The 55,754-nt window shown below is 35.3% G+C and overlaps 2 protein-coding genes across 14 annotated transcripts; both read left to right on the top strand.

Moving 5' to 3' along the window:
• The first annotated feature begins 277 nt into the window (after positions 1 to 277).
• LOC121885145 (proteinase-activated receptor 2-like) lies at positions 278 to 17,780 on the top strand. Of its 8 annotated transcripts, XM_042394317.1 has the most exons (15): positions 278 to 465; positions 3,124 to 3,156; positions 4,202 to 4,234; positions 5,029 to 5,061; positions 6,204 to 6,236; positions 6,778 to 6,801; positions 7,158 to 7,172; positions 8,510 to 8,533; positions 9,074 to 9,088; positions 10,422 to 10,445; positions 10,987 to 11,010; positions 11,552 to 11,566; positions 12,659 to 12,673; positions 13,718 to 13,732; positions 16,096 to 17,780. In XM_042394317.1, exons 1-15 carry the CDS (start codon positions 393 to 395, stop codon positions 17,211 to 17,213), a joined length of 1,494 nt encoding a protein of 497 aa, XP_042250251.1. In that variant the 5' UTR covers positions 278 to 392; the 3' UTR covers positions 17,214 to 17,780. The 8 variants fall into 8 exon arrangements, with proteins under 8 accessions (XP_042250251.1, XP_042250254.1, XP_042250253.1 ...); XM_042394320.1 differs by lacking the exon at positions 4,202 to 4,234; XM_042394319.1 differs by lacking the exon at positions 12,659 to 12,673.
• Positions 17,781 to 26,286: 8,506 nt separating this feature from the next.
• LOC121885146 (proteinase-activated receptor 2-like) lies at positions 26,287 to 42,342 on the top strand. 6 transcript variants are annotated; one of them, XM_042394326.1, is made up of 13 exons: positions 26,287 to 26,590; positions 28,337 to 28,351; positions 29,463 to 29,477; positions 30,579 to 30,593; positions 31,699 to 31,713; positions 32,887 to 32,913; positions 33,532 to 33,555; positions 34,723 to 34,749; positions 35,915 to 35,929; positions 36,657 to 36,671; positions 37,398 to 37,412; positions 39,168 to 39,266; positions 40,756 to 42,342. In XM_042394326.1, exons 1-13 carry the CDS (start codon positions 26,518 to 26,520, stop codon positions 41,769 to 41,771), a joined length of 1,371 nt encoding a protein of 456 aa, XP_042250260.1. In that variant the 5' UTR covers positions 26,287 to 26,517; the 3' UTR covers positions 41,772 to 42,342. The 6 variants fall into 6 exon arrangements, with proteins under 6 accessions (XP_042250260.1, XP_042250261.1, XP_042250262.1 ...); XM_042394327.1 differs by lacking the exon at positions 28,337 to 28,351; XM_042394328.1 differs by lacking the exon at positions 30,579 to 30,593.
• The last annotated feature ends 13,412 nt before the right edge of the window (positions 42,343 to 55,754 follow it).

Here is a 55,754-nt window from a genome sequence, read left to right as displayed (position 1 = left end):
AAAAAGTCACACACGCTGGTCATTTAAACATAAAATACTATCTTCTGACAATATATAAGTTATTCTTTGATATTATATCAGTGGAGGCGTAGAAATATAATTGATAAGCGGGTTTTGAATGTTTCCATATAATGTTCCTGTAGTGCAGATGAAGAGAAATGCGTGTTCTAGTTATCAATGACGGAAGGAAGATGAACTCATGAGTGAGATTATTATCATATCACCGAAATCAACCCGAGCTGTGTCTCGGTTGGTTAGATGCGGTCAGCTGACTCAGTGACATCAACTAGTGTCCAACTCATCTATTTGAAGAGGGGATGGCACTTCAAACAGTGAAGCAGTAACACCATCGGACATTACATTACATTTTATTTTAACACGCTCTTGCAGCCATGACTTTAAAGACTCGATGGTCTCACCTGTTTCTCCTTTTGTGTTGCGTCCAGACTTGTCTCTCTCAGTCAGGTAAGATATTGCTTTGTTTTTTTCTATCACTAATGTTTTATGCTGTCATGAAAACATTCAGCTCAGGTAGATTTAAAATCCAAAAAGACTTGGTCATAACCTAGTAGCCTCTATGGCTGGACCGTGTATGGTCAATGTGTGAAATTGTGGACAATTTGTTACAGAGATAGTCAGTGTCAGGGGCGCCGGATTCATTTCAGAAGTGCGGGGGGACCGCGGACGCACACACGGTTCCATTCATACTTTTCTGAGGTCGCGGACACAGATATTGTATGTTCATGTATATGCTTTATTACAAACAATCCTACCGTATAAACCTGGAATCTGTGTGTAACAGCTGACCTCTTTATATACAGTCAATGGTGTAGATGGGTAGCAGAACACAGAACATTATTTACCGTTAGATCCTTGCCGATCCTGTTAATGAATTTACTGCTGCTGTGCCATGTGCGTAAATGCTCACATCACTAATGTATCGTTTCAGCTGCTGTGTGATGCTGCAGGTATTTGCTAAAGTCAAAGGAAAGAATCTGACGCACAGCCAAGTGTGGGCAGTAAACATCATTACTGATGTTTTTGCAACATCCCGGATTACATTCAATTACACCTGAACGACATTAATTTACAATTCAGTCTCATTAAAAGCTGTATAAAAACCAGTCTGACGGACGTTTCAGTAGATTATGTTATAGATGCGAAATACTATAGAAGTTAAAGAAGCAAAATACATGAAAGTTCATTTGTGATGTTGGAGAGCTCTGTGTGCGCACATTTGCTGACTAAAGACACACAAACTGTGTCTTTTTTTCTCTCTGCAATTTTCATTATGTAACAATCTCTGTGCTGACATGTGGAGAGAAGCGTGAAACACTGGAAACCGCTCCGCTCATTGTAAAAGTAACTTTACTACCTGTAACACGTCCACGACTTGTAAGCATCTTGTTGTGCAGCAACATATTTCTCTTCCACTCTGTTACATTAATAACAGTTTTGATGAGATGAAATATGCGAGGAAAGGCTCAAAACACTTGGGGCTGAAGCAGTGGTGGCCCTCGGGACCTACAGGAGAGCCCCAAAGCTTTGTTCACTTTTGCTGTTAACATGAACACAAATGCGACGCAGGAGATTTTCTGTGATTCAAAGAAACTTGTGGCATTTAGTGCCTACTGCATGAAGTAGTGTGATGGTCACATAGTGCAAAGAAAAGAAACTGATCTTTTTTAATCTTAATTTATTTCTTGGTATTTTACCAATTTTGTTCTGTCCTACTTTAACCAGTTAATTAAAGTTCAAATTATGGGATGGTACCAGTGAGGCTATAGTACGTTATGTTTCTGCACATTATATTTAGTTATATTGCTTTACTCTGTATTGATTAAAATGGAAAAATAGAAGAAAACAAACAGTATGCTTGTGAGGAAGCTCTAGTTCCCTGCTATGACTGTGTGCGGGATTTGTTCACGTGGAACCCGCTGCAGGTGAAGAATCGCGCAGATGTCTTGAATTTGTATGGATTTATTGTCACCACCACAACCACAATCCTTGTACAACTGTCTGATGACTCAGTGGTTCTGTGTAAAAGAACATAATAAATCAGAATAAACATGTCAGATATCCGTATGAAAGTATAACAGGCTAATGTAGAAATGATAAACTATATTACTTTCTGAATGTATACATTTCAACTATACAAGATAATACAACTGGCAAACAGCCGATAAATAATGTGGCCATGTATTAAACAGGCATAGCTGGGGCTGAAGCAGTATATTCCCTCTAACAGTGGGTTAATATACATTAGCAGTGCAACACTGCTATCTATTGGCCAGTAATAGACATGCATGACATCAATCCAGGGGCTGAGCGAGCTGCTACACTGCACGGGTTGTGCACGCCTGTTAACTAAAGAGTGGACCTACAAAAGGCCGTTCAGTCCACTATTCTATTGGTAATATGGTAAATATCACACAACACAACTCAAACATAAAGTCCTAACCGTATGCTTGAGAATATGATGCCTGTTAACATCTAGTGACTGTGGGTAACAGTAGCTGCTCATATGAGACTACACAGTCGGCAGAATACATGAATATGAGCCCCTTTAGATTGGTTAACACAGAAACAATTCACTAACGAACAGCAACTATAACAACATTCTTAAACATTTCACTCACTTGCGGTAGACGGACTTGACACCAGATGACTGTTAGTACAAAACAAAGTTCTTAACCCAAAAGAGCGTCTGATGCGTGGCAGATTTCAGACTACCATCTTGAGGAAACTGCGGGTCAACCTAGTTTTGTTCTGATGAGCCCCAAAGTCCATGTCACATGATGCAGAGTTCAGGTGGGGGAAGAGAGAGAGAGAGAGAGAGGGGGGCATTATGTAGTGAGAGTGTTGCTGTTAAATGGGGCCTTTTGGACAATGCTTGTTTATGTGGCATGAACCACATCCCCTGTCCTGTACTTCTTACACCTCTGCTGAAATTGCCACAAAGCTACAGACAGTTTAGATGGAAAAGGATGCTTTAATAAAACAAAACAAAGAACCTACAAAATCCCTGTTCATAATGTGTGTATATTTATGTTATTCTGCATAGTAGTAGTATACACTACTTTATTACATGTGTGTAAATCTCTTTCTCTTCTGTTATTCTAGGTCAAGGTCCAGTGGGTCCAGTAGGTCCACCAGGTGAGTGACTGAAAATAAATAATAATATATAACATTAAGTTATAATTCTAATGTTTACAATGTCTACTTCTAACATATGCTGTGCTTTACCATGTACTATACCTTCACCTCAGTCTTCCTTTACCTCAAGCTCACTCTTTACTGTCTCATCTCTACATGTTTGTAGCAGCACCAAAGCCAACATTTTATCCAAAATTAGATGAAATGAACACAGCCTTCAATAGGAAATGATGTACTCTTTGCACAAAAAGTGGCATAAATGTGTTTTCTGAATTTCACTAACCTGAATACCCAAGTTCCATGAAATTGTAGTAGTTTTAATACTAAAAAAAAAGAAAGAAACATGTCTAACTTCACCAACTGCACACAAATGAAGTATAGGAGAAAAAATTATTACATGATAATCAGGTCAGAACTATATTGAATTATTGCCATATACGCTAACATGTGGTATTCACGGATGGCTTTTAGGATGTTATTTTTACATGAAAAATATAAAGTTCAATTTTGTTTAAAAAAAAAGTTTGCTAAGTAGTATGAAACTCAAACTTCTTTCACCACAATCAACCTATTGCCAAATATTATTCATAATTAAGCCCTACATTTATGCAACTAATTTGCATAAATGTAGGGCTTCTTCGAATTTTCCCAATTTCTTTCTGTCCTATTTTAACCAGTTAATTAAAGTTCAAATTATGGGATGGCTCCAGTGAGGGTACAGTACATAATGTTTCTGCTCATTACATTTAGTTATATTGCTTTATTCTGTATTCATTTCAATGGAAAATAGAGGTTAAAAAAAACATACATTATGCTTGCTCAAATGGTGTGAACCACATCCCCTGTCCTGTACTTCTTACACCTCTGCTGATATTGCTGCAAAGTTACAGCCAGTTTAGATGTAAATGGATGCTTCAATAAAACAAAACAAAGAACCTGCAAAATCCCTGTTTGTAATGTGTGTATATTCATATTATTCTGCATAGTAGTAGTATACACTCCTTTATTACATGTGTGTAAATTTCTTTCTCTTCTGTTATTCTAGATCAAGGTCCAGTGGGTCCAGTGGGTCCACCAGGTGAGTGACTGAAAATAAATAATAATATATAACATTAAGTTATAATTCTAATGTTTACAATGTCTACTTCTACCATCAGCTGTGCTTTACCATGTACTATTCCCTCACCTCAGCCTCCCTTTCCCTCAAACTCACTTTTCACAGTCTCATCTCTTCATGTTCGTAGCAGCACCAAAGCCAACATCTTATCCAAAATTAGATGAAATGAACACAGCTTTCAAATGGAAATGATGTACTCTGTGCACAAAATGTGGCATAAATGTGTTTTCTGAATTTCACTAATCTGGATACCCAAGTTCTGGGAAATTGTAGCAGTTTTAAAACAAAAAACAAAAAAAAGAAAGAAACATGTCTAACTCCACCAACTACACACAAATAAACTATAGGAGGAAAAAAATTTCCCAATTTCTTTCTGTCCCTTTTTTAACCAGTTAATTAAAATTCAGATTATGGGATGGTCCCAGTAAGGGTACAGTACATAATGTTCTTGGACGTTATATTAATTAAATTGCTTCATTCTGTATTCATTTAAATGGAAAAATAGAGGTAAAAAACATACAGTATGCTTGTTTAATTGGTGTGAACCAAATCCCCTGTCCTGTACTTCTTACACCTCTGCTGATATTGCTGCAAAGTTACAGCCAGTTTAGATGGAAAAGCAAAGCAATAAAACAAAACAAAGAACCTGCAAAATCCCTGTTTGTAATGTGTGTATATTTATATTATTCTGCATAGTAGTAGTATACACTCCTTTATTACATGTGTGTAAATTTCTTTCTCTTCTGTTATTCTAGATCAAGGTCCAGTGGGTCCAGTAGGTCCACCAGGTGCGTGACTGAAAATAAATAATAATATACAACATTAAGTTGTAATTCTAATGTTTACAATGTCTACTTCTACCATCAGCTATGCTTTACCATGTACTATAACTTCACCTCAGCCTCCCTTTACTTCAAACTCACTCTTTACTGTCTGATCTATTCATGTTTGTTGCAGCACCAAAGCTTACATTTTACCAAAATTACATGAAATGAACACAGCCTTAAAATGGAAATTATGTACTCTTTGCACAAAAAGTGGCATAAGTGTGTTTTCTCAATTTCACTACTTTAACCAATTAAAGTTCAGATTATGGGATGGTCACAGTGAGGATACAGTACATAACGTTTCTGCTCATTATATTTACTTATATTGCTTCATTCTGTATTAATTTAAAATTTTGGAAAAATTGTGGGGAAAAAAACCTACACTGTGCTTTTTTATTTGGTGTGAACCACATCCTCTGTCCTGTACTTCTTACACCTCCGCTGATATTGCTGCAAAGTTACAGCCAGTTTAGATGTAAATGGATGGTTTAATAAAACAAAACAAAGAACCTACAAAATCCCTGTTTGTAATATGTGTATATTTATGTTATTCTGCATAGTAGTAGTTGTTATAAAAATTATGATTACACTGTGTATGAGTGTTACTATTTTATCTTGATCATGATAAATTTTTCCTTTCTTGTACTGCAACTCTGCAACATCAGCAGACTAATCAGCTAAGGTTAAAGGAAGCTCAGCATTATATTTGTAAAGAGGAAGATGTAGAAATTAAAATTCGTTGGAGACAAGGTGAGACATGTCATCTGGGGGTCAGTTGGGCAGGATGGCTCCTAGACAGGAGAACTGAAAACAGACATGACGTTATCTATAAGTCTGTATTTGATAGATTAAGAAAAGAACTGTAATGCCCACTTAAGGTGTATAAAACCCTGTTGTAGGCACTCCTCTGGAAGCCTTTTTTTTAATCCTGTGTGTTGCATTGTGAAACGCTCCTTCTTGTACAAGAAAATACATTCTGTTAAATTTTGATAATTCAGCTCTGGTCTCTATTGTTTAATGGTCGTTATGAAGAATTTCTTTCAACAATACTATACACCCCTTTATTACATGTGTGTAAATTTCTTTCTCTTTTGTTATTTGAGGTCATAGTCCAGTAGGTCCAGGATGTCCACCAGGTGAGTGACTGAAAATAAATTCTCCTAAAATATAACATTCAGTTGTTATTCTAATGTTTACAATGTCTACTTCTACCATCAGCTGTGCTTTACCATGTACTATACCTTCACCTCAGCCTGCCTTTACCTCAAGCTCACTTTTCACTGTCTGATCTCTTCATGTTTGTAGCAGCACCAAAGTCAACATCTTATACAAAATTAGATGAAATGAACACAGTCTTCAAATACAGTACAGTACAGTACATCATGTTTCTGCACATTATATTTAGTTATATTGCTATATTCTTTATTCATTCAAATATAAATATAGAGGGAAAAAAAACTAAAGTATGCTTGTTTATTTGGCGTGAACCACATACCCTGTCCTGTACCTTTTACACCTCTGCTGATATTGCTGCAAAGTGGATGCTTTAATAAAACAAAACAAAGAACCTACAAAATCCCTGTTTGTAATGTGTGTATATTTAAACTATTCTGCATAGTAGTAGTATATACTCCTTTATTACGTGTGTGTAAATTTCTTTCTCTTTTGTTATTCCAGGCCACCGTCCAGTAGGTCCACCAGGTGCATGACTGCAAATAATTTCTCTTAATATATAACATTCAGTTGTTATTCTAATGTTTACAATGTCTATTTCTACCATCAGCTGTGCTTTACTATGTACTATACCTTCACCTCAGCCTCCCTTTACCTCAAGCTCACTTTTCACTGTCTGATCTATTCATGTTTGTAGCAGCACCAAAGTCAACATCTTATACAAAATTAGATGAAATGAACACAGTCTTCAAATACAGTACAGTACAGTACATCATGTCTCTGCACACATTTGTAATGTGTGTATATTTAAATTATTCTGCATAGTAGTAGTATATACTCCTTTATTACGTGTGTGTAAATCTCTTTGTCTTTTGTTACTCCAGATGAATATGAAGAGGGTAAGTTACTGCAAATAAATTCTCCTAATATATAGTGTTCAGTTATAATTCTAATGTTTACAATGTCTACTTCTACCATCAGCTGTGCTTTACCATGTACTATACCTTCACCTCAGCCTCTCTTTACCTTGAGCTCACTTTTCACAGTCTCATCTCTTCATGTTTGTAGCAGCACCATTTATCCAAAATTACATGAAATGAACACAGCCTTCAAATGGAAATGATATACTCTTTGCACAAAAAGTGGCATAAGTGTGTTTTCTCAATTTCACTAATCTGGATACCCAAATTCCATGACATTGTAGTAGTTTTAATACTAAAAAAAGAAAGAAACTTGTGTCTAACTGTCTAACTTCACCAACTGCACGCAAATGAAGTATAGGAGGAAAAAATTACTACATGATAATCAGATCAGAACTATATTGAATTATTGCCACATACAGTAACATGTGGTATTCATATCTGCCTTTTAGGGTGTAAATATATAGTTATTTGTGTATGAAACATGAAATGTGCAATTTTGTTTGAAAAGAAAATGTTTGCTAAGCAGTATGAAACTCAAACCTCTCCCACCACAATCAACCTCTTGCCAAATATTATTCACTATTTAAGCCCTACATTTACACAACTAATTTGCAATAACTATTTTCATTCACTTGTAACATTCAGTGCCAATGCATGAAGTAGTGCGATGTTCATAAAGTGCAAAGAAAAGAAACTGATCTTTTTTTATCTTAATTTATTTCTTGGAATTTTCTCAATTTCTCAAAAAAAACAAAACAAAAGAAAAACAAACAAAAAAAAAACCATGTCTAACTCCACCAACTGCACACAAATAAATTATAGGAGGAAAAAATACTACGTGATAAACAGATCAGAATTATATTGAATTATTGCCATAGTATACACTAACATGTGGTATTCACATCTGCCTTTTAGGGTGTATATATATATGTATGTATATATATATACATATATATATAGTTATTTTATATACGAAACATGTAATGTGTAATTTTGTATGAAAAGAAAATGTTTTCTAAGCAGAATGAAACTCAAACCTCTCCCACCACAATCAACCGTTTGCCAAATATTATTCACTATTTAAGCCCTACATTTACACAACTAATTTGCAATAACTATTTTCATTCACTTGTAACATTCAGTGCCAATGCATGAAGTAGTGCGATGTGCAAAGTGGATGCTTTAATGAAACCAAACAAAGAACCTAGAAAATCCCTGTTTGTAATGAGTGTATATTTAAATTATTCTGCATAGTTGTAGTGTATATTCCTTTATTACGTGTGTGTAAATTTCTTTCTCTTTTGTTATTCCAGGCTACCATCCAGTAGGTCCACCAGGTGCGTGACTGCAAATAAATTCTCTTAATATATAACATTCAGTTGTTATTCTAATGTTTACAATGTCTATTTCTACCATCAGCTGTGCTTTACTATGTACTATACCTTCACCTCAGCTTCCCTTTACCTCAAGCTCACTTTTCACTGTCTGATCTATTCATGTTTGTAGCAGCACCAAAGTCAACATCTTATACAAAATTAGATGAAATGAACACAGTCTTCAAATACAGTACAGTACAGTACATCATGTCTCTGCACATTATATTTAGTTATATTGCTATATTCTTTATTCATTCAAATAGAAATATAGAGGGAAAAAAACTAAAGTATGCTTGTTTATTTGGCGTGAACCACATACCCTGTCCTGTACCTTTTACACCTCTGCTGATATTGCTGCAAAGTGGATGCTTTAATAAAACAAAACAAAGAACCTAGAAAATCCCTGTTTGTAATGTGTGTATATTTAAATTATTCTGCATAGTAGTAGTATATACTCCTTTATTACGTGTGTGTAAATCTCTTTGTCTTTTGTTACTCCAGGTGAATATGAAGAGGGTAAGTTACTGCAAATAAATTCTCCTAATATATAGTGTTCAGTTATAATTCTAATGTTTACAATGTCTACTTCTACCATCAGCTGTGCTTTACCATGTACTATACCTTCACCTCAGCCTCTCTTTACCTTGAGCTCACTTTTCACAGTCTCATCTCTTCATGTTTGTAGCAGCACCATTTATCCAAAATTATATGAAATGAACACAGCCTTCAAATGGAAATGATGTACTCTTTGCACAAAAAGTAGCATAAGTGTGTTTTCTCAATTTCACTAATCTGGATACCCAAATTCCATGACATTGTAGTAGTTTTAATACTAAAAAAAGAAAGAAACTTGTGTCTAACTGTCTAACTTCACCAACTGCACACAAATGAAGTATAGGAGGAAAAAATTACTACATGATAATCAGATCAGAACTATATTGAATTATTGCCACATACAGTAACATGTGGTATTCATATCTGCCTTTTAGGGTGTATATATATAGTTATTTGTGTATGAAACATGAAATGTGCAATTTTGTTTGAAAAGAAAATGTTTGCTAAGCAGTATGAAACTCAAACCTCTCCCACCACAATCAACCTCTTGCCAAATATTATTCACTATTTAAGCCCTACATTTACACAACTAATTTGCAATAACTATTTTCATTTCCTTGTAACATTTTGTGTCAATGCATGATGTAGTGTGATGTTTATATAGTGCAAAGAAAAGAAACTGATCTTTTTTTATCTTAATTTATTTCTTGGAATTTTCTCAATTTCTCAAAAAAAAAAACAAAAACAAAAGAAAAACAAACAAAAAAAACCATGTCTAACTCCACCAACTGCACACAAATAAATTATAGGAGGAAAAAATACTACGTGATAAACAGATCAGAACTATATTGAATTATTGCCATAGTATACACTAACATGTGGTATTCACATCTGCCTTTTAGGGTGTATACATATATATATATATATATATATATATATATATATATTATATACGAAACATGTAATGTGTAATTTTGTATGAAAAGAAAATGTTTTCTAAGCAGAATGAAACTCAAACCTCTCCCACCACAATCAACCGTTTGCCAAATATTATTCACTATTTAAGCCCTACATTTACACAACTAATTTGCAATAACTATTTTCATTCACTTGTAACATTCAGTGCCAATGCATGAAGTAGTGCGATGTGCAAAGTGGATGCTTTAATGAAACCAAACAAAGAACCTAGAAAATCCCTGTTTGTAATGAGTGTATATTTAAATTATTCTGCATAGTTGTAGTGTATATTCCTTTATTACGTGTGTGTAAATTTCTTTCTCTTTTGTTATTCCAGGCTACCATCCAGTAGGTCCACCAGGTGAGTGACTGCAAATAAATTCTCTTAATATATAACATTAAGTTGTTATTCTAATGTTTATAATGTCTACTTCTGCCATCAGCTGTGCTTTACTATGTACTATACCTTCACCTCAGGCTCCCTTTACCTCAAGCTCACTTTTCACTGTCTGATCTATTCATGTTTGTAGCAGCACCAAAGTCAACATCTTATACAAAATTAGATGAAATGAACACAGTCTTCAAATACAGTACAGTACAGTGCATCATGTCTCTGCACATTATATTTAGTTATATTGCTATATTCTTTATTCATTCAAATATAAATATAGAGGGAAAAAAAACTAAAGTATGCTTGTTTATTTGGCGTGAACCACATACCCTGTCCTGTACCTTTTACACCTCTGCTGATATTGCTGCAAAGTGGATGCTTTAATAAAACAAAACAAAGAACCTACAAAATCCCTGTTTGTAATGTGTGTATATTTAAACTATTCTGCATAGTAGTAGTATATACTCCTTTATTACGTGTGTATAAATGGCTTTCTCTTTTGTTATTCCAGGCCACCGTCCAGTAGGTCCACCAGGTGCGTGACTGCAAATAAATTCTCTTAATATATAACATTCAGTTGTTATTCTAATGTTTACAATGTCTACTTCTACCATCAGCTGTGCTTTACTATGTACTATACCTTCACCTCAGCTTCCCTTTACCTCAAGCTCACTTTTCACTGTCTGATCTATTCATGTTTGTAGCAGCACCAAAGTCAACATCTTATACAAAATTAGATGAAATGAACACAGTCTTCAAATACAGTACAGTACAGTACATCATGTTTCTGCACATTATATTTAGTTATATTGCTATATTCTTTATTCATTCAAATATAAATATAGTGGGAAGAAAAACTAAAGTATGCTTGTTTATTTGGCGTGAACCACATACCCTGTCCTGTACCTTTTACACCTCTGCTGATATTGCTGCAAAGTGGATGCTTTAATAAAACAAAACAAAGAACCTACAAAATCCCTGTTTGTAATGTGTGTATATTTAAACTATTCTGCATAGTAGTAGTATACACTCCTTTATTACATGTGTGTAAATGGCTTTCTCTTTTGTTATTCCAGGTGGAAAGCAAGGACGTGAGTGACTGCAAATAAATTCTCCTAATATATAACACTCACTTATAAATCTAATGTTTACAATGTCTACTTCTACCATCAGCTGTGCTTTACCATGTACTATACCTTCACCTCAGCCTCTCTTTACCTTGAGCTCACTTTTCACAGTCTCATCTCTTCATGTTTGTAGGAGCACCATTTATCCAAAATTACATGAAATGAACATAGCCTTCAAATGGAAACGATGTACTCTGTGCACAAAATGTGGCATTAATTTGTTTTCTCAATTTCACTTACTTGGATACTCAAGTTCTGGGAAATTGTAGCAGTTTTAAAACAAAAAAACAAAAAAAAGAAAGAAACATGTCTAATTCCACCAACTACACACAAATAAACCATAGGAGGAATAAATTACTACATGACAATCAATTCATAACTATATTGAATTTTTGCCATATACGTATTCATATATGGCTTTTAGGGTGTATATATATAGTTATTTATGTACGAAACATATAATGTGTAAATTTGTTTGAGAAGAAAATGTTTGCTAAGCAGCATGAAACTCAAACCTCTCCCACCACAATCAACCTCTTGCCAAATATTATTCACTATTTAAGCCCTACATTTACACAACTAATTTGCAATAACTATTTTCATTCAGTTGTAACATTCAGTGCCAAACTGATCTTTTTTAATTAATTTCTTGGAATTTTCCCAATTTCATTCTGTCCCTTTATAACCAGTTGATTGAAGTTCAAATTATGGGATGGCCCCAGTGAGGGTACAGTACATAATGTTTCTGCTCATTATATTTAGTTATATTGTTTTATTCTGTATTCATTTCAATGGAAAAATAGAGGTAAAAAAACATACATTATGCTTGTTTAATTGGTGTGAACCACATCCCCTGTCCTGTACCTCTTACTCCTCTGCTGATATTGCTGCAAAGTTACAGCCAGTTTAGATGGAAATGGATGCTTTAATGAAACAAAACAAAGAACCTACAAAATCCCTGTTTGTAATGTGTTTATATTAATGTCATTCTGCATAGTAGTAGTATACACTCCTTCATTACATGTGTGTAAATGGCTTTCTCTTTTGTTATTCCAGGTGGAAAGCAAGGACGTGAGTGACTGCAAATAAATTCTCCTAATATATAACACTCACTTATAAATCTAATGTTTACAATGTCTACTTCTACCATCAGCTGTGCTTTACCATGTACTATACCTTCACCTCAGCCTCCCTTTACTTCAAACTCACTCTTTACTGTCTCATCTCTTTGTGTTTGCAGCAATACCAAAGCTTACATTTTACCAAAATTACATGAAATGAACACAGTCTTCAAATGGAAATTATGTACTCTTTGCACAAAAAGTGGCATAAATGTGTTTTCTGAATTTCACTAACCTGAATACCCAAGTTCCATGAAATTGTAGTAGTTTTAATACTAAAAAAAAGAAAGAAACATGTCTAACTTCACCAACTGCACACAAATGAAGTATAGGAGGAAAAAATTATTACATGATAATCAGGTCAGAACTATATTGAATTGCCATATATGCTAACATGTGGTATTCACAGATGGCTTTTAGGATGTTATTTTTATATGAAAAATGTAAAGTTCAATTTCGTTTAAAAAAAAAGTTTGCTAAGTTGTATGAAACTCAAACTTCTTTCACCACAATCAACCTCTTGCCAAATATTATTCACTATCTGAGCCCTACATTTATGCAACTAATTTGCATAAATGTAGGGCTTCTTCGAATTTTCCCAATTTCTTTCTGTCCTATTTTAACCAGTTAATTAAAGTTCAAATTATGGGATGGCCCCAGTGAGGCTACAGTACATAATGTTTCTGCTCATTACATTTAGTTATATTGCTTTATTCTGTATTAATTTCAATGGAAAAATAGAGGTAAAAAAACATACATTATGCTTGCTTAATCGGTGTGAACCACATCTCCTGTCCTGTACCTCTTACTCCTCCGCTGATATGACTGCAAAGTTACAGCCAGTTTAGATGGAAATGGATGCTTTAATGAAACAAAACAAAGAACCTACAAAATCCCTGTTTGTAATGTGTTTATATTAATGTCATTCTGCATAGTAGTAGTATACACTCCTTCATTACATGTGTGTAAATGGCTTTCTCTTTTGTTATTCCAGGTGGAAAGCAAGGAGGTGAGTGACTGCAAATAAATTCTCCTAATATATAACACTCACTTATAAATCTAATGTTTACAATGTCTACTTCTACAATCAGCTGTGCTTTACCATGTACTATACCTTCACCTCAGCCTCTCTTTACTTCAAACTCACTCTTTACTGTCTCATCTCTTTGTGTTTGCAGCAATACCAAAGCTTACATTTTACCAAAATTACATGAAATGAACACAGTCTTCAAATGGAAATTATGTACTCTTTGCACAAAAAGTGGCATAAATGTGTTTTCTGAATTTCACTAACCTGAATACCCAAGTTCCATGAAATTGAAGTAGTTTTAATACTAAAAAAAAGAAAGAAACATGTCTAACTTCACCAACTGCACACAAATGAAGTATAGGAGGAAAAAATTATTACATGATAATCAGGTCAGAACTATATTGAATTGCCATATACGCTAACATGTGGTATTCACGGATGGCTTTTAGGATGTTATTTTTATATGAAAAATATAAAGTTCAATTTCGTTTAAAAAAAAAGTTTGCTAAGTTGTATGAAACTCAAACTTCTTTCACCACAATCAACCCCTTGCCAAATATTATTCATAATTAAGGCCATAATTAACATTTATGCAACTAATTTGCATAAATGTAGGGCTTCTTCGAATTTTCCCAATTTCTTTCTGTCCTATTTTAACCAGTTAATTAAAGTTCAAATTATGGGATGGCCCCAGTGAGGCTACAATACATAATCATAGTTTCCTCACATTTTTTATTTTCTATATTCTATATTTATTTGTGATGATGAAATATGTTCATGTTTTTGCTTCCTGTCTCATTTGTCTGAAAAGCAAGTTATGCAAAAAGTCAGATTTCTAATATTCTTGAACTGATGTGGTGTTTTGCTCTGTTCATCCTCTTTCCAGCCTCTTTGTCAAGATATACAGTAGGAAAGAAGAAACATTACAACAATAAAATATCTCATTGCATCCTCCTTGTACTGGCCCCTCAAAAAATCTTGATCAGTATTTCTTATCATGTTGGTGTGTTTAGAATGTTTAGATTGGATGATGTGAATTATGAGGGTCAATGATCACAGGATTTAGTGTAATGACTCAAACAAAGGTAGTGTGGAGAATTTAAACACAGAATTTATTTTTAAAAAGTTAGGATTTTGAATAGTCACATTTCATAAGGGCTCATATTAGCAGCTTTCTCCTTCACAGGAACAAGTAGGTTACTGGTAGTGATAGTAAGGAGGCAGTTTGAGCATGATATTGTCTGGAAGGTATTATTTGGTGCTTCTGGTTTAATAGAATGAAATGTGAGATTCCTATATAGTTTTCACAAGCAGGCCAAAAAACCTTTTCATTAAAGTTGAATAGGTCACAACTTTACCATTGTTGATAGACTAGAGACTTCATTAGCTCTATCTAGTGTAATATGTACACTTCTGGCAGTCTTAAGTGTGCTCTATAAAACATCTAAGCTACCTATGGTATTTGTGCAATATAGGGGCAGTTGAGGGGGTACAGTGATTCACGACATAAAAGAATGTGGGAACAAGGTAACGTGAAGGGGCCAATGGCCTTTGGCCCCCCTACTTCAGGCGCCAGTGGTCAGTGGTAGTGTCTATTATGTGCGTTCCTAGATATTAAATGTTCATTTGCAATTTTCTGTAGTGGTCCCAGTAATATTTGCTGGTAAAGTGTACTGACGTAGCATCACATGACATGGTTAAGCTACATTTGAGTCAAAAAAGGGCATAAATGCAGTTGCAAGAAGAATACCCTCCACTCATATCTTGGGATGTTTGATGTGAAGGAAAACTTTCTCTTTCATCTGTTTCACTCTGCAGATTCTTGTTTTTCACTCTGCATTGAGTGTTTTATCAGTGATTATTATTTGGAGAGCTTTAACTCTCTCTCATGCCTCTGTGTGCCTTTTTTCTGCCTCTTTCCCAGTCGATGATCATGGAGGCTGTGGTGGACGTTATAAATGAAAATTTTGACAGCATTTCGGGTGCAAATTTAGAAGGCTCATTTCTGCCCAGTTACCACAGTTACAGTCAAATCAAGCGCACCTGTCAAAGCAGCCACCCTGCCATAAACTGATATAGCAGCTCCATGAGTCGTATGTTTTACCTTCCATACTCTGTTTGTGATGTGAAAACATCAGAGAAATAAAAAGTTTGTATCCAGGTATTGCGTCCTGGCTCAATCTCAGTGGACTGCTATTACAAGTAGGAACAGGTCAAAATACTCACGGTTGAAAGAAACCGACTCCAGCTCACATTTGAGTGTTCAAATTATCATATGTTCCTGCATATAAACCAGCATACTTCTGCTTTTCACATGTTTTCATATTGTCACTTCACAACAGCTGCAGGCTACCCTGGTATAGTGTGTGTCAACTCCCAAGCCGAAAAAATCATGAGAAGTGGATGTCAAGGAATCTGTAAAGGGAGCAGATATTCCGTGAGGGTCAGCTCCCAAACCAAAGAAATCCTGAGCAGTCATCTTACAACTGTCTTCCTCCCAATCATCTACATCATTGTGTTTGCTGTGGGGCTGCCCACCAACGCCATGGCAATATGGATATTCCTCTTCAGGACCAAGAAAAAGCGCCCGTCGTCGATCTACATGGCAAACCTGGCTCTGGCTGATTTGCTCTTTGTCATCTGGGTCCCCCTGAAGATATCATACCATTTCAACGGCAACAACTGGATCTACGGAGAAGGGCTGTGCAAAGTGCTGGTGGCGTTTTTCTACAGTAATATGTACTGTTCCATCGCCTTTATCACCTGCATAAGTGTCCAGCGTTATTGGGCGGTGGTCCACCCACTGTCCGAGCAGCAGAGGGACAACCGCATACCTGTGTCCGTCTCCATCACAATCTGGGTGGTGGTCTGGCTTATCACCATCCCTCTCTACCTGTATGACCAACAGGTCACAGTAACAAGCTATGATCTAGAAATCCTTACCTGCCATGATGTCACCTTGCAAAGTCAGGCTGAAATAGCAGCTGGCTACTTCCTGACAATGGGAACTCTGGGATTTGTTGTTCCCACTATTGTGTGCATCATATCCTACATCCTCATGCTCAAAGCTCTCAGGAACAGCATGAAAAATGTTGCCATCACCAAGAAGCGACGGAAGGCTGTGGTCTTGATCATCACAGTGTTGGTTATGTTTTTAGTGTGCTTCACCCCCAGTAACATCATGCTGCTGGTACACTATATCCTTCTGTTGGGCGGGGCCGACAACAGCCTTTACGGATTTTACATCGCCACCCTGTGCCTGGCTAGTCTCAACAGCTGCATCGACCCTTTTGTTTACTACTTTATCTCCAAGGACTTCAGGGATCATGTGAAGAACACGTTCCTCTGCAGGAGCGAGAGGACAGTGAAGAGAATGAAGGTTTCCTTCAGGGCTCCGAAAAACTTACAAGAGCAACACACCACGCCTAAGTCAGGAAAAACACAGAGCACTGAATGCTAGTGGATTAATCATTATTAAGCTGTTTTATTCCTGATCATTATCTCCCTTCAGATATCGTTTTTCGGTAACACTTAATTTACAGGTCTCTTCATTTGTATAGTAAAATAAAATAAAGTGTTACCTTTTTTTCTTATTCTACTGTAACTTCTTCCACCTCAGGTTTGGTTCAGTACATGTAAGGAAATTTAGGAGTCATCTTTGTCAATGACCTCCTGTTTTTGAGCTGTCTAAATTACTGCTTATATTGTTTTTGTAAATACATTTAATTGTTTTAATATCTTTGACAACAAACTTGTTTTATGCAGTTTGCTTGATGCATTTTGCTTGATTTCAGCAGGGTATGAATGATTGCTTTTATTCAGTTTTAATGAATCTCATCTTTTATTCCATGTTGTAATTTGATGAATTTTCTGTCAATGTTTGATGTGCCAGAATTGAGACCCAAACCTAAAATGTTCAAAATTTAACAGGTTTTATACTATAGGATAAAAGTTTTATGTGTTTTTAAAGTAATTATTTTTGCTTGTACATCTACATTTTAGTTTGTCAATAAAAGTAATTGTCTAACTAGCTGTTTTCTGACTCTGTGGACGGGTCGACATGGGAAAGGTACTTCTCCTTTTCAAAACAATTCTGATATTTTAACCTCCAGGGTTATGTTCTTCCAAAATCCCTCTCAAAGACAAAATTTCATCCCCATTATTTGTTCTGTGTGTAGAAACTCTAATTGGAAGCTTTTTCATACCTCCCAGTGCCTGGCATAATATCAGATATGTAAACAGTAAAAATATCAAGTAAATTGCAGCCATTTTGTGAAAACACACATCATCCACCCTTTTTTCTTTTTCTCTCTCTTTTTTTTTTTTGAAATGGCATTTCAACACCACTACTTGTACTTGTTCACTTCAGTTAATGATTGTCACTCAGCTCTTGTTCACTCCTCCTCTGTTACACTGCTGCACAGAATACCACGGGAGGTGAAGGTAAACGTTTATGTAATTTTATGAATTACTGTTCTCAGTTTACTCACAACGTGTCCCCATATGCAACCACTAATACAACTGACTTCTCCCAAAAAAATTTTCTCCTCTTCTTTTTAACCCTCTCCACAATTTCCCTACTATGGCAAGTAACCTAGGTCACAAAAAACATGCCCCTCAATATTATTCCATTTACTGCCTGAACTTTGTGTTTGGTCATCTAATTGGTCATGTGAAAGAAAACTGAATAGTAGGTTATCATTTTATAAATCTTTTGTATATATGTTACAAATGTTTTCAAACTAAGGAGTCAATGTTTGTCATCAACTGAATGTGATGTAATGTCATCGTCATTTTGGGGATACATGTTGGTGAAGAAATCCTACTCCTAGGCTAGTTGAACTCTTGAACCTGTTTCTATCTGAGGGTTGCTTGCTGACCTCTGGGGTTAGCTAGAGATATCTGTCTTAAGCCTACTGTTTTAGAGACCATACTTGTTTGTATGAAGGTGTAATGGTTTGTGGAAGTGTCCATTTAGGGACCAGACTGTTTTTAGCTTTGCTTCTGGAGAGGTATAAAGCTGTCTAGTTTGAGTTCACAATCTTTAGAGAAAGGGCTGGCTTTAGGGAAAGGGCCAGCTGAACAACATGCTTTCTCTCCAAAAATACAAGATGATTGTATTTTTGTTTGTGTTTTGACATTTGTATAATTGTTACTGATGATGTGATGGATTGTACAGTGTTTACAACTGCTTCAACAAGTAACAATGTTTAATGCTTTCTTTATGTCTCCATGTGCCTTCTTTCTCGAGAGAAAATTTCCACAACAGTCATCAAGCCATTATGACCAAATAATGATTACTTTGTTTAGGTGGGATCTGTCACTGTATATTTCACAAAACAAGTAAAAGGCAACTGCAGTTTTCAACATATTAAAAATGCAGTTGGAGTTTATGCTTCCTGTTTGGGACTTGACAAAAGTAAGAAAATAAAACTTTCCCCAAAGTAAAAATAACCTTCACAAATCTAACCAGTATTTTATACTTTTATGAGCTTGTCTTGTGTTTAGACTCAACCCAAAGTCACGTCTCCAGCTTGTCCAGAATGCAGCAGTTCAGATTATTAGAGGAGTAGAAAGACGTGGTCACATCACTCAGTTGCATATTTACCTTAGTTACTAGATTGCTTCAGAGCTGTTTTTTAAGATTTAACTGATCATCTGATGTGATAAGGTCGGTTTTGAAGTCAACAAGAAATTAGAGGGATTGACATGAACTTGACCTTCGTTGTAACGTCACGTATCAGTAGTTGCACAAAAAAATAAACAAGACGTGGCAAACTTTGTACAGACCAGAGACATTTAGTCTGATGAAGTGCATTTGTCCACTCAATTTATGTTAATCCATTGAATCTAATTAATTCAGAATATTGAGTTGTTTTTTCTTTTTGTTTGTTTGTTTCTTTTTGTTTTTGAGGTTTTTCTTTTAACATATATTGTGCCATACTAAGCATGTTCTGTAATGAAATATTGAAAGTAGAGCTGAAAGGAAAGCCCAATAAATTGATTAGTCAATCAACAGAAAATTAACAGGTAGCTATTTTGATAATCGATCAATTGTTGCAGTCATTTTTAAGTATAAACGCCAATAATTTGATAGTTCTAGATTCTCAAATGTTAAAATTAACCATTTGTAGGACATTTTGATAGGTGTTTTGCACAATTTTCTGATGTATAAAAAAATAAACATTGGTCAATTGAGAAAATAATCACCATATTAATAGGTAGACCAAAATCCAGAGTTGCAGCCTTATCTGAAGTAAGCGTGGGAGACAGTACTGAGATGACGCTTACACAGAGTGAGATATTCAATTCCAGCATCACATCAAACACATTAAGCAGCAGGAGATTTGGTTTTTTGATTCATGACCTCAGTATTTATAAAATCTTTACTACAGGAGGACCAGATGTCACACTTTTACTGAGGAAACTGTGAAACTATTAGTGCAATATTGAACATACTAGAAAAGTTACATTTTAACAGAAGAAGTCAGGACAGCAGTGCTTTGAACTAAATGCTCACAATGACAATGCTAACATGCAACTAACATACTACTAAATTAGCACTAAACACAAAGAACATCTATGGATGATGGCAGTAGTTTGGTCATGAACAAGAAATAAGTTTTGACCTAATGATGGCACTAAATGAAAGGCTGGGGGAAGGGTTCAAAAAAGTTATTAAATGTAATCCTTAGGGGGACAGGTACCAAATTTCATTGCAATCCATCCGATAGCTGTTGAGACTGATGGGTGTATGGGTGGGTGTCACTGACACTGATTTCCACACTCCATATTGTGAATGTTTAGTTCATTTTGTTTAATTTGGTCTAATTTGGTTTATTTGTGTTAATAAACTTATTTTCTATTAAAACTTATTTTCTGTTAAAACTAAGCATGGTGTGTGTCCCATTTTGTTGTGGTCAGTGAGCTGGGTCATAACAATATATATATTTACTGAAAAAATTATTTTATTGCACATATGTTTCACAGTGAAAAGCTTTCTGTCATTCCTTGCTTTGAACTTTCTTTAAGTATACATCACTTCTAAAACAAAACAACCTTTTGTCTAAATATGTTTGAGTATCATTGTGATAGTGAAAGACAACTGAGAAGCAACACTTATGTGATCAGCAAACATCCCTCCTTGGCATAGTTTGTTTAATGCTTCCCCCTGCTGGTGAGAAATGTGCAGTACATCCTATATGTACACTCACCAAGCACTTCATTAGGAACACTTGTGCAATCTAATGCAATCCATTACAACAGCTCTGACATAAATTCTACTCTTACGAGGCTTATACATTTTCAGTTTTTGTTGACATTATGAGAAAGGTAATAATTCTACTTTGTGTTTATTATTGATGTCGTAGTGGATGGTAGTGGTGTACTGGAGAGCATTATATTGAAAATTGTTGGAAATAATTTGCCCCCCTCATATATATTAATGTGGTGGACAATTGTTACTCCACTACATTTATTTCACAGCTAGAGCTTCTTTTCACATGAACACTAAAATGTAAAACCGACCCAACAATATAATACAATCCTGGTCTTGAAGAGGGACTGTGTCAGAATCTAGTTTTAAGACTTGAATTGTTTTAGTTTATTTCAGCTCATTTGTTATAAAGTTGTGTTTAATTAAACTCCACACAGAAAACTGAGGACAAGGTAGTATTATTCCATCATAGGAGTACTGTAAGGCTGCAACCAACAATTATTTTCATTATTAATAGGTCTGACAACTATTTTCTTTTATAACTGATTGATTGTTCAGTATATAAAATGTCAGAACATAGTGGTGTAGGATATTTCTCAGCAGAACACTGTCTAGCTTAAAAAGTGGGGGCTTCCATAAGATACCAACCCCCCCCCCCCCCCCCCCCCCAGTCAGCCACTGGTCTGTGAAAACCAGTCAGCCACCCTGACCAAACACCAAGCAAAGGCCATATCTACGGTTAAGGTAGATCAAGGGATTGGCAAGGGACTGCTAACGACTCTGAAGAGTCAGGTTTGGGGATACACAGGCACCTCCAAAGATAAGACATTGGAGGCCCGCATGGAATCGCATAAGAAAAGGTGGAATAAAAATGTTCAACAAAATGTCCAACAGCACTGTTTGACCAACAGGACTAAGGATGGACCTGCCTTGTTGAAGTGTGTGTGTCTGAACACACTGTTGCACAACAACTCCCCCTCTCATCCTGGGCCACTCCCCACAATCACAACTCCCCCCTCTTTCTGATTGTCTCTTCTTTTCCCCTTTTGTCCCAAATCAAGAGACTATTGCCAGATATACCTGCATGCTTTTAAAAAGGCTACAATGCCATTGCCTTATTCCTTTCCTTGTTGTTTGAATGTGTACATTTGTATCTATAACTATGTTAGAAATTTACAATAATTTTATCATAGTTCTTTCAGTTGTATGTGTGTTAAAATCTGGTAAATAATATCTCAATAACCACTAGAGATAAACTTGTGCTGTTTGGCAGCATTGTAATTGTAAGAACATTAGATTTTTAGTCATGGTAGTTGTTTGGTAAAAAGGTACAGTTTTTGAGAAGTTGTTTTAAAGTAAGACATATTATCTGACCTCCAGTGGATGCCATGCCCTCAGAGGGGGGTCAAACAAAGATACCACCCCTGGGGGGGTCAGCAGTCCTCTGATTGGTCAGATGCTTCTTTGAAGTCCCTTACCTTACTGTACCTATAAAAGACCATCACTAGAATGCAATAATTGGATTCTTTTTGTTACTGGTACGAAGTCCCATTCTTTCTCTGTGTTGAGACCAACTTCAGGTGACAATTCTTCATCTCCACTCCATGCGGTGGCAACACCTTCTCATCCCTCCTGATGGCATCATCTCACTCAGCAGCTACCAGTCCACAGACATGCTAGTAGCACACTTCTGCTCTGCTAACTGGGTGAATTCAAAAAGCTTAATCTGCTTAGAACTGAATTTTAAATTTGCCACCCCAGTTTACCAGCTGCTTCCAGTGATGGTCACTAGTCAGTCTGTGTTTGTTCATCTGTTGCACCCCCTTTTCTGACAAACTCCGGTTCTGCATTCATTCATTCATTGTAGCGCCATTGTTTGTTTAGTGAGTGTTGTTTTGTGTTATTGTTAGGTTAGTCTTTTAGTAATAAATGTTTTGTGTATAAGTTCATTGCCTTTGTTTTCTTTAACTTACTTTCAGTCACTTTACGTATCCGATCCCTTTTCTGAGTGCAAGTTAATCCCTTTCCAAAACTGATTTATGTGTTAAAGATTCTCTTGACTGATCACCAAGAGAAGCTATTTATTAGTGTTATTGTACCGATTCTGAAGTTATATCGCTGGACGAATAATTGAAGAAATTCTGCATAGTCATTATTCCCTGAAGTCCAAGTTAACATATTATATGTTTAAGGATAGGTTCTGTCTTAAAACAACAGTCAGGTGTTCATATGAACAGTGAAAGAGTTTTCCTCGCTGTAATGATTCCTCCCATTCATACTGGTTGTTAACAGATCCCCTTCAAATGTGTTTTCAATGGAAGTGATGGGGGCCAAAATCCAGTGTGTCCACACAGTCATTTTGTGCATAAAATGTATTTAAAAGTTTATCTGAAACTTATATGAGGCTTCAGCAGTCTGAGTTAGTCATATCAAGTGGATACATACATTTACAGTCTTTTTAGTGTCAAATTTCCTCTTTGTGTTTCCTCAGACAGTGTTTCCCTGTTGAGCTGCAGTGGAGGTATAGTAACAGGAAGACAGACCTTGGCACTAAAAAGACTGTAACGATGGAAGATATTTACTTGATTTGATTCATTTGGACAAAAGCTTCATATTAGCTTCAGATAAACTCTTAAATACATTTTTGCACCAAAGGAGGACTGTGGATTTTGGCCCCCATGGTCAGTGTGAACAGGAGGAACGATTATGGCAAGAAAAAACTATTTCAGTGTTCACTGGTAGAGAACCTGAGACCCAAGGAGAAGCTGTGGTTTCTTGCACATAGCAAACATCCCTAAATTTTAACGTCAAATGTAAAAAAGAAGAAGTTTCAAATTTTCCACGGAATGTGTTGTAAGTGACAGTCAAAGAAAGGTCATTGCTTTATGCAAAGTCATAAAACATCAGCATGTAACTGGTAGATGTCCTGGTGGAAGACCATACAGTGCTGCTTGAAAGTTTGTGAACCCTTTAGAATTTGCTCTATTTCTGCATAAATATGACCTAAAACGTGATCAGATTTCCATTCAAGTCCTAAAACTAGATAAAGAGACATCAATTAAACAAATATGACAAAAACTTTACACTTGTTTGTTTATTTATTGAGGGAAATGATCCAATGTTACATATGTATACATTTATTTGAAGGGGAAATGAGAGTCGGGTGTTTCAATCAATGGGATGACAATCAAGTGTGAGTCTGGGCGGCCCTGCCTTAATTAAAGAAGAGAAATTTGGGTCTTCACTATCACAGTCTGAGCTTCACAACACAGGTTTGTGGAAGTGTGTCATGGCTCAAACAAAGGATATTTCTGAGGACCTTAGAAGAAGAGTTGTTGATGCTCACCAAGCTGGAAAGGGTTACAAAACCATTTCTAAAGAGTTTGGACTCCACCAGTCGACTGTCAGGCTGATCGTGTACAAATTGAAGACATCCAACACCATTGTTTCCCTCCCCAGGAGTGGTCGAACAACAAAAATCACACCAAGAGCAGGCGTGTAAAATACTGGGAGGCCACAAGGGACCCCAGGGTAAAGTCTAGGAAACTAAAGGCCTCTCTTGCAGTGGCTACAGTCAATGTTCACGAGTCCACCATCAGGAGAACATTGAACATTAATGGTGAGCCTGGCAAAATTGCAAGGAAAAAAGCCTCTTCTCTCCAAAAAGAACATTGCTGCCGTCTACGGTTCACCCAAGACCATGTTGATAAGCCACAAGTTGATTGGAAAAATATTCTGTGGATGGATGAGACCAAAATCAAACTTTTCTGCTTGAATGAGAAGCATTATGTTTGGTGATGAGCAACACTGAAAGCAAGGGTTAATATACTTTTGGATCCCACAAATATGTAAGATTGGATAATTTTCCTCAATAAATAAATGAAAAAGTTATTTTTTTGTCTCATTTGTTTAATTGGGTTCACTTTATCTAGTTTTGGGACTTATGTAAATATCTGATCATGTTATAGGTCATATTTATGCAGAAATACAGAAAATTCTAAAAGATTCACAAACTTTCAAGCAGTACTGTATATGGATGTAGGAATTTAAGAAGGGGGAGATGTACTGATATAAAAAGAAAAGCCAAGAGAGACTCAGGGTCTCTTTTTGGGCTTCCCTTTTGGGTTCGTCACTTGAGGTCCTTTTGCAAGTTTGCCTGTTTTGCATCTTTAAGTTTTTATTCACGCTTTTGTATTTTACTTTTTGAATTTTGCATTACTTATTTTTGAGAAAAAAAAATCCAAATAAAACTGGTTTGTAGTTTTGTACACTCCAACCAAAGTTTCTGACTTGTGCTCATCTCTGAGGTCTTCTAGTATCTCCTTCCAGGTAAGAGGGCGCCCCCCTGGGATATGGCTGACATGAGATTTAAATTTATTTGGATTACAAATTTATAATGAAATTTACTAAGGATGAACTTGCAATATATATTAATTAATAGAATCTGAAAGATTTAGATTTAATGATTGAGATCAACCTGCTGCTCATGTGATAGAGGTATAATTTCAGTACATAATCAGGTTGACAGGTTTATTATAGGTGTTTAACTGGCTAAACTGTTAGGGCCAGGGCATCGACATTGCCCCATAAAACCGGGCAATGCCCTCGACCGTCAGAGTGGGCCTCCTCCAGTGATGACCTATTAGAAGGCCACCTTGGAGTACTTTCAAACCTCCAACACCTATTTGCACCAATACACTTCGTTGCAACCCAGCTGTCAGGCATTCCTTACTAAATAGGCCCGTTTAGAGCTGTTCAATGACAGCTGGTGATTATAGAAGACAGGCTGAAATCTGGTTCCCTAAGCAAGGCTAGGATGGTCTCGCGTGTAGATTTTGGGAACCCGTTTGATACCTGTGTCAGAGGTAGAGGAAAGCCGTCTGCCGGTGCCTTATCCACATCAGGGGGTTTCGGTTGTCTGAAGGCAGAAATCATTACAATATATATATGAATATGTATAATATATAAGAAAACTAGCAAATATTCACATATAAGAAGCTGGTACCAGAGAATTTTTGGCATTTTTGATTAAAAAATGACTTAAACAATTAATCAATTATGAATATTACTGGCAATTAATTGTCAGTCATATCAGCAAATCAATTAATCAACTAATAATTTCAGTGCTAGAGTTCTACTCCCATATGTTCTGGGGGCCAAAAACAAACCTTTGCCCTGGGACCATGTCGGAGGTAATTCCGGCCATGTTCATAAGGAGTATTTTTACGGCATTAATACTCATGTCCTTTTAGTGAAGTAATAGTTTGAATGCATGACTTTCCACATAATGTTCCTGTAGTGCAGATGAAGAGAAATGCGTGTTCTAGTTATCAATGACGGAAGGAAGATGAACTCATGAGTGAGATTATTATCATATTACCGAAATCAACCCGAGCTGTGTCTCGGTTGGTTAGATGCGGTCAGCTGACTCAGTCACATCAACTAGTGTCCAAATCATCTATTTGAAGAGGGGATGGCACTTCAAACAGTGAAGCAGTAACACCATCGGACATTACGTTACATATTATTTTAACCCGCTCTTGCAGCCATGACTTTAAAGACTCGATGGTCTCACCTGTTTCTCCTTTTGTGTTGCGTCCAGACTTGTCTTTGTCAGTCAGGTAAGATATTGCTTTGTTTTTTTTCCATCACTAATGTTTTATGCTGTCATGAAAACATTCAGCTCAGGTAGATTTAAAATCCAAAAAGACTTGGTCATAACCCAGTAGACTATATGGCTGGACCATGTATGGTCAACGTGTGAAATTGTGGACAATTTGTTACAGAGATAGTCAGTGTCAAGGGCGCCGGATTCATTTCAGAAGTGCGGGGAGACCTCGGACTCGCACACGGTTCCATTCATATATTTTCTGGGGTCGCGGACACAGATATTGTATGTTCATGTATATGCTTTATTACAAACAATCCTACCGTATAAACCTGGAATCTGTGTGTAACAGCTGACCTCTTTATATACAGTCAATGGTGTAGATGGGTAGCAGAACACAGAACATTATTTACCGTTAGATCCTTGCCGATCCTGTTAATGAAGTTACTGCTGCTGTGCCAGGTGCGTGAATGCGCACATCACTAATGTATCGTGTCAGCTGCTGTGTGATACTGCAGGTATTTAATAAAGTAAAAAGGAAAGAACCTGACGCACAGCCAACTGTGGGGAAAAAACATCATTACTGATGTTTTTGCAACATCCTGGATTACATTCAGTGACACATGAGCGATATTAATGTACAATTCAGTCTCAAACTGTAACCTTTTCTTACGGACATTTCAGTAGATTATGTTATAGATGCGACATACTAGAGAAGAAAAAGAAGCAAATACATGAAAGTTGATTTGTTATGTTGGAGAGCTCTGTGTGCGCACCTCTGTTGACTAAAGACACACAAACTGTGTCTTTTACTCTATCTGCAATTTTCATTTACTAGCAGCCTCCCTTTACTTCGAGCTCACGTTTCACTGTCTGATCTATTCATATTCGTAGCAGCACCAAAGTCAACATCTTATCCAAATTTATATGAAATGATCAGAAAATTCGAATGGAAATGATGTACTCTTTGCAGAAAAAGAAGCAAAAGTTTGTTTATTTTTTTTCAATTTCACTCCCAAGTTCTGAGAAATTGTAGTAATTGTAATACAAAAAAACAACACGTCTAATTCCACCAACTACACACACAGGTCAGAACTATATTGAATTATTGCCATATACACGTATTCACGAAACGCATTCAGGGTGGTTGTGTACATTTTTTTTATGACAAAATGTAATGCGCAATTTTGTTTGAAAATAAAATGTTTGCTAAGCAGTATGAAACTCAAACCTCTCCCACCACAATCAACCTCTTGCCAAATATTATTCACTATTTAAGCCCTACATTTACACAACTAATTTGCAATAACTATTTTCATTCACTTGTAAGATTCAGTGCCAATGCATGAAGTAGTGTGATGTTCATATAGTGCAAAGAAAAGAAACTGATCTCTTTTTATCTTAATTTATTTCTTGGAATTTTCCCAATTTCTTTCTGTCCTTCTTTAACCAGATAATTAAAGTTCAAATTATGGGATGATCCCAGTAAGGATACAGTACATAATGTTTCTGCTCATTATATTTAATTATATTGCTTTATTTTGTATTTATTCCTGTACTCCTGTACCTCTTACACCTCTGCTGATATCGCCGCAAAGTTACAACCAGTTTAGATGGAAATGGATGCTTCAATAAAACAAAACAAAGAACCTGCAAAGTCCCTGTTTGTAATGTGTGTATATTTATGTAATTCTACACAGTAGTGGTATACATTCCTTTATTATGTGTGTGTAAATGTCTTTGTCTTTTGTCACTCCAGGTGAATATGAAGAGGGTAAGTTACTGCAAATAAATTCTCCTAATATATAGTGTTCAGTTATAATTCTAATGTTTACAATGTCTGCTTCTACCATCAGCTGTGCTTTACCATGTACTATACCTTCACCTCAGCCTCCCTTTACCTCAAACTCACTTTTCACTGTCTGACCTCTTCATGTTCGTAGCAGCACCAAAGCCAACATATTATCCAAATTCAAATAAAATGAAAACAAAATTCAAATGAAACTGATGTACTCTTTGCACAAAAAGTGCCTTAACTTCATTTTCTCAATTTCACCAACCTGGATACCCAAGTTCTGGGAAATTTGCAGAAGTTCTAACACCAAAAAAAGAAAAAAAGAAAAAAAAAAAAACATGTCTAACTCCACCAACTGCACACAAATAAATTAGAGGAGGAAAAAAATACTACGTGATAAACAGATCAGAATTATATTGAATTATTGCCATAGTATACACTAACGTGGTATTCACATCTGCCTTTTAGGGTGTATATATAAATAGTTATTTTATATACGAAACATGTAATGTGTAATTTTGTATGAAAAGAAAATATTTTCTAAGCAGAATGAAACTCAAACCTTTCCCACCACAATCAACCTCTTGCCAAATATTATTCACTATTTAAGCCCTACATTTATGCAACTAATTTGCAATAACTATTTTCATTCACTTGTAACATTCAGTGCCAATGCATGAAGCAGTGTGATGTTCATATAGTGCAAAGAAAAGAAACTGATCTTTTATCATCGTAATTTATTTCTTGGAATTTTCCCAATTTCTTTCTGTCCTTCTTTAACCAGATAATTAAAGTTCAAATTATGGGATGATCCCAGTAAGGATACAGTACATAATGTTTCTGCTCATTATTTTTAATTATATTGCTTTATTTTGTATTTATTCCTGTACTCCTGTACCTCTTACACCTCTGCTGATATCGCCGCAAAGTTACAGCCAGTTTAGATGGAAATGGATGCTTCAATAAAACAAAACAAAGAACCTGCAAAGTCCCTGTTTGTAATGTGTGTATATTTATGTAATTCTGCATAGTAGTGGTATACACTCCTTTATCACGTGTTTGTAAATCTCTTTGTCTTTTGTTTTTCCAGGTGAATATGAACTAGGTGAGTGAATGCAAATAAATTCTCCTGATATATAACATTCAGTTGTAATTCTAATGTTTACAATGTCTACTTCTACCATCAGCTGTGCTTTATCATGTACTATACCTTCACCTCAGCCTTCCTTTACCTCGAGCTCACTTTTCAGTCTCATCTCTTCATGTTCGTAGCAGCACCAAAGCCAACATATTATCCAAATTCACATAAAATGAAAACAAAATTCAAATGACACTGATGTACTCTTTGCACAAAAAGTGCCATAACTTTATTTTCTCAATTTCATTAACCTGGATACCCAAGTTCTGGGAAATTGTAGAAGTTCGAACACCAAAAAAAGAAGAAAAGAAAAAAAAAACATGTCTAACTCTACCAACTGCACACAAATAAATTAGAGGAGGAAAAAATATTATGTGATAATCAGATCAGAACTATATTGAATTATTGCCATAGTATACACTAACGTGGTATTCACATCTGCCTTTAAGGGTGTATATATATAGTTATTTGTTTATGAAAAAAATAATGTGCAATTTTGTTTGAAAAGAAAATATTTTCTAAGCAGAATGAAACTCAACCCTCTCCCACCACAATCAACCTCTTGCCAAATATTATTCACTATTTAAGCCCTACATTTATGCAACTAATTTGCAATAACTATTTTCATTCACTTGTAACATTCAGTGCCAATGCATGAAGTAGTGTGATGTTCATATAGTGCAAAGAAAAGAAACTGATCTTTTATAATCTTAATTTATTTCTTGGAATTTTCCCAATTTATTTTTGTCCTATTTTAACCAGTTCATTAAAGTTTAGATTATGGGATGGTCCAAGTGATGATATGGTACATAATGTTTCTGCTCATTATATTTAATTATATTGCTTTATTTTGTATTTATTCCTGTACTCCTGTACCTCTTACACCTCTGCTGATATCGCCGCAAAGTTACAGCCAGTTTAGATGGAAATGGATGCTTCAATAAAACAAAACAAAGAACCTGCAAAGTCCCTGTTTGTAATGTGTGTATATTTATGTAATTCTACATAGCAGTAGTATACACTCCTTTATTACGTGTTTGTAAATCTCTTTGTCTTTTGTTTTTCCAGGTGAATATGAACTAGGTGAGTGAATGCAAATAAATTCTCCTGATATATAACATTCAGTTGTAATTCTAATGTTTACAATGTCTACTTCTACCATCAGCTGTGCTTTACCATGTACTATACCTTCACCTAAGCCTTCCTTTACCTCGAGCTCACTTTTCAGTCTCATCTCTTCATGTTCGTAGCAGCACCAAAGCCAACATCTTATCCAAATTCACCTAAAATGAAAACAAAATTCAAATGACACTGATGTACTCTTTGCACAAAAAGTGCCATAACTTTATTTTCTCAATTTCACCAACCTGGATACCCAAGTTCTGGGAAATTGTAGAAGTTCGAACACCAAAAAAAGAAAAAAAGAAAAAAAAAAACATGTCTAACTCCACCAACTACACACAAATAAATTATAGGAGGAAAAAATATTATGTGATATTCAGATCAGAACTATATTGAATTATTGCCATAGTATACACTAAGATGTGGTATTCACATCTGCCTTTTAGGGTGTACATATATAGTTATTTTATATAAGAAACATGTAATGTGTAATTTTGTATGAAAAGAAAATGTTTTCTAAGCAGAATGAAACTCAAACCTCTCCCACCACAATCAACCTCTTGCCAAATGTTATTCACTATTTAAGCCCTACATTTATGCAACTAATTTGCAATAACTATTTTCATTCACTTGTAACATTCAGTGCAAATGCATGAAGTAGTGTGATGTTCATATAGTGCAAAGAAAAGAAACTGATCTTTTATAATCTTAATTTATTTTGTGGAATTTTCCCAATTTCTTTGTGTCCCTTTTTAACCAGTTAATTAAAGTTCAGATTATGGGATGGTCCCAGTAAGGATATAGTACATAATGTTTCTGCTCATTATATTTAATTATATTGCTTTATTTTGTATTTATTCCTGTACTCCTGTACCTCTTACACCTCTGCTGATATCGCTGCAAAGTTACAGCCAGTTTAGATGGAAATGGATGCTTCAATAAAACAAAACAAAGAACCTGCAAAGTCCCTGTTTGTAATGTGTGTATATTTATGTAATTCTTTACAGTAGTGGTATACACTCCTTTATTATGTGTGTGTAAATGTCTTTGTCTTTTGTTACTCCAGGTGAATATGAAGAGGGTAAGTTACTGCAAATAAATTCTCCTAATATATAGTGTTCAGTTATAATTCTAATGTTTACAATGTCTGCTTCTACCATCAGCTGTGCTTTGCCATGTACTATACCTTCACCTCAGCCTTCCTTTACCTCAAACTCACTTTTCACTGTCTGACCTCTTCATGTTTGTAACAGCACCAAAGCCAACATATTATCCAAATTCAAATAAAATGAAAACAAAATTCAAATGAAACTGATGTACTCTTTGCACAAAAAGTGCCATAACTTTATTTTCTCAATTTCACCAACCTGGATACCCAAGTTCTGGGATATTGCAGAAGTTCTAACACCAAAAAAAGAAAAAAAGAAAAAAAAACATGTCTAACTCCACCAACTGCACACAAATAAATTAGAGGAGGAAAAAAATACTACGTGATAAACAGATCAGAACTATATTGAATTATTGCCATAGTATACACTAACATGTGGTATTCACATCTGCCTTTTAGGGTATATATATATATAGTTATTTTATATACGAAACATGTAATGTGTAATTTTGTATGAAAAGAAAATGTTTTCTAAGCAGAATGAAACTCAAACCTCTCCCACCACAATCAACCTCTTGCCAAATATTATTCACTATTTAAGCCCTACATTTATGCAACTAATTTGCAATAAGTATTTTCATTCATTTGTAACATTCAGTGCCAATGCATGAAGCAGTGTGATGTTCATATAGTGCAAAGAAAAGAAACTGATCTTTTTTTTTAATCTTAATTAATTTCTTGGAATTTTGCCAATTTCTTTCTGTCCTGCTTTAACCAGTTAATTAAAGTTCAGATTATGGGATGATCCCAGTGAGGATACAGTACATAATGTTTCTGCTCATTATATTTAGTTATATTGTTTTATTCTGTATTCATTCAAATGGAAAAGTAAAGTTAAAAAAAACGTACAGTATGCTTGTTTATTTGGTGTAAATCACATCTCCTGTCCTGTACCTCTTACACCTCTGCTGATATCGCTGCAAAGTTACAGCCAGTTTAGATGGAAATGGATGCTTCAATAAAACAAAACAAAGAACCTGCAAAGTCCCTGTTTGTAATGTGTGTATATTTATGTAATTCTACATAGCAGTAGTATACACTCCTTTATTACATGTGTGTAAATTTCTTTGTCTTTTGTTATTCTAGGTCAAGGTCCAGGAGACGGTCATCCACGTGAGTGACTAAAAATAAATTCTCCTAATATATAACATTCAGCTGTAATTCTAATGTTTACAATGTCTACTTCTACCATCAGCTGTGCTTTACCATGTACTATACCTTCACCTCAGCCTCCCTTTACCTCAAACTCACTTTCCACTGTCTGATCTCTTCATGTTCGTAGCAGCACCAAAGCCAACATCTTATCCAAAATTAGATGAAATGAACACAGAATTCAACTGGAAATTATATACTCTTTGCACAAAAAGTGGCATAAGTGTGTTTTCTCAATTTCACTAATTTGGATACCCGAGTTCTGGGAAATTGCAGTAGTTTACATTTAGTTATATTGCTTCAATCTGTTTTCATTTTAGTGGAAAAATTGTGGGGAAAAAAACCTACACTGTGCTTTTTTATTTGGCGTGAACCACATCCTCTGTCCTTTACCTCTTGCACCTCCGCTGATATTGCCGCAAAGTTACAACCAGTTTAGATGGAAATGGATGCTTTAATAAAACAAAACAAAGAACCTACAAAATCCCTGTTTGTAATGTGTGTATATTTATGTTATTCTGCATAGTAGTAGTATACACTCCTTTATTACATGTGTGTAAATCTCTTTTGTTATTCCAGGTACACCTCCACCATTTCCACCAAGTGAGTGACTGAAAATAAATTCTCTTTATATATAACATTAAGTTGTAATTCTAATGTTTACAATGTCTACTTCTACCATCAGCTGTGCTTTACCATGTACTATACCTTCACCTCAGCCTCCCTTTACCTCAAACTCACTTTTCACTATCTGATCTATTCATGTTTGTAGCAGCACCAAAGCCCACATCTTATCCAAATTTACATGAAATGATCAGAAAATTCAAATGGAAATGATGTACTCTTTGCACAAAAAGTGGCATACGTTTATTTTCTCAATTTCACTAATCTGGATACCCAATTTCTGGGAAATTGTAAAAGTACTAACACCAAATAAATTTAAAAAAAAACAAAAAAAATATGTCTAACTCCACCAACTGCACACAAATAAAGTATAAGAGGAAAAAAATACTACATGATACACAGATCAGAACTATATTGAATTATTGCCATATACGCTAACATGGTATTCACATCTGCCTTTTAGGGTGTATATATATATAGTTATTTTATACAAGAAACATGTAATGTGCAATTTTGTATGAAAAGAAAATGTTTTCTAAGCAGAATGAAACTCAAACCTCTCCCACCACAATCAACCTCTGTCCAAATATTATTCACTATTTAAGCCCTACATTTGTCCAACTAATTTGCAATAACTATTTTCATTCACTCGTAACATTTAGTGCCAATGCATGAAGTAGTGTGATGTTCATATAGTGCAAAGAAAAGAAACTGATCTTTTATAATCTTAATTTATTTCTTGGAATTTTCCCAATTTATTTTTGTCCTATTTTAACCAGTCAATTAAAGTTCAAATTATGGGATGGTCCCAGTGAGGGTACAGTACATAATGTTCCTGCACATTATATTTAGTTATATTGCTTTATTCTGTATTGATTGAAATTGAAAAATAGAGGGAAAAAAACATACAGTATGCTTGTTTATTTGGTGTAAATCACATCTCCTGTCCTGTACCTCTTACACCTCTGCTGATATCGCTGCAAAGTTACAGCCAGTTTAGATGGAAATGGATGCTTCAATAAAACAAAACAAAGAACCTGCAAAGTCCCTGTTTGTAATGTGTGTATATTTATGTAATTCTACATAGCAGTAGTATACACTCCTTTATTACATGTGTGTAAATTTCTTTGTCTTTTGTTATTCTAGGTCAAGGTCCAGGAGACGGTCATCCACGTGAGTGACTAAAAATAAATTCTCCTAATATATAACATTCAGCTGTAATTCTAATGTTTACTATATCTACTTCTACCATCAGCTGTGCTTTACCATGTACTATACCTTCACCTCAGCCTCCCTTTACCTCAAACTCACTTTTCACTATCTGATCTATTCATGTTTGTAGCAGCACCAAAGCCCACATCTTATCCAAATTTACATGAAATGATCAGAAAATTCAAATGGAAATGATGTACTCTTTGCACAAAAAGTGGCATACGTTTATTTTCTCAATTTCACTAATCTGGATACCCAATTTCTGGGAAATTGTAAAAGTACTAACACCAAATAAATTTTAAAAAAAACAAAAAAAACATGTCTAACTCCACCAACTGCACACAAATAAAGTATAAGAGGAAAAAAATACTACATGATACACAGATCAGAACTATATTGAATTATTGCCATATACGCTAACATGGTATTAACATCTGCCTTTTAGGGTGTATATATATAGTTATTTTATACAAGAAACATGTAATGTGCAATTTTGTATGAAAAGAAAATGTTTTCTAAGCAGCATGAAACTCAAACCTCTCCCACCACAATCAACCTCTGTCCAAATATTATTCACTATTTAAGCCCTACATTTGTCCAACTAATTTGCAATAACTATTTTCATTCACTCGTAACATTTAGTGCCAATGCATGAAGTAGTGTGATGTTCATATAGTGCAAAGAAAAGAAACTGATCTTTTATAATCTTAATTTATTTCTTGGAATTTTCCCAATTTATTTTTGTCCTATTTTAACCAGTCAATTAAAGTTCAAATTATGGGATGGTCCCAGTGAGGGTACAGTACATAATGTTCCTGCACATTATATTTAGTTATATTGCTTTATTCTGTATTGATTGAAATTGAAAAATAGAGGGAAAAAAACATACAGTATGCTTGTTTATTTGGTGTAAATCACATCTCCTGTCCTGTACCTCTTACACCTCTGCTGATATCGCTGCAAAGTTACAGCCAGTTTAGATGGAAATGGATGCTTCAATAAAACAAAACAAAGAACCTGCAAAGTCCCTGTTTGTAATGTGTGTATATTTATGTAATTCTACATAGCAGTAGTATACACTCCTTTATTACATGTGTGTAAATTTCTTTGTCTTTTGTTATTCCAGGTGAATATGAACTAGGTGAGTGACTGCAAATAAATTCTCCTAATATATAACATTCAGTTGTTATTCTAATGTTTACAATGTCTACTTCTACCATCAGCTGTGCTTTACCATGTACTATACCTTCACCTCAGCCTCCCTTTACATCAAACTCACTTTTCACTGACTGATATATTCATGTTCGTAGCAGCACCAAAGCCAACATCTTATCCAAAATTACATGAAATGAACACAGAATTCAAATGGAAATGATGTACTCTTTGCACAAAAAGCGGCATAAGGGTGTTTTCTCAATTTCAGTAACTTAACACTGATCTTTTTTAATCTTAATTTATTTCTTGGAATTTTCCCAATATCTTTCTGTCCTATTTTAACAAGTTAATTAAAGTTCATATGATGGGATGGTCCCAGTGAGGGTACAGAACATAATGTTCCTGCACATTATATTTAGTTATTTTTGCTTTATTCTGTATTGATTCAAATTGAAAAAAGAGGGGAAAAAACATACAATATGCTTTTTTGATTGGTGTGAACCACATCTCCTGTCCTGTACTTCTTACCCCTCCGCTGATATTGCCACAAAGCTACAACCAGTTTAGATGGAAATGGATGCTTTAATAAAACAAATCAAAGAACCTACAAAATCCCTGTTTGTAATGTGTGTATATTTATGTAATTCTACACAGTAGTAGTATACACTCCTTTATTACATGTTTGTAAATCTCTTTGTCTTTTGTTATTCCAGTTACAGTGCAATTATGTGAGTAACTACAAATAAATTCTACTAACATATAACACTCAGTTATAATTCTAATGTTTACAAAGTCTACTTCTACCATCAGCTGTGCTTTACCATGTACTATACCTTCACCTCAGCCTCCCTTTACCTCAAACTCACTTTTCACTGACTGATATATTCATGTTCGTAGCAGCACCAAAGCCAATATCTCATCCAAAATTACATGAAATGAACACAGAATTCAAATGGAAATGATGTACTCTTTGCACAAAAAGTGGCATAAGGGTGTTTTCTCAATTTCACTAACTTAAAACTGATCTTTTTTAATCTTAATTTATTTCTTGGAATTTTCCCAATATCTTTCTGTCCTATTTTAACCAGTTAATTAAAGTTCATATGATGGGATGGTCCCAGTGAGGGTACAGAACATAATGTTCCTGCACATTATATTTAGTTATTTTGCTTTATTCTGTATTGATTCAAATTGAAAAAAGAGGGGAAAAAACATACAATATGCTTTTTTGATTGGTGTGAACCACATCTCCTGTCCTGTACTTCTTACTCCTCTGCTGATATTGCCACAAAGCTACAACCAGTTTAGATGGAAATGGATGCTTTAATAAAACAAATCAAAGAACCTACAAAATCCTTGTTTGTAATGTGTGTATATTTATGTAATTCTACACAGTAGTAGTATACACTCCTTTATTACGTGTTTGTAAATCTCTTTGTCTTTTGTTATTCCAGTTACAGTGCTATTACGTGAGTAACTACAAATAAATTCTACTAACATATAACACTCAGTTATAATTCTAATGTTTACAAAGTCTACTTCTACCATCAGCTGTGCTTTACCATGTACTGTACCTTCACCTCAGCCTCCCTTTACCTCAAACTCACTTTTCACTGACTGATATATTCATGTTCGTAGCAGCACCAAAGCCAATATCTTATCCAAAATTACATGAAATGAACACAGAATTCAAATGGAAATGATGTACTCTTTGCACAAAAAGTGACATAAGTGTGTTTTCTCAATTTCAGTAACTTAAAACTGATCTTTTTTAATCTTAATTTATTTCTTGGAATTTTCCCAATTTCTTTCTGTCCTATTTTAACCAGTTAATTAAAGTTCATATGATGGGATGGTCCCAGTGAGGGTACAGTAGCTACATAATGTTTACTTTCTATGTAGTTATATTAGTTATATATATTTAGTAATATTGCTTCATTCTGTATCCATTCATGATAATGAAACATGTTCATGTTTTTTGCTTCATGTCTAATTTGTCTAAAGTGCCTGTAAAGCAAGTTATGCACAAAGTCAGATTTCTGATTTTTTTGAACTGATGTGGTGTTTTGCTCTGTTCATCCTCTTTCCAGCCTCTTTGTCAAGATATACTGTAGGAAAGAAGAAACATTACAATTAACAATAGCAATAGAATTAGAATAGAATTATTAACAAAAGAATATCTCATTGCATCTTCCCTGTGCTGGGCCAAAAAAAGTCTTGATCAGTATTTCTTATCATGTTGATGTGTTTTGAATGTTTAGTTTGGATGATGTGAATTATGAAGTTCAAGGATCACAGGATTTAGTTGTAATGATGTCTACATGTGCTTTTCTTTTGGCAATCCCTCAATCAAACAAAGGTAGCGCGGAGAATTTAAACCCAAAATCTATTTTCAAGTTAGTATTTTGAACAGTCACATTTCATAAGAGCTGATATTAGCAGCTTTCTCCTTCACAGGAACAAGTAGGTTACTGGTAGTGATAGTAAGGAGGCAGTTTGAGCATGATATTGTCTGGAAGGGATTATTTGGTGCTTCTGGTTTTATGGAATGAAATGTGAGATTATTATATAGTTTTCACAAGCAGGCCAAAAGAACTTTTCATTAAAGTTGAATAGGTCACAGTTTTACCATTGCTGGTAAACTGAGACTTCATTTGCTCTGTCTAGTGTAATATGTACACTTCTGGCAGTCTGAAGTGTACTTTATAAAACATCTAACCTACTTATGCTATTTGTGCATCTTGTTTGTACATTCATCAATATAACGAGCCTCTGATACCGCTGTGTGTTTTTCCGTTCGTTGACTCGACGGGTGGAAAAAGTCAATCAACACTGTTTATGGGGTATTTTTATATATTTCTCAAGAACCACTCATTCAAACAACTTCACACATCGACATTACACTTCCTTGATTCCCAGCAATCCACCTGCCAGGTACGAAGTAGATCGAATGAACAGTTCTCAAGCTATAGGCTGGATGAGAATTACTTTGATCAAAATATATGATAAAATTATATGTAAAATGTATTTTGTTGTAATGCTGCTGACTCAAGCTCAGAGAACTATTATTACAAGTAGGAAACAGATCAAAATGCTAACAGCTGAAAGGAACAGAGTGCAACTCACATTTGAGTTTCAGATGTAGTCAAATTATAGTTTGTTCCTGCATATAAACCTGCATACTTCTGCTTTTCACATGTTTTAATATTGTCACTTCACAACAGAAGAAGGCGCCCCTGGTTTAGAGAGCCTAGGTGGGGTGGATGGCAACTCCCGAGACAGTGAAGCACTGAGCAATGGTCCACCGCTACTAAATATTACAGGTGAGTGACTACAAATAAATTCTCCTAATATATAACATTTAGTTGTAATTCCATCAACTGTGCTTTACCATGTACTATACCTTAACCTCAGCCTCTCTTTACCTCAAACTCATTTTTCACTATCTGATCTATTCATGTTTGTAGCAGCACCAAAGTCAACATCTTATTCAAAATTTACATGAAATGATCAGAAAGTTCGAATGGAAATGATGTACTCTTTGCACAAAAAGTGACATAAGTTTATTTTCTCAATTTCACGAACCTGGATACCCAAGTTCTGGGAAATTGCAGTAGTTTCACCACCAAAAAGAAAATAAAAAAAGAAATATGTCTAACTTCACCAACTACACACAAATAAACTATAGGAGGAAAAAATTACTACATGATAATCAGGTCAGAACTATTTTGAATTATTGCCATATACACTAGCATGTGGTATCCATGTATGGCTTTTAGGGTGTATGTATATAGTTATTTATGTACGAAACATATAATATGAAATTTTGTTGAAATTTTTCCACCTGCCAGGTACAATGAACAGTTCTCAAGTTATGCAAAGGACAATCCTACATACATGCATACAGGCATGGTCAGTGGTAGTGTCTGTAATGTGCATTCCTGGATATTAAATGTTCATTTGCAATTTTCTGTAGTGGTCCCAGTAATATTTGCTGGTAAAGTGTGCTGAAGTAGCGTATCACATGACATGGTTACGGTACGTTTGAGTGAAAAAGGGTATAAATGCGGTTGCAAGAACAATACTTTCCACTCATATCTTGGGATGTTTCATATGTTTCACTCTGCAGATTCTCGTTTCTCACTCTGCATTGAATGTTTTGTCAGAGTGATTATTATTTGGGGCGCTTTAACTACGCGTCAACCTCCGTCATGACTCTATGTGCCTTTTTTCTGCCTCTTTCCCAGTCGATGATCATGGAGGCTGCACTGGAAATTATGAATGAAAATTTTGACAGCGTTTTGCGTGCAAATTCAGGAAGCTCATCTCTGCCCAGTTACCACAATTGCAGTCAAATCAAGCGCACCTGCAATGCAGTCACCCCATAGTAATCTGATATAACAGCTCCATGAGTCGCATGTTTTACCTTCAAGACTCGTATTTAACTGCTGTTGTTCATAGTTTGTGATGTGAAAACATCAGAGAAATAAAAAGTTTGCGTCCTGGTATTAGTTCAGTTATAAAATCCAAACGCATCGCAGAGGAAACACAGTCAGTCTGCGCCGCGCTGCTGTTCTCTGTTTCCATCATCTCACGCTGATTCATTTTAAAAGAGCAACGGCCAATGGTGAAACCTCATCACTCTGCCGGCCAACCAGTGGTGAAACTTCATTACTCAGACACTCACTCACTTACAGATAACCGCGGTTACACGGCTGGTCTGTGGCTCGTCCAGCCAAAAAGTACTTCTACATTAACATACGTTGAATATAGGCCCTGTTTGTTTGATGTTTTGGTCTTGATTGCCTTTAGTCAGATCCAAAGACAAAGAATTCCTGAGCAGTCATCTTACAACTATCTTCCTCCCAATCATCTACATCATTGTGTTTGCTGTGGGGCTGCCCACCAACGCCATGGCAATATGGGTATTCCTCTTCAGGACCAAGAAAAAGCGCCCGTCGTCAATCTACATGGCAAACCTGGCTCTGGCTGATTTGCTCTTTGTCATTTGGGTCCCCCTGAAGATATCATACCACTTCAACGGGAACAACTGGATCTACGGAGAAGGGCTGTGCAAAGTGCTGGTGGCGTTTTTCTACAGCAACATGTACTGCTCCATCGCCTTTATCACCTGCATAAGTGTCCAGCGTTATTGGGCGGTGGTCCACCCACTGTCCGAGCAGCAGAGGGACAACCGTATACCCGTTGCCGTCTCCGTCACAGTCTGGGTGGTGGTCTGGCTTATCACCATCCCTCTCTACCTGTATGACCAACAGGTCAGAATAACAAACTTCAATCCAAAAATCCTTACCTGCCATGATGTCACCAGGGAAAGTCAGGTGAAAATAGCAGCTGGCTACTTCCTGACAATGGGAACTCTGGGATTTGTTGTTCCCACTATTGTGTGTATCATATCCTACATCCTCATGCTCAAAGCTCTCAGGAACAGCATGACAGATGCTGCCATCACCAAGAAGCGACGGAAGGCTGTGGTCTTGATGATCACGGTGTTGGTTATGTTTTTAGTGTGCTTTACCCCCAGTAACATCATGCTGCTGGTACACTATATCCTCTTGTTGGGCGGGGCTGACAACCACCTGTACAGATTTTATATCACCACCCTGTGTCTGGCTAGTCTCAACAGCTGCATCGACCCTTTTGTTTACTACTTTATCTCCAAGAATTTCAGGGATCATGTGAAGAACACGTTCCTCTGCAGGAGCGAGAGAACAGTGAAGAGGATGAAGGTTTCCTTCAGGGCTCCGAAAAACTCACAAGAGCAACACACTATGCTTAACTCAGATAACACACAGAGTACTGAATGCTAGTGGATTAATCATTATTAAGCTGTTTTATGCCTGATCATTATCTCCCTTCAGATAGAGATTTTGGTAACACTTAATTTACAGGTCTCTTTATTGTATATTAAAATAAAATAAAGTGTTACCTTTTTTTTCTTATTCTACTGTGACGCCTTCCACCTCAAGTTTGGTTCATTACATGTAAGGAAATTTAGGAGTCATCTTTGGCAATGACCTCCTGTTTCAGAGCTTTGAGCTGTCTAAATTACTGCTTATATTGTTTTAATACATTTAATTGTCTTTATATCTTTTACAACACACTTGTTTTATGCACTTTGCTTGATGCACTTTGCTTGATTTCAGCAGGATATGAATGATCGCCTTTATTCAGTTTTAATGGGTCTAATCTTTTATTCCATGTTGTAATTTGATGAATTTTCTGTCAATGTTTGATGTGCCAGAATTGAGACCCAAACCTAAAATGGGCAAAATTTAGCAGGTTTTATAATGTAGGATAAAAGTTTTTCTGTGTTTTTTAAAGTAATAATTTTTGCTTGTATATCTACATTTTAGTTTGTCAATAAAAGTAATTGTCTAACTAGCGGTTTCCTGACTCTGTGGACGGGTCGACATGGGAAAGATCAATCCAGGTATTTCTCCTTTTCAAAATAATCCTGATATTTTAACCTTTGCTCACAATCCAGGGTTGTGTTCATCCAAAATTCCTCTCAAAGACAAAATTTCATCCCAATTATTTATTCTGTGTGTAGAGGATTTTTCATACCTCCCAGGGCCTGCCATAATGTCAGAAATATCTCTTTCTTTGTCCAACTGTAAAAATATCAATTAATTTGTTGTCATTTTGTGAAAACACACATCATCCACCCGTCTTTGTTTTTTCTTCTTTTCTTTTGAAATGGCATTTTAACACCGTACTTGTTCACTTCAGTTAATGATCGTCACTCAGCTCTTTTTCACTCCTCCTCTGTTACACTGCTGCACAGAATACCACGGGAGGTGAAGGTAAACTTTTATGGAACTTTATTTGTCACTGTTCTCAGTTTACACACAACATGTTAGCATATGCAACCAATAATACAATTGACTTTTCCCCCAAAAAAACTCTTCTTCTCCTCTCCTTTTTAACCCTCTCCACAATTTCCCTACTATGGCAAGTTACCTAGGTCACTAAAAACATGCCACTCAATATTATTTCCCATTTACTGCCTTATATCATGTTGAAGAACTTTACTTTAACTGTTACTGTAGATTTCACAAAGCACGTAATAAAAGGCAACTGCAGTTTTCAACATATTAAACGTGCAGTTGGAGTTTGTGCTTCCTGTTTGGGACTTAACAAAAGTAAGAAAAATAAAACTTTCTCCAAAGTAAAAATAATCTTTACAAATTGAACCAGTTTTTACATATTTTATACTTTTATAAGCTTGTCTTGTGTTTAGACTCAACCCAAAGTCACAACTCCTGCTTGTCCAGAATGCAGCAGTTCAGATTATTAGAGGAGTCGAAAGACGTGGTCACATCACTCAGTTGCATATTTACCTTCCTTACTAGATTGCTTCAGAGCTGTTATTTAAGATTTAACTGATCATCTTATGTGATAAGGTCGGTTTTGAAGTCAACAGGAAATTAGAGGGATTGACATGAACTTGAATTTCGCTGTAATGTCACATATCAATAGTTGCACAAAAAGATAAAGTGGACGTGGCAAATTTTGTACAAACCAGAGATATTTAGTCTGATGAAGTGCATTTGTCATCTCAATTTATGTTAATCCAATTAATCTAATGAATCCAGAATACTGAGTTTTCTTTTTTTGTTGTTTGTTTGTTTCTTTTATATTTTTGGGTTTTTTCTTTTTACATATATTGCGCCATACTAAGCATGTTCTGTAATGAAATGTTGAAAGTAGAGCTGAAACTATAGCTCAATTAATTGATTATTCAATCAACAGAAAATTAACAGGTAGCTATTTTGATAATCAATTGTTGCAGTCATTTTTAAGTATAAACGCCAATACTTTGATGGTTCCAGCTTCTCACATCTTAAAATTAACCATTTGTAGGAAATTTTGATGGATGTTTTTCACAATTTTCTGATGTATAAAAAAAATAAACATTGATCAATTGAGAAAATAATCGGCATATTAATAAATAAAGTGAGATATTCAATTCCAGCATCACATCAAACACATTAAGCGGCAGGAGATTTGAAATTTTGAGTCATGACCTCAGTATTTATAAAATCTTTGCTACGGCCCCGAGAGGACCAGAGGTCACACTTTTACTGAGGAAACTGTGAAACTGTTGGTGCAATATTGAACATCCTAGAAAAGTTACATTTTAACAGAACAAGTCAGGACAGCAGTGCTTTGAACTAAATGCTCACAATGACAATGCTAATATGCTACTAACATACTACTAAATTAGCACTAAACACAAAGAACATTGGTCATGAACGAGAAATAAATTTTGACCTGATGATGGCACTACATGAAAGACTAGTGGAAGGGTTCAAAAACGTTATTACATTTCATCCTTGGGGTAACAGCTACCAAATTTCATTGCAATCCATCCAATAGCTGTTGAGACACTTTATAAGCTGCAAGAGAATATGCAAATAAATACAAGGACTTACTATTTTGTCAATGTTTTGTATTTCCTGTATACATATATACAGGAAACACCCCAGGTGTCACCTTTTCTTGGCCTTGTGATTTACCTGTCTGCTCTCTCTGCTGGTCCTCCAGCTGTTGGCCAAACATATTATTCTGCTGGGGTTGTTGTTGTTGTTTTGAAGATTGTTTTGTTTTGCTTTGGTTGCTGTGATCACGATGGGACAACGTCTTAAGGGAGAGGATGGGGTGGGTGTCACATTTTGTTTGGCCTTGTGATTTACCTGTCTGCTCCCTCTGGAGGTGTTCATGAGGGCAGCTTGCAACAGCTGAGGGCCCACAGGGTTCCCAGGTTATTTAAGTCCAGGCTGCAGCACAGCTCAGTCTCACATTCTTCTCTGACTGCTTACGGCTGCTGCTGGTTGCGGCTCTCTGTTCTCCCCTTCAGCTACTTGGTTTGGTTTAGTTCTGTTTCTGTAGTTTGGTTATTTTATGTTTGCTTTTGACTCTTTGGTTGCTTGTTTGTTTATTTTTGTAGATCACATGACTTTTGTATCTGTTTATAATGTGTAATGAGGTGAGATTATTCCCATAAGCCTCTAGGGGTTTTCTAAATCTCACCTGCACAATTTATTTCTTCTCTTTTGTTGTGTTGTTTTATGTTGTTTTGCTTTTACTGTGCAAATAAATAAATAAAAATAAATAAATAAAGTTTACGTTCTTGCATCTTAAAACACTCACATACACACTTTATATTCATGCACATCACACATCAATGACTCCACTGATTTCCACACTCCATATTGTGAATGCTTAGTTAATTTTGTTTGATTTGGTCTAATTTGGTTAATTTGTGTTAATAAACTTATTTTCTGTTAAAACTAAGCATGATGTGTGTCCTATTTTGTTGTGGTCATTATATATATATTTACTGAAAAGATTATTTTATTGCACATATGTTTCACAGTGAAAAGCTTTCAGTCATGTCTTACTTTGTACTTTCTTTAAATATACACCACTTTTAAAACAAAACAATCTTTTGTCTAAATGTAACCTTTGTATCATTGTGAGTGAAAGACAACCAAGAAACAACACCTATGTGATCAGCAAACATCCCTCTTTGGCATAGTTTGTTTAATGCTTCCCCCTGCTGGTGAGAAATGTGCAGTACATCCTATATGTACATTCATTGAACACTTTATTAGGAACACCTGTGCAATCTAATGCAATCCAATACAACAACTCTGACATAAATTCTACTTTTACGAAGCTTATAAATTTTCAGTTTTTGTTGACATTGTCAGAAAGGTGATAACTTTGTGTTTATTTATGAGGTTATAGTGGGTGATGGTGGTGAACTGGAGTGCGTTATAAATTGTTGGAAATATTTTGCCCCCCTCATGTATGTTAATAGGGTGGACACTTTTTACTCCACTAGATTCATTTCACAGCTTGAGCTTCTTTTCACATAAAGACTAAAATGTAAAACCAAGTTAAGAGTATATAACCTTGTTAAAATTAGTTCCATTTTGACAGCAATGTAATGCTGCTTACAGGTTACTGCATCAGTAATAATGTTTATAATATTCATAAGTAAGGCTGGATTACCAACCAGGCAGAGCAGCAACTGACCAGACCCCCAGGTGGCCCCAAAAGTTTCCATGTTATTGGGGTCTACATAATTTGATAAATTGCATTTTTTTTTTTTTTATAGAAATCTTCATAGAAATTTGCACCACTGAATATCAACTCTGACAGGTCCTCCATTCTCCATCTTGTGGTCCTGGTCTTGAAGAGAGACTGGGTCAGAATCTAGTTATAAGACTTGAATCGTTTTAATTTATATTGAGCTCATTTGTTGTAAAGTTGTGTTTTATCAATTTCCACACAGAAAAATGAGGACAAGGTAGTATTATTCCATCATAGGAGTACTGTAAGGCTGCAACCAACAATTATTTTCATTATTAATAGATCTGACAATTATTTTCTTTAATAAATGATTGATTGTTCAGTGTATAAAATGTCAGAACATAGTGGAAAATTCCTATCATTATTCCCTAAAGTCCAAGTTAACATATAATGTGTTAAACGTAATATTGTCTTAAAACAACAGTCAGGTGTCCATATGAACAGTGAAAAAGGTTTTCCTCGCTGTCATCATTCCCCCTGTTCATATTGGCTATTAAAAGATCCCCTTCAAAAGTACTTTCAATGGAAGTGATGAGGGACAAAATCCACAGTGTGTCCACACAGTCATTTTACACAAAAATGTATTTAAAAGTCTACCTGAAGTTATATAATGCTTCAGCAGGTTGAGTTAGTCATATCAAGTGTCTTTTTAGCATCAAATTCCCTCTTTGTGTTTCCTCAGACAGTGTTTCCCTGTTGAGCTGCAGTGGAAGAATAGTAACAAAAAGAGGAACTCAGATATCTGCTTGATTTGACTCATTTGCAAAAAACCTTCATATCAGCTTCAGAAAAACTTTTGGATACATTTTTGCACAGAAGGAGGACTGTAGATTTTGGCCCCCATGGTGAGTGTGACCAGGAGGAATGATTATAGCAAGAAAAACCTACTTCAGTGTTCATTTGGGCACCTGACTGTTGGATAAGAGAGGCTTGAAAAACTGTGAACCTGTCCTTTAACATATTCTTTCATCTGACCAATAGCCCAAACCCAATTATATAAGAAATATATGTCATATATAAGAAAACTAGCAAATATTCATGTAGGACAAGCTGGTACCAGAGGATTTCTGGCATCTTTGCTCAGAAAGATTACAATAAATAATTATGAAAATTTCTGGCAATTAATTGTCGATCATATCAGCAAATCAATTAATCAACAAATAAGTTTGGCTCTAGAGTCCTACTCCCATGTGTAGTGGGGCAAAATACTAACTTTTGCCTGTAGGAGGTAAATCCTGCCATGTTCATAAGGAGTATTTTTACTGCAGTATTTTTATTGCACTGCACTATGTACTTTGACATATTCTTTGATACTATATCAGTAGATATCTAGAGATATCATTGATAAGCGGGTTTTGAGTCTTTCCACATAATGTTCCTGTGGTGCAGATGAAGAGAAATGCGTGTTCTTGCTGGTAATGACGGAAGGAAGATGAACTCATGAGTGAGATTATCATCATATTACTGAAATCAACCCAAGCTGTGTCTTGTTCGGTTAAATATAGGCCTGGTTTGTTTCATGTTTTGGTCTTGATTACTCTAATTATATAAATTACATAAGTTATAAGTAAAATGTATGTTATAATGCTGCTGACTCAGAATCAGAGGACTTTTATTACAAGTAGGAAACAGGTCAAAGTGTTCACAGCTGAAAGGAACAGAGACCAACTCACATTTGCTTATTTTCTTATTCTACTTTCAATTCTTCCACCTCAGGTTTGGTTCAGTGCATGTAAGGAGTCATCTTTTTCAGTGACTTCCTGTTTTAGAGCTTTGAGCTGTCTAATTTATTGCTCATGTTTTTTGTAAATACATTTAATTGTTTTTATATTTTTTTATATTCATTTTGCTTGATGCAGTTTTTACTTGATTTCAGCAGGATATGAATGATTGCCTTTATTCAGTTTTAATGGGTCTAATCTTTTATTCCATGTTGTAATTTGATGAATTTTCTGTCAATGTTTGATGTGCCAGAATTGAGACCCAAACCTAAAATGGGCAAAATTTAGCAGGTTTTATAATGTAGGAAAAAAAGTTTGTCTGTGTTTCTAAAGTAATAATTTTTGCTTGTATATCTACATTTTAGTTTGTCAATAAAAGTAATTGTCTAACTAGCAGTTTCCTGACTCTGTGGACAGGTCGACATGGGAAAGATCAATCCAGGTATTTCTCCTTTTCAAAATAATCCTGATATTTTAACCTTTGCTCACAATCCAGGGTTGTGTTCATCTAAAATTCCTCTCAATGACAAAATTTCATCCCAATTATTTATTCTGTGTGTAGAAGACTTTTCATACCTCCCAGGGCCTGGCATAATGTCAGAAATATCTCTTTCTTTGTCCAACTGTAAAAATATCAATTAATTTGTTGCCATTTTGTGAAAACACACATCATCCACCCTTCTTTGTTTTTTCTTCTTTTCTTTTGAAATGGCATTTTAACACTGTACTTGCTCACTTCAGTTAATGATTGTCACTCAGCTCTTGTTCACTCCTCCTCTGTTACACTGCTGCACAGAATACTACGGGAGGTGAAGGTAAACTTTTATGGAACTTTATTTATCATTGTCCTCAGTTTACACACAACATGTTAGCAACCAATAATACAATTGACTTCTCTGAAAAAAACTCTTCTTCTCCTCTCCTTTTTAACCCTCTCCACAATTCCCCTACTATGGCAAGTAACCTAGGTCACAAAAAACATGCCACTCAATATTATTTCCCATTTACTGCCTTATATCATGTTGAAGAAGTTTACTTTAACTGTTACTGTAGATTTCACAAAGCACGTAATGAAAGGCAACTGCAGTTTTCAACATATTAAACATGCAGTTGGAGTTTGTGCTTCCTGTTTGGGACTTGACAAAAGTAAGAAAAATAAAACTTTCTCCAAAGTAAAGATAATCTTTACAAATTGAACCAGTTTTTATATATTTTATACTTTTATAAGCTTGTCTTGTGTTTAGACTCAACCCAAAGTCACATCTCCAGCTTGTCCAGAATGCAGCAGTTCAGATTATTAGAGGAGTAGAAAGACGTGGTCACATCACTTAGCTGCATATTTACCTTAGTTACTAGATTGAGCTAGAGCTGTTTTTTAAGATTTAACTGATCATCTTACATGATGAGGACAGTTTTGAAGTCAACAGGAAGTTATAGGGTGCTTTTACTCACTTTCGTGGCAACATCAAGTAATATCATGTATCAGTTGGCACACAAAAAGATAAAGAGGATGTGGCAAACTTTGTACAGACTAGAGACATTTACACTGATGAAGTGCATTTGTCCACTTAATTTATGTTAATCCATTGAATCTAATTAATCCAGAATATTGAGTTGTTGATTTTTTTTGTTTGTTTGTTTGTTTTTAGATTTTTGAGTGTGTGTTTTTTTAAGGTGTATTATATATATTTATCTGACCAAGACTCAAAAACCCAAATGCATAAGAAATATATATATAATATATAAGAAAAATAGCAAATATTCACATATGAGAAGCTGGTAACAGATAATTAATACTTATGTACTTATAGTGAAGCAATAGTTTGAATGCATGGCTTTTGCTTGTAATAGAGTATTTTATGCTGTGTTACTGTCACTTCTAAAATTCAATGCATAATCTAAATAGAAGGACAATAACTACCAAAGTCCATAAATGAAACCTGCAGACCTAAAAAAAAAAGTCACACACGCTGGTCATTTAAACATAAAATAATATCTTCTGACAATATATAAGTTATTCTTTGATATTATATCAGTGGAGGCGTAGAAATATCATTGATAAGCGGGTTTTGAATGTTTCCATATAATGTTCCTGTAGTGCAGATGAAGAGAAATGTGTGTTCTAGTTATCAATGACGGAAGGAAGATGAACCCATGAGTGAGATTATTATCATATTACGGAAATCAACCTGAGCTGTGTCTCGGTTGGTTAGATGCGGTCAGCTGACTCAGTCACATCAACTAGTGTCCAAATCATCTATTTGAAGAGGGGATGGCACTTCAAACAGTGAAGCAGTAACACCATCGGACATTACGTTACATATTATTTTAACCCGCTCTTGCAGCCATGACTTTAAAGACTCGATGGTCTCACCTGTTTCTCCTTTTGTGTTGCGTCCAGACTTGTCTCTCTCAGTCAGGTAAGATATTGCTTTGTTTTTTTCCATCACTAATGTTTTATGCTGTCATGAAAACATTCAGCTCAGGTAGATTTAAAATCCAAAAAGACTTGGTCATAACCTAGTAGACTATATGGCTGGACCGTGTATGGTGAATGTGTGAAATTGTGGACAATTTGTTACAGAGATAGTCAGTGTCAGGGGCGCCGGATTCATTTCAGAAGTGCGGGGTGGCCGCGGACGCACACACGGTTCCATTCATATATTTTCTGGGGTCGCGGACACAGATATTGTATGTTTATGTATATGCTTTATTACAAACAATCCTACCGTATATATCTGGAATCTGTGTGTAACAGCTGACCTCTTTATATACAGTCAATGGTGTAGATGGGTAGCAGAACACAGAACATTATTTACCGTTATATCCTTGCCGATCCTGTTAATGAAGTTACTGCTGCTGTGCCAGGTGCGTGAATGCGCACATCACTAATGTATCGTTTCAGCTTCTGTGTGATGCTGCAGGTATTTAATAAAGTCAAAGGAAAGAATCTGACGCACAGCCAACTGTGGACGACAAACATCAGTACTGATGTTTTTGCAACATCCTGGATTACATTCAGTGACACCTGAACGATATTAATGTACAATTCAGTCTCAAACTGTAACCTTTTCTGACGGACATTTCAGTAGATTATGTTATAGATGCGACATACTAGAGAAGTAAAAGAAGCAAAATACATGAAAGTTGATTTGTTATGTTGGAGAGCTCTGTGTGCGCACCTCTGTTGACTAAAGCTTATATGAAATGATCAGATAATTCGAATGGAAATGATGTACTCTTTGCAGAAAAAGAAGCAAAAGTTTGTTGTTTTTTTTTTCAATTTCACTCCCAAGTTCTGAGAAATTGTAGTAATTGTAATACAAAAAAACAACACGTCTAATTCCACCAACTACACACACAGGTCAGAACTGTATTGAATTACTGCCATATACACTAGCATGTGGTATTCACGAAACGCTTTCAGGGTGTTTATGTACATTTTTTTAATGACAAAATGTAATGCGCAATTTTGTTTGAAAATGAAATGTTTGCTAAGCAGTATGAAACTCAAACCTCTCCCACCACAATCAACCTCTTGCCAAATATTATTCACTATTTAAGCCCTACATTTGTGCAACTAATTTGCAATAACTATTTTCATTCACTTGTAACAGTCAGTGCCAATGCATGAAGTGGTGTGATGCTCATATAGTGCAAAGAAAAGAAACTGATCTTTTTTTATCTTAATTTATTTCTTGGAATTTTCCCAATTTCTTTCTGTCCTTCTTTGTCACATCTTGCCTGGACTTTGGGTGTTTTTTGGTCTTATGTCGTGTTCTGTGGGGTCTCCTGGTTTTGCACGTCTGTTTAGTTCCTCGGTTCATAAAGGTTTTCTTGTATGATTTGGGTGGTGGGTTTTAGAGGACTGCATCATTAGTTTGTTGCGTTGTGTGCTTGGGTTTGTGTTTGTGGTTGGTTTTGGATGGGTAAGTGTAGATGGCATTGAGTTTGTTTTCTGGGTTTTTGTTCTGTTTCCCTTGTGTGTTCATGTACTCCTCCACACCTGCCCTGTGTCCTCAGTCAATCAGCTCCCTGTATGTTCATTCCCCTCTCGAGTTCTCCACCCATCTCCCCACCTGCACCTCATCTCCTTGTTAGTTCAGTTTCTTTAAGTTCTGGTTTTCTGTTCAGTACTTGTTGGATCGTTTTGTGTTGTTTCTGCTGCTAGTTCTGTTCAGCTCTGTTTGCCTGTCCATGACCATCCACAAGAGAGTTTTTCATCATATCTGCATTCCGGCCTCTGCGTTTGGGTCCACTCCTGCTTCCCCGAGTCTGACACTTCTTTAACCAGTTAATTAAAGTTCAAATTATGGGATGGTCCCAGTAAGGATACAGTACATAATGTTTCTGCTCGTTATATTTAGTTATATTGTTTTATTCTGTATTCATTCAAATGGAAAAGTAGAGGTAAAAAAAAAACATACAGTATGCTTGTTTATTTGGTGAGAATCACATCTCCTGTCCTGTACCTCTTACACCTCTGCTGATATTGCCACAAATCTACAACCAGTTAAGATGGAAATGGATGCTTCAATAAAACAAAACAAAGAACATGCAAAGTCCCTGTTTGTAATGTGTGTATATTTATGTATTTCTGCATAGCAGTAGTATACACTCCTTTATTACGTGTGTAAATCTCTTTGTCTTTTGTTATTCCAGGTGAATATGAAGAGGGTAAGTGAATGCAAATAAATTCTCCTAATATATAACATTCAGTTATAATTCTGATGTTTACAATGTCTACTTCTACCATAAGCTGTGCTTTACCATGTACTATACCTTCACCTCAGCCTCCCTTTACCTCAAACTCACTTTTCACTGTCTGATCTCTTCATGTTCGTAGAAGCACCAAAGCCAACATCTTATCCAAATTCACATAAATGAAAACAAAATTCAAATGAAAATGATGTACTCTTTGCACAAAAGGTGGCATAAGTTTATTTTCTCAATTTCACCAACCTGGACACCCAAGTTCTGGGAAATTGTAGAAGTTCGAACACCAAAAAAAGAAAAAACAAACAAAAAAAAAATACATGTCTAACTCCACCAACTACACACAAATAAATTATAGGAGGAAAAAAACACTACATGATAAACAGATCAGAATTATATTGAATTATTGCCATATTATACACTAACATATGGTATTCACATCTGCCTTTTAGGGTGTATATATATAGTTATTTTATATAAGAAACATGTAATGTGTAATTTTGTATGAAAAGAAAATGTTTTCTAAGCAGAATGAAACTCAAACCTCTCCCACCACAATCAGCCTCTTGCCAACTATTATTCACTATTTAAGCCCTACATTTATGCAACTAATTTCTAATAACTATTTTCATTCACTTGTAACATTCAGTGTCAATGCATGATGTAGTCTGATGTTATATAGTGCAAAGAAAAGAAACTGATCTTTTATAATCTTATTTTATTTCTTGGAATTTTCCAAATTTCTTTCTATCCCTTTTTAACCAGTTAATTAAAGTTCAGATTATGGGATGATCCCAGTAAGGATACAGTACATAATGTTTCTGCTCATTATATTTAATTATATTGCTTTATTTTGTATTTATTCCTGTACTCCTGTACCTCTTACACCTCTGCTGATATCGCCGCAAAGTTACAGCCAGTTTAGATGGAAATGGATGCTTCAATAAAACAAAACAAAGAACATGCAAAGTCCCTGTTTGTAATGTGTGTATATACATGTTATTCTGTATAGTAGTAGTATACACTCCTTTATTACGTGTGTGTAAATTTCTTTGTCTTTTGTTATTCTAGGTCAAGGTCCAGGAGACGGTCATCCACGTGAGTGACTAAAAATAAATTCTACTAATATATAACATTCAGCTGTAATTCTAATGTTTACAATGTCTACTTCTACCATCAGCAGAATATTGTTTTATTCTGTATTCATTCAAATGGAAAAGAAGAGGTAAAAGAAACTTACAGTATGCTTGTTTATTTGGTGTGAATCACATCTCCTGTCCTGTACTTCTTACACCTCTGCTGATATTGTCACAAAGCTACAAACAGTTTAGATGGAAATGGATGCTTCAATAAAACAAAACAAAGAACATGCAAAGTCCCTGTTTGTAATGTGTGTATATTTATGTAATTCTACACAGTAGTAGTATACACTCCTTTATTACGTGTGTGTAAATCTCTTTGTCTTTTGTTATTCAAGGTAAATATGAAGAGGGTAAGTTACTGCAAATAAATTCTCCTAATATATAACATTCAGTTGTAATTCTAATGTTTACAATGTCTACTTCTACCATCAGCTGTGCTTTATCATGTACTATACCTTCACCTCAGCCTCCCTTTACCCTTTAGTAATTTCACCTCCAAAAACAAAAGAAAAAAAAATAACACGTCTAACTTCACCAACTACACACAAATGAATTATAAGAGGAAAGAAATACTACATGATGAACAGATCAGAACTATACTGATTTATTGCCATATGCACTAACATGTGGTATTCACATTTGCCTTTTAGGGTGTATATATATAGTTATTTGTTTATGAAAAATGTCATGTGCAATGTTGTTTGAAAAGAAAATGTTTTTGCTAAGCAGTATGAAACTCAAACCTCTCCCTCCACAATCAACCAAATATTATTCACTATTTAAGCCCTACATTTATGCAACTAATTTGCATTAACTATTTTCATTCACTTGTAGCATTCAGTGTCAATGCATGAAGTAGTGTGATGTTCATATAGTGCAAAGAAAAGAAACTGATCTTTTATCATCTTAATTTATTTCTTGGAATTTTCCCAATTAATTTTTGTCCTATTTTAACCAGTTAATTAAAGTTCGGATTATGGGATTGTCCCAGTGAGGATATAATACATGATATTTCTGCTCATTATATTTTATTAGATTGCTTTATTCTGTATTCATTCAAATGTAAAACTAGAGGGGAAAAAACATTATGCTTTTTTATACGACGTGAACCACATCTCCTGTCCTGTACCTTTTACACCTCTGCTGATATTGCTGCAAAGCTACAGCCAGTTTAGATGGAAATGGATGCTTTAATAAAACAAATCAAAGAACCTGCAAAGTCCCTGTTTGTAATGTGTGTATATACATGTTATTCTCATAGTAGTAGTATACACTCCTTTATTACATGTGTGTAAATTTCTTTGTCTTTTGTTATTCTAGGTCAAGCTCTAGCAGGTATAATACCTATAGACAGTCCACCAGGTGAGAGACTACAAATAAGTTCGACTACTATATAACATTCAGTTGTAATTCTAATGTTTACAATGTCTACTTCTACCATCAGCTGTGCTTTACCATGTACTATACCTTCACCTCAGCCTCCCTTTACCTCAAACTCACTTTCCACTGTCTGATCTCTTCATGTTCGTAGAAGCACCAAAGCCAACATCTTATCCAAATTCACATAAATGAAAACAAAATTCAAATGAAAATGATGTACTCTTTGCACAAAAGGTGGCATAAGTTTATTTTCTCAATTTCACCAACCTGGATACCCAAGTTCTGGGAAATTGTAGAAGTTCGAACACCAAAAAAAGAAAAAACAAACAAAAAAAAAATACATGTCTAACTCCACCAACTACACACAAATAAATTATAGGAGGAAAAAAACACTACATGATAAACAGATCAGAATTATATTGAATTATTGCCATATTATACACTAACATATGGTATTCACATCTGCCTTTTAGGGTGTATATATATAGTTATTTTATATAAGAAACATGTAATGTGTAATTTTGTATGAAAAGAAAATGTTTTCTAAGCAGAATGAAACTCAAACCTCTCCCACCACAATCAGCCTCTTGCCAACTATTATTCACTATTTAAGCCCTACATTTATGCAACTAATTTCTAATAACTATTTTCATTCACTTGTAACATTCAGTGTCAATGCATGATGTAGTCTGATGTTATATAGTGCAAAGAAAAGAAACTGATCTTTTAT

The sequence above is a fragment of the Thunnus maccoyii genome, chromosome 19, assembly GCF_910596095.1.
Source record: "Thunnus maccoyii chromosome 19, fThuMac1.1, whole genome shotgun sequence".
NCBI classification, from domain to species: Eukaryota; Metazoa; Chordata; class Actinopteri; order Scombriformes; family Scombridae; genus Thunnus; species Thunnus maccoyii.
The sequence above is the reverse complement of the archived record's forward strand: the minus strand, read 5'-3'. Positions and strand labels throughout refer to the sequence as shown.

Coding starts and splice junctions, on each gene's coding strand:
- LOC121885145 (XM_042394317.1), top strand. CDS start 393: ATGACTTTAAAGACTCGATGGTCTCACCTGTTTCTCCTTTTGTGTTGC. Junction 466..3,123: donor GACTTGTCTCTCTCAGTCAG/GTAAGATATTGC, acceptor CTGTTATTCTAG/GTCAAGGTCCAGTGGGTCCA. Junction 4,235..5,028: donor GGGTCCAGTGGGTCCACCAG/GTGAGTGACTGA, acceptor CTGTTATTCTAG/ATCAAGGTCCAGTGGGTCCA.
- LOC121885146 (XM_042394326.1), top strand. CDS start 26,518: ATGACTTTAAAGACTCGATGGTCTCACCTGTTTCTCCTTTTGTGTTGC. Junction 32,914..33,531: donor TCCAGGAGACGGTCATCCAC/GTGAGTGACTAA, acceptor TTGTTATTCCAG/GTACACCTCCACCATTTCCA. Junction 39,267..40,755: donor ACCGCTACTAAATATTACAG/GTGAGTGACTAC, acceptor GATTGCCTTTAG/TCAGATCCAAAGACAAAGAA.